This window comes from Spea bombifrons, chromosome 13, assembly GCF_027358695.1.
Source record: "Spea bombifrons isolate aSpeBom1 chromosome 13, aSpeBom1.2.pri, whole genome shotgun sequence".
Taxonomy (NCBI): Eukaryota; Metazoa; Chordata; class Amphibia; order Anura; family Pelobatidae; genus Spea; species Spea bombifrons.
Window position 1 is genome coordinate 18,104,275 of NC_071099.1, and position 53,195 is coordinate 18,157,469.

The window sequence follows — 53,195 nt, forward strand, 5'->3', positions numbered from 1 at the left end:
TAAAATATATTCATTTTTTTTTTATATTATGCTACCAACAGTCTTGGATTTTTTTTCTATGACTTTTGCACTTCCTGAAGAAGTTGTACATCTAATAAACAGCCTCGGAACCCAATGCTATGCATTTGATATACGTGACTTCTGTAGTTGTTATTATTTATTCTCCCCCCCCCCCCCCGCCGGTGTTAGAATTATTAAAGCGGCAGGCGACGCTTCTTTACATCCCTGTGTAACTCAATTACATTCACCTAATAGGCATCTTCGCTTCCCAGAATGCTTTGCAGGCCCCGCGACCGCTGGCTTCAATTTCCCATCACACCCCGCCGTCCAGTCACTTCCGGGACTGCATTTCCCGGCATGCCTAGCTGCCCATTCCGTTGAGTTAATCGGTGCAGCCGTCTGGTTGCGCTGTTTCCGGTTTTCTGCTCCCTGTAGCCCGTTGCTCGGTCTTGTTTGGTTCCATGGCCGCTGCGGGTGCTGCGTTTCCTAGGCTGGGCTCGGGTTACCGGCCGGAGAGTATCGTGACTCGTCTCCGGCGAGGGCAGCTGACGGGGTGCGGCCTCACTCGGGGGTCCCAGGTACTGTAGGCCCGTGGGTAGTGCTGGCTGTTAAGAACGCTGTCCGGTGTTGCTATACGTAGTTATAGTTAGTATCGTTTGTAGCGCTCTAACCATGCGGGTCGTAATTGCTTTTAAAATGTTATTTACATAGAGAGCCCTGGATTAACCTCATCTAATAGCGTCTTCCAATGTATATAACCCGGTGTCACCGGGCCCATAAATCCCTGTGTGAATGTATGCACTACCGGTCCTTAACTGGTTAATTATGTGTTTGTTAGATAGCTATAGCTTCTATATACCACCGCCGCTATAGGGGGGGCAGTTTTAAGGCCTGGATATCGCTAGTGGTTGGCATCTGCTTACAGATTTAAAGACTCAGACCTTAATCAGTTGTTGATCTCGTCTTAGATTCAGGATAGCCATATGCCTATCCCATGCTGTATTACCCTCTACCACTTCTGATGGGAGGCTGTTCCATTTATCCACCACCTTCTCACAAGGACGCTTGACACTCCAATAGGGTCAAAGGAAAGCAAAGGACATTATTTTGGGGACCTAAAGTTTAATGCGGGCACGTTTAAAATAATACACCTAGGACGGTGGAATACAAAGTAGAGCTGAAACAACGAATCGATAAAATCGATAATAATCGATAACGGAAATCATCGATAACGATTTCCGTTATCGATTAATCGAGTGATCAATTCGTTGTTGGAGCACTCGGCTCCTTTTACTTACCTCCGCGAGCGTTCCCCGCTTCTGCTACACGCTCTGCAGTCTCCGCCTTCTTCAAGCTACGTGACGGATGTGACGCGTTCCGGAGGTAAGTATTCTTCTGTCTATGTGCACGGATCGCACAGAGCCACTCGCACAGAGCGAATCGCTCTGTGCGAATGGAGCCACTCGCACAGAGCGGTTCGCTCTGTGCGAGTGGCTCCACTCGCACAGAGCGGTTCGCTCTGTGCGAGTGGCTCCACTCGCACAGAGCGGTTCGCTCTGTGCGAGTGGCTCCATTCGCACAGAGCGGTTCGCTCTGTGCGAGTGGCTCCATTCGCACAGAGCGGTTCGCTCTGTGCGAGTGGCTCCATTCGCACAGAGCGGTTCGCTCTGTGCGAGTGGCTCCATTCGCACAGAGCGGTTCGCTCTGTGCGAGTGGCTCCATTCGCACAGAGCGGTTCGTGAGTGTGGGTGCAGGGCAGAGTGGGGGTGGGGGTGCAGGGCAGAGTGGGGGTGGGGGTGCAGGGCAGAGTGGGGGTGGGGGGTGCAGGGCAGGAGACTGGGTGCAGGGCAGAGTGGGGGTGGGGATGCAGGGTGTGAGTGTGGGTGCAGAGCAGAGTGGGAGACTGGGTGCAGGGCAGAGTGGGGGTGGGGATGCAGGGCAGGGTGTGAGTGTGGGTGCAGGGCAGAGTGGGTGCAGGGCAGAGTGTGAGTGTGGGGGCAGGGCAGAATGTGGGGGCAGGGCTGGGTGCAGGGCAGAGTTAGAGACTGGGTGCAGGGGCACAGTGCAAAGTGCTGGGTGCAAAGTGCCAGTGCTGGGTGCAAAGTGCCAGGGCTGGGTGCAAAGTGCTGGGTGCAAAGTGCCAGGGCTGGGTGCAAAGTGCTGGTGCAAAGTGCTGAATGCTGGGTGCAAAGTGCTGGATGCAAAGTGCCAGGGCTGGGGCAAAGTGCTGGGTGCAAAGTGCTGGGTGCAAAGTGCCAGGGCTGGGTGCAAAGTGCTGGGTGCAAAGTGCTGGGTGCAAAGTGCAAAGTGCTGGGGCAAAGTTTCTTGAACAGTAATAGTCCACCTCTTTTCAGAATGTTTGGGGTTATTTTGTTTCATAAATATTGTGTTTGGGTTCTTGTACTTTGAAAATATTGTTTTTTATTACATCATAACAAAATAAGAATGTTAATGTAAATTTTAAGTTGTTTTTTAACATCCAGTTCATTAAATTCTTTTAAATAAACGAAAAATTTGCATATTGTTTTTTTTATCCGATTAATCGATTAATCGAAAAAATAATCGGCCGATTAATCGATTATTAAAATAATCGTTAGTTGCAGCCCTAATACAAAGTACTGGGGAGTTAATGCAGGAACATGGATGTATTAATGGCACTCTGTGTGTTGCAGGGGAGTCTTCATCTTAACGCCACGTCCAGCCCTGGGGGCGATGGCGTCGGCTAGATAGAAATCATTTTAAGGATAACGCGGGGGGGGGGTCGCTGAAAGGGTGCGGGGTCTTCTGCGAAAACTAACCTCTTAACACGACGTCTGCTCTTTCCTGCTGCGATTCTGTGTTTAACCCTTTCCGTACCGGCGTTCTCGGACTTCATCTTCACTTGAAGACCGCAGTTTTATATAAATATTTGAATTCCGTGCTCGTGATTCGCTTCAGAGCGATCACGTGCACAGAATTGAGGGGGAGTGGCTGCCACGGATCACTGGGGACACCCGCTGTCAGTAGCGGCCGCCCCTCGCGATCCCAGCATAGCAACGCTGGATTGCGCATCATCGATGAATTACCTGTGGGTGACACCCGACCAGGAAGTACCAGATATGTCATCGGTACGGAAGGGGTTAATGCTCTGGATGTCGGCTTTCTTTGCTGCCGTAACGTTGGCGATGGCGTCTGATGTTCAGCCGTTCACTTTTTAGGAGCGGTTTAGTGTAAAAAGTAGCGACGCTATACTTCTGTGTGGTTAAATCACACGCTTTTTAGGGAACTTCTGACGAATAAGAGACGCGGTCTCTCCCAGGAACCTCATTCATGCTGATTTATGTATAGAAAACAGTATATATATATATATAATTGGCAGTATGTGGTTTTGCTTTTATGTTAAAGAATAGTACATTTGTTGCTCGCTTCAGTTTGCATTTTGTAATTCTTTAACTTGTTACATTGTGAAATGAATGTTTAGTACCCGTATCCCACCTCTTCAAAATTTAGGGGCTCAGTGAATGAACCCAGAAAATTATATTTGGGAATGAATCTCTCCATTCAGTCCAGGAGGCCAGAAATTGGGGAGGATATAGTCTAAACCAGGGCTCGACAAATCCCAGGCGCCAGGTCGCCATGGCGACTGATAATTTTGTCCTGTCGCCTAGGTGTTTGTGAGCCATACCTATAATCGGGTCCAGATCCCCCGCGGCGCTGCAGGGGACTTGGATCCTCCTTTCCGGCAGCAGCGGACGTCTGTGCAATGCAGACAACGCTGCTGCCGGCGGCTCCGCCCACCCTCCTCACCGAACTGGGCTGGCACCGCCCACAAAGGTCACTGAGTCGCGCTGGCCAGCTGACTCAATTCTATTTCGGATCAACGGGGACGGCGTCTTAAAATGCCACCCCTGTCAATTCAAAATAGAAGTGAGTCAGCCTGCGCCGCTCAATAACTTTTGTGGGCGGCACCAGCGCTGCTCAATGAGCTTTGTGGGCGGTGCCAGCCCCGTTCAGTGAGGAGGATGGGTGGAGCCCCCGGCAGCAGCAGCGTGCAGTGATCACAAAAAAGTGAACTTAGTCTAAACTTGGTCTGCTTGATCCCCCACCTGCCAGCTGAGTTCATACGTTGTAGTTGAAGCGATGCATCTTGGGTTGGCTCCTGGATCCAGGTTTGGCTGCCTGGTATTCTGAGAAGTTGAGCACAGCCTGGAGATGGAGGCGTTCAGGAGCTGTCACTATTGTATTATTGTTTTTAGATGTTGAGGTTTCGTGGGTTGATCTACTTGGAAGCATAGGCTTTGCTACTGTATCTCCTCCTTGTTCACTTATCAATAAATGAAAGTAACTTAGTTTCCCTTTATTATTTTTTTATCCTAAGACACTATATAGTGTGGTGTTTGGGTTAAGATCTGCTTTCGGCTGTTACTAATAGAAACAAATTGAAAAGCAACATTCTTTCCGCTCCAGTCTGCCTCTTCTACCACCCGGCATCACCGCAGTCGTTTATTAAAACCGGTAGCTCCTTTTTGTTTGTTGCTCACGGGAATTGAGATATTTTAAGGTTCATTTCATGAACGCTAAGATTGGTGGCAGTTTGTGGCAGGGCCAGCGTCGTCTAATCCATTTTATGTCCTAAAGTTCTCCTTTCTTTCCCCCACCCCTACAAAGGCTGCCTGAACCTCTTATTCATAGGAGACAGTTCACTAAATGGGGTTAATCCTGTAAATTGTGAGAATAGGAGATTGCGAAGGCTGCACCCATGGCATAAATTTAAAGTGGGTTTCAAGTTTGTGTATTGATACTTTTATCCTTTACATTCCATTAAATACCTGTATAAAACAGAAATAAACCCCCAGCATTAACGCGCGACACCTTGATATAGCCGTGTGTGTGTGTGTGTATATATCTATATATCTCCTTGTGTCGAATTCCCCCACCGCACCGTATGTTTTTGAAGCACGTTATCGCATCATAAGATTCTTTCGATGTAATCGCTGTCTGATGGTCATTCTCGCTAACGCCGCTTCTTCCTTTATCCAGATTTCGGAGCAGCTGCTCTTGGAAAGGGATAAGCAGGCGAAGTGGAACAGCATCCCCTTCCTTCTGCGCAGGCTGTACGGGGATAGCCACCCTAACAGTGACTTCGCCCATTGCCAGAGCATCCTAAAGGTAACTTTTCTTGTTCATTTTTACTATTGCCGTAGCGAGACGGCGCCGTTGCAAACTGTCACGCGTTAGAACCGAATGGAAGGCGTAACATGTTTTGTTCCTTATGGGTTGAGGACACTCAGTTTTTCAAAATATCTATATATTTGGGTTGACCCTGATTTATTAATATATTTTATTAGCAAGCCCCTTCGTGCTTTATATTGGCTTTCATGTTCTGTATACCGTGATAAAGTGCATGCTCAGTTTTGGAAACTTTCTTTCGCTCAGGAAATATCCCCTCTTCTGTCCATGGAGGCTATGGCCATTGTGACTGACGACAAGAAGTCCAGCACGGAGCTACCGTTTCCCAACACCTACACTTTCGACTTGTTTGGAGGAGTGGATGTAAGTGAACGTGCCTGAGTGTGAGCGCGTGGACTCTTAGTTTGGAGAGACCGTGATATAATTGTGACCTTTTAGAAGGAGTCCTGTAACGACGTGGCCGTAAAATGTCGCTCGCGTTCTGCTCTGACTACTCAGGGAGTTTCTCTTCTCGTGTTACGGAATGAATGGGTTAGGGTAAAGGATCTGGTATTGTTCTTAGTTTTGGATCCTTTAAAGTATTTAGAGAACTGCCGTAGTTTGTGTAAGTTGGCCTTGACTAGAATAGCAGATCAGTGACCTCCTAACCTGAGTCTTAGCTGCATAAACTCTAAATTAACAGTAAAATCTTGTAACCAACCCATTAATAAAGGCAGTGCCCGGGCACGCGGCGACCTCATTTCACCCTGTTCTGTCGCTGGCAGGGAACCGTCGGTGCCGCGCGAGGCATCATTTGTTAATTTTTTATTTTATTTTACATGTTTTTTGTTAACTTTTATACTAAACATACATATAAGTTGCTTACGGATCATCTGATTCTGCAACTTTTTTGAAATAACATTAAAGCCTTCGTCAGTTTAGTAATCTTCTTATATTATTAATCCAGCCGTGTCTTCAAACTTTAGTTATTGAACTTCACAGAAAGTAGTTAACTGTATTAAGAGATTACTCGCTATAAATGGGTAAAAAACATTGTATGTGGGTTACTCTTCATCACATAACCCATTTTACCTTTAAACAGGACTTACATATGACGTGTAACAAGTAGAGATCGTTTATATGACACACGGATTGGCTGTTTCTTCTTGGATTAATAGGTCGAGTTTGTTCCCTAGTGAAGACCTTGATTTTCTTTGCATTTAAGGGTTATGTGTTGCTTAGCATGTGCTTGGCATGTGTGTCGATCTGTGTATCCGTGAATTCATTAACATCTGCGTTCAACCTTTTGCTCTCCTGTAGCTTCTGGTGGAGATCCTAATGAGACCGAGCCTTTTCCCCCAGAAGAAGAAACAGAAGAGTAAGTGTCTTGGCTCAAACATTTATTGTATTGATTATAATTTGTTCTGCGATATACTGCGCATGTCCTGATCGTCGTACGGTGCTGCAGATTATCTAAATCAATAAATAAATTAATATGCCTTTTTTTTTTTTTTTTCCTCTGCCGTGTTTTTCACTCGCTGTATTCTTTCCGTTTCGCTTGCAGTCAGCGATGATCTTATCAAGGACTGCCTGAGTATCCTGTACAATACCTGTATCTGCGTAAGTCTTCTGCGTTGTGTTTTGATCTACAAAATAAAAAATAATAATAATAAATCATAATGTGCCGACGGTGTCATTTAACAATGGAACCGGTAGAGAAAACTGAGGGTAAGCTGTATCGTTTTGTAGAAAGCTATTTGGTAGATCTTAGTACGGGTTGGCTGCCCCAATTGTTTTTAATTAGACTTTAGGGGCAGTCGGAGAAACCTGCTGTCAGTAGACGCAAATCCAGCCTCAAGCAGCAAAATATGCTTGAGGCCTGACCTGTTTTCTTTGTGATAGAGACGGACATGGAGAGCCTGATCATGTGACATGAAATACGTTATTGCCGGTCCCGCATCAGCTCATTACTGAAAGCAGGACACGGAGTACCTTGTTATGCACATATGTGTTCCGGCTGCTTATGTGCTAATAACACGTCACTGTGCATGCCGGCACACCTCTTTACTGCTTTGGTGTCACATAAATAGACGCAGAAAGATGTTCTACTGGTTACAGCAGATTAACGTGAGCGCTGGTAATGAACCGTGTGTATCTGCGCACTACGCAGCAGCTTTGGCGCCAGGAATTTAAATGTCCGTACGAGCAACTCTATTGGTCACCGGCAGGTTCGTCCTCTGCCATCAACCAATGAAGTGCACCTGCGCTTCATTGGTTGATGGCAGACGGGACCCCTGCTGACGACCAATAGTCGTTCAGACAGACTTTTAAAATCCTGGTGCGGCTCATCTAAAAAGAAACTCGTCCTCTGCTGCATTGCAACCTCCTTTCTCTTTCCGTAGACTGAAGGTGTCACCAAGCGATTAGCGGAGAGGAACGACTTTGTGCTTTTCCTGTTCACGTTAATGACAAACAAAAAGACTTTCCTGCAGACGGCCACTCTCATCGAAGATATCCTTGGCATTAAAAAGGTTTGGTTTGGATTTTACTCTCGGGTGGGCAGTCATTGACTTATTAAATCCATGCGCTGCCCTCCTCTCTGACACTAAAAGAGATAAAAGGCAGCCTCTCTCCATCCAGACTCTGTAATAGTACCTTTTCAATGATTCTAGTCCCACCTTTCCTTCTCTTTTGCTGCCTCGCAGGAGGCGACCGTGGTGGCTGTGCCTGTGCCGTTACTGAACCGTTACAGCTGTTCAGCCGCATTGTTTAAGTTAAACGTTGGCTTCTGATAACATTTTGCTTTCACGATGTCTCTGTGCAATGCTGACGGCCCCCTGTTCTCTGTCTAGGAGATGATCCAGCTGGAGGACATACCTAACCTTTCCAGTTTGGTGTCCAGCTTTGATCAGCAGCAGCTGGCGAACTTCTGTCGGATACTTTCCGTCACCATATCCGAGCTGGACACCGGAAACGACGACAAGTACACCCTTCTCGCCAAAGATGCTCAGCAGAAGAAGATTGCAAACCCTTCCAGAGCGGAAGTAAATCAAGGTGAGAATCTTAATGCTGTCGTGGCGCTGGGATGTGTTAATGCCCAGAGCTTTCACGTGTTTTGTCTTTGACATGGCTGTTGAACTACATGTCCTATGATCTTCGCCAGCTTAAGTTCAGCCCAGTAGATATGGTTTTAAAAAATGCTTAGAGGGCTTCTCTCCGGCTAATCATGTTTGTAGACCAGATCTACTGTAGACACTTGCGGGTCTGTGACTATATTAAAGAATACACTTGTTACTGTGTATTTAATATTTATCCACACTGTTTCACAGCCACCTTATTAAACATCCCGGGATTCATTGAACGGCTGTGCAAGCTTGCCACTCGAAAGGTTTCCGAATCCACAGGAACGGCCAGCTTCCTGCAAGAGCTAGAAGAGTGGTACACGTGGCTGGACAATGCTTTGGTTCTCGATGCCTTGATGCGGGTGGCTCAGGAGGAAACAGAACAGAGTGGCACAGGTATGATCTCAGCCGCAACACCAATCCATCCGTGCCCTTCAGAGCCTGGGCTGGTTGCTGACTTTTTATTGTAGGAGACCCCCCCCCCTTCATTTATTATATTCCTTTTTCATACCTTGGTTTGTGGTCCCCTGATCCTAATGCAATTTGCTCTTCTCCTAGAATCTTCAGATGAGGGTGGGCTGGCAAATCCTTCCTCCAGGACCCAGCTGCCCCAGTCAATGAAGATCATGCACGAGATCATGTACAAGGTGGAGGTGCTCTACGTGCTCTGTGTGCTGCTAATGGGACGGCAGAGAAATCAGGTCAGTGATCGGCTGTTCTGTGCGAGACCCGGGGTCGTCATTAAAGGAGTTTGTAAGCTCTGGCGAGGGCGCTGTGCACGCTTCTAGCTTTAGCCAATTGTGCAGAAGCTTATTTATCCTCCTAGTATGTTCTATGGTACACAAAAGGTTCATTTTTCTTTTTGTTTTGTAATGATTGTCTTAAACCTATTTTCTGTGGTTTGTTATAGTGTTTGCACGTTCCTGTAAAGGCAGCTTCCTTAATTGGATGTTGGGGGATTTACATGATTATTCCACCCCATAGTGTACTTATTCAGGATTATTGCGTTTGTTTTGCCTAGAATTGAAGGTTATGGTATAATGGCTGAAACACTGCATGTTCTATGCGGTTCGTATAACTTCCGGCAGAGCTGGAACTAAAAGTGTTTCCGAATTCCCGTTTGACAGGTCCACAAGATGATAGCAGAATTTAAACTGATTCCTGGTCTGAATAATCTTTTCGACAAGCTGATATGGAGGAAACATTCACCGTCCAACCTGGTTCTTCACGGACACAACCAGAATTGTGACTGCAGCCCTGTGAGTTATGGCTGCTCTGCTTTCTTTAGCGAAAGACCGATTGTTGGATGCGGATGATTTAATATTGTTTTTTTATTGATAAATTTCGTTTATCCTGCTGTCTGCTCTTATTCTTATTTTAGGATATTTCGCTGAAGATCCAGTTCTTAAGACTGCTTCAAAGCTTCAGTGATCACCATGAGTAAGTAACACATTTTACAGTTTGTATCTCTGTGAGCCACGGAGATCAGACGCTTAAAGAACAAAAACATGAAGTGTCATTGGAATAAATCGGTAAAATTATGTTTTTAGGAACAAATATCTACTTCTGAACAGCCAGGAGCTGAATGAGCTGAGCGCCATATCACTTAAAGCAAATATTCCAGAAGTAGAAGCAGTGCTCAATACAGACAGGTAGGAACTCCTAATTTTTGTTTCCACCTAAACATTTAACAATATATTCCTCCTATCTAGGCTGCCGTTCTTGCTATAACTCGTCAGTTTGTGATGAATACTTCAGCGTATCCTGAAATTTCTTTAAATGTGAATGCGTTTGAGAGGAAAATGTTGACATTTAGTATTTAGTATCGTGTCACCTATACCGACGTGTTTTATTTCAGGAGCTTGGTCTGCGATGGAAAGAAAGGTTTGCTAACCAAGCTACTGCAAGTCATGAAGAAAGAGCCAGCAGAGTCCTCCTTCAGGTCTGTGCCGCGCACGCAGCGTATGCCGCGCGTCCAAGTGCGATAGACGATTGTTGTCTGTGTTGTAAAATGCAGATTTTGTGTGAAAGTGGTTTAAATGATGTAAAGGAATACAGAGCTGTCACCAAACCAGTCTGAGGTTCCATGACTGCACGATGTTGTTTTTAGTAACTTTTACATGAACTATGCAAGTTTTATACATGAATATCTGAATATCTGTCTAGGTTCTGGCAAGCCCGAGCTGTTGAAAGTTTCCTGCGTGGAGTTACGTCCTACGCTGATCAGATGTTCCTTCTAAAGAGAGGACTTCTAGAGGTGAGTTGGCCGGACGTGCGATCAGACGCTAATGATCCAGCTCGTCTGGGACTGGATCAATGACCTGAGATTTAAAGTACTTATCCAGTAGCTGAACCAGCTGATTAATGATGTTAACGCTGTTAAGCTCCCTTATATTTGCTCTAAAAGATCAAATGTACCACGCCAAGTGTGAAGGATTGCTGGTTACTGTGCTTGTTGTCTTGTCACTATTGAGTGTTGACTTCACAACAAATGTTAGGCCGGTAGAGCTAAAGGCAGTGACCGGTAGCCTTGACTTGCGTGGGACTCTTGTCTTCGTCTCCCTTGAACTTGGAAACTGGTCAGTAACTTGCTGTCCCCCCTTATTACAGCACATTCTGTACTGCATTGTGGACAGCGAGTGTAAGTCGCGGGATGTCCTCCAGAGCTACTTTGACCTTCTCGGCGAGTTAATGAAATTCAACATCGATGCCTTCAAAAGGTTTAACAAGTATATCAATACAGAGGAGAAGGTAAGTTAGCAGCAAGTGGAATCTCTGTGGTGTTTGTCTGGGACATATATATATATATATAAATATAAACACAAATTTGTCCACTAAGAGCAGTAACAGTAAGACTAACCAACCAACATATCTCTTGGACGATGACAAGTTTGTGGTTGATCTCAATGCAAAGCAGAAATATCTGTAGCTCCCTAATTACAATAAATGTTTGTCAATGGCAATTCCTTTGTGTTTGTGTTGCTTTATTTTGTTTCCTGAATTGTAGCGGCACTGCAAACGCCGGGCTTTGTCACTTATCTGTTCAGGGAGAAATTAATAAGCTTCATGTTTAATGCGTTCTCCTTTCTTTAGTTTCAGATTTTCTTGAACCAGATTAATAGCTCTTTAGTCGACTCGAACATGCTCGTGCGATGCATCGCTCTGTCTTTAGACCGGTTCGAGAGCCAGTCGGATGATATTAAAGGTGGGTTATCCTAGTTTAGTTGTAAATTAACTCGCTTCACAGCCGTTTACGCCACACAGTAGTGTGAAAAGACCCCTGCAATTTAAAACATGCCAAGTCTGGCCTTGGATGACCGTCTGATGCCGCTGGGGGCACAAATCCAATTTGGATGACGCCTGTCTATTGACATGATTCTCCCGCAGTTGCAGAAGTGCTGTCTGAATGCCGGTTGCTGTCTTACATGACTCAGGGATCCATCCGAATGTCCTTCCTTTTCCGACTAATTAACATCATCCACGTGCAGACGCTAACACAGGTAAGAGGGATGCAGTCTCGTTTCACGTAGTAGCCCCGTAACAAAAATGCGTGCATCATTCCGTAAAGCTTTTACTGGCTACATGCTTCTGCCGTTGAGAAACTATTCTTTCTCATCTTTTATTCTGTAGGAGAACGTCAGCTGTTTAAATACGAGCCTCGTCGTTCTGATGCTGGCGAGGAGGAAAGGCCGGCTACCCTGCTACCTGCAAACCATCCGGAACATGGAGTGCTTGGAGAAATACCCAGGATACATTCTCAACAACTTCCACAGCCTTCTACGCTTCTGGCAGCAGCATTACCTCAACAAGGACAAAGACAGCACCTGCTTAGAAAACGTGAGCTCCCTTTCTGTGACTCGGTGTAGCAGGGGGGGGGGGGGCAGCTGACGGCTCTTCGGATGCCTAGCTTTCTGTGCTCGAGTTGTGACGGACTGCTTGAATCCGTGTTATATTCTACCGGCAATAACCAAAACCGTAGCACGTTAAGAATTTGTGTGTGGGGGGGGGTCCTGTAGAAAGAGATGGACGAACCTGAGGGTCCCACACTCCTCGTATTTTCTTGTGGCGCATCCCCCCTCCCCCACGCTGTAAATGCTTGTGCTTTATCTTTCTTCTTTTTTTTTTTTTCTTTCTTCCAGAGTTCATGCATTAATTTCAGCTACTGGAAAGAAACGGTGTCTGTGCTTTTGAACCCAGACAGGACATCTCCGTGTGCCATAGTCGGCTACATCGATGAGGCCTATATGGATGTGGACAGAGACTTTTGTGAAGACTGAATGAATTTTTTTGTTGACTTTCTCCATTCGGACAGACTCTCCAAATGGTATTTCCCAGAGAGCCGGCGTTCAGGGACTCGAGACTCCTTTGTGTTCATTGCCTGAGCACGGTATGCACATGGCCCACCAAGCAAGACTTTCCTGGCCGGTCAGTGGGCCGCACTCACGGTTAATACTTGGTCAGTGCAATACATTCAGGGATGCTGTCGTCAACTGATTTCACTTTCAGTTGTGTGTGTGTGTGTGTGTTGTGTGTGTTTTTTATTTTACTACCCCTGGTTACTTTTTAGTTGGGACATTTTTTTTCTCTTTTAGCAGATTATAGACAGAGGAAAGCCTTTTTTTTTTTTTTTTTTCACGCACCTAGCTCTGCCGCCATCTTGGATTTCCCTTTTTGCCAGGGATAGGAGTTGTCTTGGTGTTCCAAGCTCTTATTCCTCATCTTCTGCCGCAAGCAGGAACTTAGATCCGTTTTTATTTCTTAAATACTTGGAATATTAATGTGTTTTTCAGGTAACTCTTTTAAAGTCTACACTATAACAAATATTTTGCCTTTTGACAGGTATTTGCTTTGTAATATGTGTTTGCTGTTTTCTATGCGGTTACTCAATGAATCCAGGGCTTTAAGTACTTGGGGGAAAGTCTTATGATTCAGTATTTTGGTCATTATAGATCTACCAGAGCAGGAGTAGCAAACCGCTAGGTCTCCAGCTGTTGAAATTTATCCCAAATGCTTCTTTGCTGACTTAATACTTTAAGAACCATTGGAGATTTCCATCGTCGGCAGTTGGTTTCCCTGCGGTAGTTGGTACTTCTCCGCCCAGCGATAGAGCTCCGTTGCCAAAAGCGACATAAATTAGATGTCATTTTAACATTTTTTTTAACATACCATTCATCAGATCTTGGGATTTGTAATAAAAGAGTTTAGCCCACCTGTTGGTTGGCTCATCAACTAAACCTCCTCCTATGCACGGTTTTTGCCCCGGTTACTAAACTTAAACGAGCCGCCATATAGGAAGGATGAGGTCAGATGCCTACCGAGATACGGCATCATCTCAGAAGACGTGGACGGAAATGTAAGTGCAAACCTTTTACTATAATTTATCGAAAAGTACCGGTGTGTTAACGCAAAACGCAGAGGGCTAAGGGGTCCGTTTCCCACCACGGTAGATGATTTCGAAGGGTTAATGTCTCTGGCATGTTTTGTGGTTACCTTTAGTGTGAATATTGTGTAATTAGTGACAGATTACAGGTAAACTACCAATAACACATTGTACGCTGCCCCCCCCATAAACTGGGATATTTTAATGCCAAGTATTTTTAAATAGTTTTCTTATTGCTAAATTTATAATTTCGTCTTAAACATTCCACGAATGGCTGTATGAAGACTATGGAATGGTGCAAAGCGCAGCCTAATAATGTCTGTCCTAACCGTAGTTTGCAGATTTGTAAGGTTTTCAAGCTGTTTTTATACCGAGACGATGCCGATTTCTGATCACTTTTTAATAATAATAATAAAAAAAATACAGTTCATCATTTTAATATCGGGTTTCCAGCGAGAAGAAACCATAAGCTTATTTGTTCATCCTGCGCATGCCATAGTTGCCTTTTGGTAGCAAAGATTTTCATACTCGCCGTGTCAGGGCTGTGAAGGTGGGATATTTATAATTTTATTAATAAATATGAGCCAAAAAACTTCTTTTCTGTAATCCTTATTGTAAGGAATCGCACAGTTAACCCAAAACCGTTTATTATATAAATACCGGCTTCTGTTTTGCAGCTGAATGTCTGAATTTTTTTTTTTTTTTAGCAAATTATCTCCTTTCTTGTTTTGTGTTTTTAAGAATAAAACTCAAAAGGTCAAATGCTGTAATAACACACGATGTAGATTATGTACTGAATGGTTTCTTTTAATGACGGACCCTGGTTTTGTTACAGTTAATGTGTGAATTGTAAAAAAAAAAAAAAAAAAACAAAACCTTTCCACGATTCTGTAAACCAGTTGAAAAACATTAATTCCGAGGCGACTGTACTTATCTCAGATTCTACATTCAGATTTCTAACGCAAATATTACGGGGGAAATTGCTTTTATTTTGACCTGATGTTTACGTTTGCGGACCCCAGGCAAACTCCTGTTTGATATATAAATATATATATATATATGTAGAGAGTGAGCGATTACAAAGTCTTAACTGTGTAAATAAAATAAAGAGATGCTTCTAATTTAATGGATTTATGATGCGTTAATTAAACTGCTATATTTTTTTAAATGTATATTAATGTCTTTTACATTGACCCTACGGTGGAAAAATTCTGTTCTGTTTGATGTAAAGTCATTTTTTTTTATTACTAAGCATGTAACCTCTGCACTCTTTTGTACAGCCGGATCTTATCTGGTAGTTGAGCCCCTGCAGTGCTTTTAAACAGTTTGGGCTATATTCACTAAGTTCAACTAACCATGCGTAAAAAGGGACTAACTCCAGTTTCCATCTGTATGAAGAACCTTGCTGATCCCGTATAGTGAACACTTCAATCGGTGAGTGTTTATTAGTCACCTTTAGCGAGCAGGGCCGGTGTTTGGCCGAACACATCTCCTACAAGCTTAGGGGCTCGAGAATCCCTCCGTGTGTTTGTAAAGGGCAACTATAATTGCCACTCAGCTATCATATGCGTTTATATAATGTCTGGAAGGTCCCTTAAAACCGTAACAGGTGCCGAGTGAATGCAATAAACACCCCAAAAGTATCAATGTAATATCCCAAAACTGTTTTTCTACAATAACCTTTACCTAGATGGTATTTATATGATGCTGTCTTTTAAATTGTCTGTTATTTGATGTGTAATAATGGATAAAATACCAACCAGACAGGTTTTCTGTCTCGCTTTTATTTGCTCACAAGGGGTGGGTTATCGGTTGGGATTACAGGAGGGAATGGGATCTGGTAAAGTCACAGCTGTTGCAGCTGCTGGTGGGGTTGACGGACGAGATTTCAGCTTCATCGTTCTTCATGCTGGAAAGAAAGGAAACAGAAATGTAATCTTTGTTTTGCAGAATAACACAGCTAGCAGGTTCTCGTTTAAGATATGCAATGTGACAGCACAAGCTGCTTTTATTTCTCTCTCCAGTAAACCCATCTTTCTAAAACATTTTGGTTGTTTTTTTTCCCTTTTTATCATGCATCCCGGTGATGCCAGGAGATGCCGCTTCTTATGTTTGGAGTTTGGTCGTTAAATGCACAGCCAGTAGATGTCTCATTTGGGCATTTCCTTGGGCAAATAAGAAAAGTACAAGGAAGCACCATCTTAATGTAAATATATAGCGCCCGACTACTATGTTAAAAAAAATCGTTTTAATCACTGGGGAGCGTCAGAGAACCGTGACACATACCTGATGATACACTTAAAAGGTGCTCTTCCACGTTAACCACAATGCAGCATCAGAAACGTTATTCCGAATACTGTTGCATTTCAAAACCCTCTTTTGGTAAAATACTTTCATCTTGTAATAATTTGGCCGAATTTGTTATGTCCACTAACTTCGCAGATATTCAGTCCAGCTAGCAGTGTGAACAGACCTCTAATCTAAAACATGCCACGCCAGGGCTCTGTCAAATTAGCCAAAAACACAGAAAGCCAGAAAAAAGCCTGTATCGCTGCTGATTAAAACGCCAGTGTGGTTATTGACCTGCTAATTGGAAGAGCACCTTTAACGTACGTAATGAGGTGGACTGTCGGACCGTACCTTTATCACCCGAAGTGTTGGAGAGGTTCGAGTCTGACCTTGGTAGACACCACCTCGCGGGTTCGCGCACGCAGTTTGTTGACCTGTGTCTCTGCCACATCAGCCCGTTCTTCTGCATCGTCCAGCTCGTGTTGGACCTTTCTGTACTTTACTAGATTCGAGTTGGCTTGGGTCTCCTACAGACAGACAGACAGTTTGTCAGCTATGCACACAAAACAAAACGGTTCATTACCTAGTTTTGTACATTTGCTTCACAATCTTCTAACTAATTATCTTGTTCATAAAAAAAATCTGAAGGCTCAAAACTCTAATAGCCATGTTCTCAACAGTAACCCAATTTATGCTCTGTAACATCTGCTGATTACTGTCATACCCTACATACATAATTTTTATGTTCCAGGAAACCCCATACATGCTCTACATATTGCCCTGTATTACATACTGTTTTAATACTATTGACTTAAAGGGTTTTGGGGTAAATATTTGTTTGATCGGTTAGTTCTGATTGCACTGTGATATAGATAGATTATATAGAAATATAGATGTATGTAGCTCTGTATGTAGCTCTGTATGTAGCTCTGTATGTAGCTCTGTATGTAGCTCTGTATGTAGCTCTGTATGTAGCTCTCTATGTAGCTCTCTATGTAGCTCTCTATGTAGCTCTCTATGTAGCTCTCTATGTAGCTCTCTATGTAGCTCTCTATGTAGCTCTCTATGTAGCTCTCTATGTAGCTCTCTATGTAGCTCTCTATGTAGCTCTCTATGTAGCTCTCTATGTAGCTCTCTATGTAGCTCTCTATGTAGCTCTCTATGTAGCTCTCTATGTAGCTCTCTATGTAGCTCTCTATGTAGCTCTCTATGTAGCTCTCTATGTAGCTCTCTATGTAGCTCTCTATGTAGCTCTCTATGTAGCTCTCTATGTAGCTCTCTATGTAGCTCTCTATGTAGCTCTCTATGTAGCTCTCTATGTAGCTCTCTATGTAGCTCTCTATGTAGCTCTCTATGTAACTCTCTATGTAACTCTCTATGTAACTCTCTATGTAACTCTCTATGTAACTCTCTATGTAACTCTCTATGTAACTCTCTATGTAACTCTCTATGTAACTCTCTATGTACTCTCTATGTAACTCTCTATGTAACTCTCTATGTAACTCTCTATGTAACTCTCTAGTAACTCTCTATGTAACTCTCTATGTAACTCTCTATGTAACTCTCTATGTAACTCTCTATGTAACTCTCTATGTAACTCTCTATGTAACTCTCTATGTAACTCTCTATGTAACTCTCTATGTAACTCTCTATGTAACTCTCTATGTAACTCTCTATGTAACTCTCTATGTAACTCTCTATGTAACTCTCTATGTAACTCTCTATGTAACTCTCTATGTAACTCTCTATGTAACTCTCTATGTAACTCTCTATGTAACTCTCTATGTAACTCTCTATGTAACTCTCTATGTAACTCTCTATGTAACTCTCTATGTAACTCTCTATGTAACTCTCTATGTAACTCTCTATGTAACTCTCTATGTAACTCTCTATGTAACTCTCTATGTAACTCTCTATGTAACTTCTCTATGTAACTCTCTATGTAACTCTCTATGTAACTCTCTATGTAACTCTCTATGTAACTCTCTATGTAACTCTCTATGTAACTCTCTATGTAACTCTCTATGTAACTCTCTATGTAACTCTCTATGTAACTCTCTATGTAACTCTCTATGTAACTCTCTATGTAACTCTTATGTAACTCTCTATGTAACTCTCTATGTAACTCTCTATGTAACTCTCTATGTAACTCTCTATGTAACTCTCTATGTAACTCTCTATGTAACTCTCTATGTAACTCTCTATGTAACTCTCTATGTAACTCTCTATGTAACTCTCTATGTAACTCTCTATGTAACTCTCTATGTAACTCTCTATGTAACTCTCTATGTAACTCTCTATGTAACTCTCTATGTAACTATCTATGTAACTCTCTATGTAACTATCTATGTAACTCTCTATGTAACTATCTATGTAACTATCTATGTAACTATCTATGTAACTATCTATGTAACTATCTATGTAACTATCTATGTAACTATCTATGTAACTATCTATGTAACTATCTATGTAACTATCTATGTAACTATCTATGTAACTATCTATGTAACTATCTATGTAACTATCTATGTAACTATCTATGTAACTATCTATGTAACTATCTATGTAACTATCTATGTAACTATCTATGTAACTATCTATGTAACTATCTATGTAACTATCTATGTAACTATCTATGTAACTATCTATGTAACTATCTATGTAACTATCTATGTAACTATCTATGTAACTATCTATGTAACTATCTATGTAACTATCTATGTAACTATCTATGTAACTATCTATGTAACTATCTATGTAACTATCTATGTAACTATCTATGTAACTATCTATGTAACTATCTATGTAACTATCTATGTAACTATCTATGTAACTATCTATGTAACTATCTATGTAACTATCTATGTAACTATCTATGTAACTATCTATGTAACTATCTATGTAACTATCTATGTAACTATCTATGTAACTATCTATGTAACTATCTATGTAACTATCTATGTAACTATCTATGTAACTATCTATGTAACTATCTATGTAACTATCTATGTAACTATCTATGTAACTATCTATGTAACTATCTATGTAACTATCTATGTAACTATCTATGTAACTATCTATGTAACTATCTATGTAACTATCTATGTAACTATCTATGTAACTATTACTATCTATGTAACTATCTATGTAACTATCTATGTAACTATCTATGTAACTATCTATGTAACTATCTATGTAACTATCTATGTAACTATCTATGTAACTATCTATGTAACTATCTATGTAACTATCTATGTAACTATCTATGTAACTATCTATGTAACTATCTATGTAACTATCTATGTAACTATCTATGTAACTATCTATGTAACTATCTATGTAACTATCTATGTAACTATCTATGTAACTATCTATGTAACTATCTATGTAACTATCTATGTAACTATCTATGTAACTATCTATGTAACTATCTATGTAACTATCTATGTAACTATCTATGTAACTATCTATGTAACTATCTATGTAACTATCTATGTAACTATCTATGTAACTATCTATGTAACTATCTATGTAACTATCTATGTAACTATCTATGTAACTATCTATGTAACTATCTATGTAACTATCTATGTAACTATCTATGTAACTATCTATGTAACTATCTATGTAACTATCTATGTAACTATCTATGTAACTATCTATGTAACTATCTATGTAACTATCTATGTAACTATCTATGTAACTATCTATGTAACTATCTATGTAACTATCTATGTAACTATCTATGTAACTATCTATGTAACTATCTATGTAACTATCTATGTAACTATCTATGTAACTATCTATGTAACTATCTATGTAACTATCTATGTAACTATCTATGTAACTATCTATGTAACTATCTATGTAACTATCTATGTAACTATCTATGTAACTATCTATGTAACTATCTATGTAACTATCTATGTAACTATCTATGTAACTATCTATGTAACTATCTATGTAACTATCTATGTAACTATCTATGTAACTATCTATGTAACTATCTATGTAACTATCTATGTAACTATCTATGTAACTATCTATGTAACTATCTATGTAACTATCTATGTAACTATCTATGTAACTATCTATGTAACTATCTATGTAACTATCTATGTAACTATCTATGTAACTATCTATGTAACTATCTATGTAACTATCTATGTAACTATCTATGTAACTATCTATGTAACTATCTATGTAACTATCTATGTAACTATCTATGTAACTATCTATGTAACTATCTATGTAACTATCTATGTAACTATCTATGTAACTATCTATGTAACTATCTATGTAACTATCTATGTAACTATCTATGTAACTATCTATGTAACTATCTATGTAACTATCTATGTAACTATCTATGTAACTATCTATGTAACTATCTATGTAACTATCTATGTAACTATCTATGTAACTATCTATGTAACTATCTATGTAACTATCTATGTAACTATCTATGTAACTATCTATGTAACTATCTATGTAACTATCTATGTAACTATCTATGTAACTATCTATGTAACTATCTATGTAACTATCTATGTAACTATCTATGTAACTATCTATGTAACTATCTATGTAACTATCTATGTAACTATCTATGTAACTATCTATGTAACTATCTATGTAACTATCTATGTAACTATCTATGTAACTATCTATGTAACTATCTATGTAACTATCTATGTAACTATCTATGTAACTATCTATGTAACTATCTATGTAACTATCTATGTAACTATCTATGTAACTATCTATGTAACTATCTATGTAACTATCTATGTAACTATCTATGTAACTATCTATGTAACTATCTATGTAACTATCTATGTAACTATCTATGTAACTATCTATGTAACTATCTATGTAACTATCTATGTAACTATCTATGTAACTATCTATGTAACTATCTATGTAACTATCTATGTAACTATCTATGTAACTATCTATGTAACTATCTATGTAACTATCTATGTAACTATCTATGTAACTATCTATGTAACTATCTATGTAACTATCTATGTAACTATCTATGTAACTATCTATGTAACTATCTATGTAACTATCTATGTAACTATCTATGTAACTATCTATGTAACTATCTATGTAACTATCTATGTAACTATCTATGTAACTATCTATGTAACTATCTATGTAACTATCTATGTAACTATCTATGTAACTATCTATGTAACTATCTATGTAACTATCTATGTAACTATCTATGTAACTATCTATGTAACTATCTATGTAACTATCTATGTAACTATCTATGTAACTATCTATGTAACTATCTATGTAACTATCTATGTAACTATCTATGTAACTATCTATGTAACTATCTATGTAACTATCTATGTAACTATCTATGTAACTATCTATGTAACTATCTATGTAACTATCTATGTAACTATCTATGTAACTATCTATGTAACTATCTATGTAACTATCTATGTAACTATCTATGTAACTATCTATGTAACTATCTATGTAACTATCTATGTAACTATCTATGTAACTATCTATGTAACTATCTATGTAACTATCTATGTAACTATCTATGTAACTATCTATGTAACTATCTATGTAACTATCTATGTAACTATCTATGTAACTATCTATGTAACTATCTATGTAACTATCTATGTAACTATCTATGTAACTATCTATGTAACTATCTATGTAACTATCTATGTAACTATCTATGTAACTATCTATGTAACTATCTATGTAACTATCTATGTAACTATCTATGTAACTATCTATGTAACTATCTATGTAACTATCTATGTAACTATCTATGTAACTATCTATGTAACTATCTATGTAACTATCTATGTAACTATCTATGTAACTATCTATGTAACTATCTATGTAACTATCTATGTAACTATCTATGTAACTATCTATGTAACTATCTATGTAACTATCTATGTAACTATCTATGTAACTATCTATGTAACTATCTATGTAACTATCTATGTAACTATCTATGTAACTATCTATGTAACTATCTATGTAACTATCTATGTAACTATCTATGTAACTATCTATGTAACTATCTATGTAACTATCTATGTAACTATCTATGTAACTATCTATGTAACTATCTATGTAACTATCTATGTAACTATCTATGTAACTATCTATGTAACTATCTATGTAACTATCTATGTAACTATCTATGTAACTATCTATGTAACTATCTATGTAACTATCTATGTAACTATCTATGTAACTATCTATGTAACTATCTATGTAACTATCTATGTAACTATCTATGTAACTATCTATGTAACTATCTATGTAACTATCTATGTAACTATCTATGTAACTATCTATGTAACTATCTATGTAACTATCTATGTAACTATCTATGTAACTATCTATGTAACTATCTATGTAACTATCTATGTAACTATCTATGTAACTATCTATGTAACTATCTATGTAACTATCTATGTAACTATCTATGTAACTATCTATGTAACTATCTATGTAACTATCTATGTAACTATCTATTAACTATCTATATAACTATCTATATAACTATCTATATAACTATCTATATAACTATCTATATAACTATCTATATAACTATCTATATAACTATCTATATAACTATCTATATAACTATCTATATAACTATCTATATAACTATCTATATAACTATCTATATAACTATCTATATAACTATCTATATAACTATCTATATAACTATCTATATAACTATCTATATAACTATCTATATAACTATCTATATAACTATCTATATAACTATCTATATAACTATCTATATAACTATCTATATAACTATCTATATAACTATCTATATAACTATCTATATAACTATCTATATAACTATCTATATAACTATCTATATAACTATCTATATAACTATCTATATAACTATCTATATAACTATCTATATAACTATCTATATAACTATCTATATAACTATCTATATAACTATCTATATAACTATCTATATAACTATCTATATAACTATCTATATAACTATCTATATAACTATCTATATAACTATCTATATAACTATCTATATAACTATCTATATAACTATCTATATAACTATCTATATAACTATCTATATAACTATCTATATAACTATCTATATAACTATCTATATAACTATCTATATAACTATCTATATAACTATCTATATAACTATCTATATAACTATCTATATAACTATCTATATAACTATCTATATAACTATCTATATAACTATCTATATAACTATCTATATAACTATCTATATAACTATCTATATAACTATCTATATAACTATCTATATAACTATCTATATAACTATCTATATAACTATCTATATAACTATCTATATAACTATCTATATAACTATCTATATAACTATCTATATAACTATCTATATAACTATCTATATAACTATCTATATAACTATCTATATAACTATCTATATAACTATCTATATAACTATCTATATAACTATCTATATAACTATCTATATAACTATCTATATAACTATCTATATAACTATCTATATAACTATCTATATAACTATCTATATAACTATCTATATAACTATCTATATAACTATCTATATAACTATCTATATAACTATCTATATAACTATCTATATAACTATCTATATAACTATCTATATAACTATCTATATAACTATCTATATAACTATCTATATAACTATCTATATAACTATCTATATAACTATCTATATAACTATCTATATAACTATCTATATAACTATCTATATAACTATCTATATAACTATCTATATAACTATCTATATAACTATCTATATAACTATCTATATAACTATCTATATAACTATCTATATAACTATCTATATAACTATCTATATAACTATCTATATAACTATCTATATAACTATCTATATAACTATCTATATAACTATCTATATAACTATCTATATAACTATCTATATAACTATCTATATAACTATCTATATAACTATCTATATAACTATCTATATAACTATCTATATAACTATCTATATAACTATCTATATAACTATCTATATAACTATCTATATAACTATCTATATAACTATCTATATAACTATCTATATAACTATCTATATAACTATCTATATAACAGAGAGAGAGAGAGAGATATAACAGAGAGAGAGAGAGAGAGAGAGATATAACAGAGAGAGAGAGAGAGAGAGAGATATAACAGAGAGAGAGAGAGAGAGAGAGATATAACAGAGAGAGAGAGAGAGAGAGAGATATAACAGAGAGAGAGAGAGAGAGAGAGATATAACAGAGAGAGAGAGAGAGAGAGATATAACAGAGAGAGAGAGAGAGAGAGAGATATAACAGAGAGAGAGAGAGAGAGAGATATAACAGAGAGAGAGAGAGAGATATAACAGAGAGAGAGAGAGAGATATAACAGAGAGAGAGAGAGAGAGATATAACAGAGAGAGAGAGAGAGAGATATAACAGAGAGAGAGAGAGAGAGAGATATAACAGAGAGAGAGAGAGAGAGAGATATAACAGAGAGAGAGAGAGAGAGAGAGATATAACAGAGAGAGAGAGAGAGAGAGATATAACAGAGAGAGAGAGAGAGAGAGAGATAACAGAGAGAGAGAGAGAGAGAGATATAACAGAGAGAGAGAGAGAGAGAGAGATATAACAGAGAGAGAGAGAGAGAGAGAGATATAACAGAGAGAGAGAGAGAGATATAACAGAGAGAGAGAGAGAGATATAACAGAGAGAGAGAGAGAGAGAGAGATATAACAGAGAGAGAGAGAGAGATATAACAGAGAGAGAGAGAGAGATATAACAGAGAGAGAGAGAGAGAGAGAGATATAACAGAGAGAGAGAGAGAGATATAACAGAGAGAGAGAGAGAGAGAGAGAGAGATATAACAGAGAGAGAGAGAGAGAGAGAGAGAGATATAACAGAGAGAGAGAGAGAGAGAGATAACAGAGAGAGAGAGAGAGAGAGAGATATAACAGAGAGAGAGAGAGAGAGAGAGATATAACAGAGAGAGAGAGAGAGAGAGAGAGATATAACAGAGAGAGAGAGAGAGAGAGAGATATAACAGAGAGAGAGAGAGAGAGAGAGAGATATAACAGAGAGAGAGAGAGAGAGATATAACAGAGAGAGAGAGAGAGAGAGATATAACAGAGAGAGAGAGAGATATAACAGAGAGAGAGAGAGAGAGATATAACAGAGAGAGAGAGAGAGAGATAACAGAGAGAGAGAGAGAGAGATAACAGAGAGAGAGAGAGAGATAACAGAGAGAGAGAGAGAGAGATATAATAGATAGAGAGAGAGAGATATAATAGAGAGAGAGAGAGAGAGATATAATAGAGAGAGAGAGAGAGAGATATAATAGAGAGAGAGAGATATAATAGATAGAGAGAGAGAGATATAATAGATAGAGAGAGAGAGATATAATAGATAGAGAGAGAGAGATATAATAGATAGAGAGAGAGATATGTAGATATATATTATATATAGACATAGATAGATATAGATATATAGACAGATATATAGAGAGAGAGAGGTAGAGATCGCTAGAGATGGATAGCTAGCTATAGATAGAGACAGAGAGAGAGAGATAGAGAGAGCTAGCTATAGATAGCTATAGCTGAGCTAGATATAGAGAGAGATAGCTAGAGAGCTATAGATAGAGAGATAGAAAGAGATAGCTATAGCTGAGCTAGAGATAGCTAGAGATAGAGATAACTAGAGAGATAGCTAGATAGAGAGAGATAGCTAGAGAGAGATAGCAATAGCTATAGAGATAGCTACAGAGAGATAGCAATAGCTACAGAGAGATGAAGAGAGATAGAGCTAGAGATAGCTATAGAGAGAGATAGAGAGAGAGAGAGATAGAGAGATAGAGAGATGGGTAGCTATAGAGAGATAGATAGCTGTAGATAGATAGAGATAGAGCTAGAGATATAGATAGAGCAAGATATAGAGATAGCTATAGATATATAGAGATAGATAGATAGATAAATATGGGTTTCAGTGCTACTTACCGCCTCTTCTGACTGCCTCTTGTAGCTCTTCACTTTCATCTGTAGTTTATCGATGAGATCTTGCATGCGTGCCAAATTCTTACGATCTTCTTCTGTCTGGAAGGCAGAGTGAACAACTTGTAATAAAGCAAAATTGCCTTTTTTGCATGGTATCCTAGTGTATATATATATATATCATTCATATCGGTAATACTTGCACATTAGACCCTCACTTATCAGTATGAAGCAAGCCCTTATGAATCTCTTGAACAATGTATACAAAGCCAATACCTGGTAGGTGAGTTCCTTGATTCTTCTCTCGTATTTTCGAATTCCCTTCTGGGTTTCTGCATTTTTCTTCTGCTCGATCTCGAGTTCTCCTTCCAGCTCCCTCACCTGAAGTAATGAACAATTTTATAGAAGGAGCGAAGCCCATGCACCATGCCACTGAGAAGATGATAGAGAACCTTCAGCGTGCCAGCTGCTGTGGACTATCACTCTCTTTGTTAGCTGAGCTTCATGGAGATTCTAATTCACAAGAAGAAGTGTGCCAAAAGGTAGCCATCACTGCTATAGTCACTAGGACCATTTTGTTACAAAAATGCAAAGTACACAAAAAATCCAGAACTGGGAGGTCTTGGGATCAATATGGTATGGCGTGTGTTGTAATTGGTTTGAAAATATTGTATAACCTTAATAAAAAGAGTTTAAAAAAATCTGTCGCTAACATGAGATTTATTAAAGCAGCTTTTCTTGTAGAACTTGTGCTTATTTAGTGTTTTGGGTATCCAGCATTTGTGGGCAGAGGAGGCCTTTCCCAAACTTACCTTAGCTTCCAATTTCTGGATCTGCTTCTTTCCTCCTTTGAGTGCAATTTGCTCGGCTTCATCCAGACGCATCTGTAGGTCTTTGATGGTCTGCTCCATGTTCTTCTTCATTCTCTCAAGGTGGGCACTGGTGTCCTGCTCTTTCTTCAGTTCTTCTGCCATCATTGCTGCCTATGACAATTAAACAAACTCACCATTAAAAATATGTCCGCTTCTATGTAACTAGACGGCTCAGAGTCTACATATAAAACAGACAGCTAAGAGGTGAACGTTATTTTAGGTAAAGTTTTACATTATTGGCACCTAGATAGTAGGCAAACCTATACTCCTTACATCAGTGATGGCTTTCTTCGCTTTCTCTTCTGCATTGCGGCATTCTTGGACGGCTTCTTCCACCTCTGTGGTGAGCTGAGAGATGTCTGCATCCAGTTTCTTTTTCTGGTTTATGAGACCGGTATTCTGAAACAAGAGATATTTGTGAGATTGATACATTTTAAGTAGCGTGGTTATTAAGAATTAGCAATAGACACACCGGTTCTGTTAGATTGCTATTAGCTGTATAAATGCTAAAAAAAAAAAAAAAACAATTTTCTTCAAGGCGATGAAGATTGTAATCAGTCACGTTGTGCATCAGACCTGCGAGTGGAGAAGGTTGACTCTCTCTGTGGCCTCCAGTAGTTCCTGCTCCGCCAGTTTCCTTCCTCGCTCTGCCTGCTCCAGCGCGGCCCGTAGCTCCTCCACCTCGGCCAGCAGCAGGTTATTCCGTCTCTCGAGCGCTGCCGCCTGCTCTTTCAGGTCGTCGTTGTGGCGAAGAGTATCGTCCAACTCAATCTGCAAATCCTGAAATCAAATCAATTTGCAGGTCAGTCCAGGATTTTTTTTTTTTTGGTTATCTTTTTGCCTTCGTACCTGAGCAGGAAAAGCACCTTCTGGAATTCACTAAATGAATTAAAAAAGGCAGCCTTGGACATGCGACACAAACATAAAAGATGTATTTCTAATCTTTATCGTGAATGTGATCACGAGCACGATGACCGACCTTGATCTGAGACTGCAGATGACGGACCATTTTCTGGGACTCGGCAGCCTGCCGGTTCGCGTGATTCAGCTGGATCTCCATCTCGTTCAGATCGCCTTCCATCTTCTTCTTGAGACGAATGGCTTCGTTCCTAGCTTTGGCTTCTGCGTCCAGACTCGCCTGCATGGATTCCATGGCTCTCTGGTGGTTGCGCCTTAAGCGATGCAAAAACATATGAATATGACTCGTTCAATATGACGTGGCGTTAACACGGTAACACGTATGTTGTGTAGACACTTAGAAATTGTAATTTCCAAACAAAAACAATAAACATTATTGCATTGTAACAAAGTAATAGAAGCCTTTCCTTTATTTCATCATCAGTCCTTAAACTTTTAATTTTTTACAACTTGTTTACATCCGAGCAACACAGCTTTTTTTACATCGCTTTTAAAAAATACCGAACTGTAACATAAAATAAGACCAGAAACTGATTAAGGTTTGAGTCTTTACGGCAGCAAAACACAGGCAGCCTAGATGGGCCAAATGGGATATCTGCCATCAAATTCAATGTTTCTATGCAACCCGTGACTTGACTAAGAACGCGTTTGCAGACTTGGGCTGTCCTATCTCTTGTGCTCTACAGAGGAGGGAACTTCTTCTAATAAATTGCAGGATTTGCAGCTACAAGAATCAAGCATCTCACCTGAGGTTCTCGATCTCCTCATCTTTCTCGGCCAGCTTTCTGTCCACGTCGGCTTTGATCTGCGAGAGCTCTAGCTGGATTCTCAGAGTCTTACTTTCTTCGTGCTCCAGGGCACCCTAATTACAGAGAAAATACACGGATGGGTTTTAGTTGCGTAACTTTCTAGAATGATGACCACGTTAGAATGCGTCCTCTCTGTCAGCCTCTGAAGTTCATAAACGGTCCATACAAGACTCACCTCGGCCTCCTCCAGAGCTGCCTGGATGTCGCTCTTTTCACTCTCCAGAGTCTTCTTGACCTTTTCCAGCTCGTGAATCATTTTGCCATTAGTACTGATTTGATCGGTAAGATCGGCAATTTCCTCTAAGATTTAAAGAATGTTTATTAATTGATGACATCAATAAAAAGGGGCAACCATTCAGATAATCATTAATCTGATATAGAGGGGGTCTGGAGAACGATGGAGCCTTTCCACGGACACAAAAATCTCCAGTATTACTTCTATTCAGTAGGATATATCTAGTAACACTCCTAACACCCCATACCACACGACATCTGTACTCCAAATGTTCAAAGATTTCAATTGAAACTGTCTTTAAAATTTGTTTAGAAATGATTCAAATATTATACTTGTCCTTAGACTTAAAAACATATATATTTTGTGCCAAAGCCACTGATGTGAGACCTGGAATAAATCTAAGGCAAGCTTGGCTTCTCCAGACCTGGGAAACCGTGAGACCCTGCCTTGGTCCACACCAAGCACCGGTACCACGTCCTGGGCCCACTGACACCTTAATCTGTTTCCGGGATGCTTCCCTTTCTACTTAATTACCTTGTAAGTTCTTGTTTTCCCGTTTCATCGTCTCTAAGTTATCCAGAGATTCCTCGTAAGCGTTCTTCAGTTTGAATAACTCCGTGCTAAGGCTACGGGACTCCTTCTGTGAGGCTTCCAGCTCTGCCTGAGTCTCCTCGTACTTTTGCTTCCATTCTGCAAGGATCCGGTCGAAGTTCCTTTGCTTCTTGTCCAGCGCAGCAGCAGCCGAGTTGGCTCTTTCCAGGTCAATAACCAGATCCTCAATCTCGGTCTGCAGTCGGTGCTTGGTCTTCTCCAGAGAGGAACATTTGGCATTGGCAGCTTCCACGGCCTCTTCCGCATCCTGAAGCCGAGCTGCCAGCTTCTTCCTGGACAAAAGTGCACAAACAATTAAACATGGTACCTGATCAACAGACTATAGAAGACCAGAACATTACATTGGATGGAGTTACTGGCCAACAACGTCAATCGTTAGAGCCCAACATACGTACTTGGCATCTTCCAGCTCTTCGGTCCTCTGAATGGCATCGGTCTCATATTTGTTCCTCCACTGAGCCACCTCGGCATTTGCTTTGGACAGAGATCTTTGCAACTCTGCTTTGGCTTCCTGTTCTTCTTCGTATTGCTCCCTCATGAGGTCGCAGTCATGGCGGGAGGCTTGTAACGCATGGGCCAATGCATTTTTTGACTGCAAAAAAATATACAAATGTATACATTCACGTAACGTCCACACACGGCTTCACCAGATCCTATTTGCCCGGTCCTTCTTGGTAAGCAATCGTTAATTCAATGTATCATTGTTCATCACCTTGGTCTCTTCTTCAAGCTGTCTCTTTAGTTCTTCAATAGTCTGGGTAAAGGATGCTTTGCCTCGACTCAGCTGGTTCACAAGGGATTCCTTTTCCTCCAAGAGTCGCGATAATTCGCCTAAACAGCCCCAAGAATAAATATACATTTCAGTGGCCATGAGCAAGACCAGGACCGTAGGTATCATACAAATGTACTACATCCCAAGGGTCAGAATGCTTTGTTAATGATGCCAGTTGTATTTATATACGGTTACAGGGCTGTTACAAAAACTTGCTGAACTTATGTATGTGTTTTAGATATCCTCTATTATATGTATTTTATATTATATATCAATGAAATGCTAAACAGTCCCCTCGCCTCTCACCGTTCTCAGTCTGGAGTCTCGCTCGGTGGAGTGAAAGATCCGCCAGCTGACGCTGTAGTTCATCCACCTTGCTCTTTGCTTCACTCAGTTGATCTTCATACGTGCGGCAAAGTTTTTCTGCATTACCCTATAGCGCAAATAATACCGTTTTAATTGAAAGATATATCACCTGATTTCAGTCCTGGCACCGCAGTCAAACGACATCTAGATTTACCAGGTAGCTTTACAGATTCTACGCCACGAAAACTCTACTGCTAATCCTCATCATCACTTAATGCCTAAAACGATCTCATTACCCATAATCACAGGATAAAAGGCTTTAAGACACATTTAAGGAGAAGACTTACCTTATTTTTCAATAGTTGTTCAATATTGGAAGAGAAGTCATCAAGCTCCATCTTTAATTCGCTCTTCTCTTTCTCCAGCTTCTGCTTGACCCGCTGAAGGCTGTCGATCTGCTCTCCGAGCTCGGCCACCGTATCGGCGTGCTTTTTGCGGAGGGCGGCCGCAGTGGCTTCGTGGTGCAGGGTGGCCTCTTCCAGGTCCCTGCGCATCTTCAAGAACTCTGCCTCACGTTTCTTGTTCATCTCGATCTGCACCGAGGTGGCACCGCCAGCCTCCTCCAGCCTCTCGCTCAGCTCCTCCAACTCCTTTGATACTTCAGAGCGTTGCTTCTCCACCTTGGCGCGGGTAGCTCGCTCGGCCTCCAGCTCTTCTTCTAGTTCTTCAATACGTGCCTGAGGAAATACAGAAGAAGCAATCAATATAGATTGTATTCTGCATCCAGATCGTTCATTTTCTTTTCTACGATTAAAGCGCAAGTCATCATCACATCGGAACTGTTGGTTTTATGAGAGGTGATGAGAGGAACCCCCTATGGCCCAAGAAAGCTTGTTCCGTAACATGATTAATAATGTATTACAATGTATCAACATGCATCAAACAGTTATTATTTTCATGTACAAAAAATCCACATCCATACTTTGGGATATCTAGGTCTTCATAACAAGGTATACTTTTTATCGGGTGTTATAAATCCCTTTAAGAAAGTAATACCGTTGTGATCTCCCTTGAGTCCCTACCATTTGTAGGAGCGCAATGACCGCGATCATGACTTTATCACAAATGACGGGAGATGCACATTAACGGCGCAGTACCTGCAGCTCCTTAATCTTCTTTTGGAGCTGCGCACACATCATCTGTTCATCTTCAATCCTCGAGTTCAGTTGGCTCATCTCAAAATCCTTCCTGTAAAGAACAAAAAAAGTTTACTAAGCAAGTTACCCAAGAGTAATACATGACACTCATTCCAATTAGTTATCAGCTTGGCTTATTAGTCATTTAAAATCATATTTGGGCTTACAGTTAAAATATATCCCTTGTACTGGACAATCAAACACACAAGAAGAACAATTTAATTATAATTATATATATTTACAATTGGAAATGGTGAGAATTAGGTGGGCCTGTGTGGCTAGCGGATAAAGAGCCCAATTGCATGAATACAGTTTGGTGAATAATGTTTATTGGCATTCATTCAGCTTTTCAGTACTCACTTCTTCAGTTTTTCATCTAATTGTTGCTTGTCGTTCTCAAGATCCATAACAGACTCCTGGGTAAGTTTGAGATCCCCTTCCAGCTTACGTTTTGCTCGCTCCAGGTCCATCCTCAGCTTTTTCTCCTGCTCCAGGGATCCTTCAAGCTGAAGCCAAGCAAGTAAAATGTGTTGGGGTTACAATAACACCAAATAATGGCAAAACTTCCCTATACTAAGACGTGGATACAATACTTGTTGATAGATTAAAATATCAGTAATATAAGTATTATTATAATTCACATAATTTCTATTGCCATTCCAAAACAGAAATTAAACCACATTGGTTAAACTATAAATATATATATTAGTAGAACATTTGGGCGGATTACTCCACTGGTCTCACTCAACTCGCCTTCATCGTCATTTACAATAACACTCATCTCGAAGTGGCTACAATATGTCACGTGATCTATGCTAACGGCACTATTTTCATTAAGGTGGTCAGTCCAACACAGAAACCACAATGGATTTCTCCCACAAGATGGAACACACGGCACTAGGATACCATAGAGATTTGGATGGGTTCTCACATGATTCCGGTGTCCGAGTTTTACTAGGGACATTTATATATATATTAACTCACATCGTCCACTTGCTGCTCTAGTTTAGCTTTGGCCTTGGTAAGCGTGTTGACTTTGTCCTCTTCAGCTTGCAGGTCGTCCAAAGCTTGCTGGTGGGCTTCCTGCAGGGCCTTCTTCTCTTTGGTCAGCCTGGCAATAATCTCGTCTAGTGCAGCCATCTCCTCTACAAGGTTTTTCACCTGGACAGGAAGCAAAACCAACATGAAATACAGTGATATTTCCCACAATTTCCACAAACAAACCAAGACCACAGGTTTCCAAGTTGCAGAACTCTACCAAATTATTTCACCTGCGTTGTCACAGCCACAGCCAGCTACTGACCTTGTTTTCCGTTGCGTGCTTCTCCTTCTCTACTTTGGCCAGAGTGATCTCCAGGTCATCGATATCCTTCTTCAGCTCGGCACACTCATCCTCCAACTTGCGCTTCTTGGAAGTCAAGTCAGAATTCATTTCCTCCTCGTCCTCCACTCTTTCCGCCAGCTCTTTGAGTTTGGCCTCCAGCTGAATCTTGGTTTTGATCAGCAAATCACAACGTTCTTCGGCATCCGCGAGATTGTCTTGTTCCTATAAGAAGATCGCCAATTGGTTACAAGACCTAAACACACATTTAATATGTATATTTATGGATTGGAAATGGTTAACACTGGCGTGTGTAGACTGAATGAAGCTTCCAAATTGTCTAATATTTAACTAATTATTAGAGTTCTGGTATTTGTCTGTCAGATAATATACAGAAGCTACTCCAACGGTCCACTTATAGGAAACTGACACTTTTGCCCTATTGGTGATCTAACCCTGTTTTGGAGATTCTTCTAGACATAAGCGACTTACAGCTTGAAGCTGCAGACCAAGGTCGTTCTTCTCTTGGATCAAAGTGACCTGCTTCTCTTCTAGTTCTTTCCTCTTGGCTTCAGATTTTTCCAAAGCCTCCTTTAACTTCAAGAACTCTTCTTTCATGTTGGCCATTTCCTTCTCGGTCTGTGCAGACTTCAACAGCGGCTTGATTTTGAAGAAGAGCTTCATCCACGACCAGTTCTTGACAGCATTAAAAGCTCGGATGTTCCACTGGATGACCAAAAGGGAATCCCTGGATTGAAAGACAATGAACTCCTCATAACCAATATAGCCGAGGATGGCTATATTGGTTATGAGACTTGACTTGATGGTGGTCATCAAGTCTTCACTATATACAGTTATAGAACATCTGTGCATACCGTGGACACAATCCCAGTAGTCATCTATGGGTCATTATGGGTCCAGGAAATAAAACGTACCTCCTTGCAATTATTTTCTGATACTCGATCCTCATCAGTCTCCCTCGGCTTCTGGCCTGCAGCATGGTGATAATCTTGGCCAGGCGTTCATCTCGCATTTCTTCCAACTGACCAAGCAGCCCGGCCTTAAAAAAGACCTAAAACAGGAAGATCTTCCAGTTACCATCCCAGCGCACCCCACATCACCAATACGTATCGAAATAAACCATCTCTACCTTAGTGTGTCCAAATTTGTACTGCGTGTGGTCAATGTCCAACGTGCCCAGCAATTTCTCAGTTGCTTTCCTGCTATCAACAAACTTATCATCTGGGATTGAATTTGGGTTTAAGATTCGATACCTGAAAAACAGGGGATGCAAAGCATTCAGAACACGATCTAAACTTCTGTGAATAGGACTAAAATCGGAAAGCCTCTCACCGTTGTTTGAACTCGGCGTACAGAAGCCTGTTGGGATATCCTTTTCTGCAAATTCTTATACCTTCTAGGACACCATTACATCTCAGTTGGTGAAGGACCATGAATGGATCCATAGCACCTGGTTAAACAAAACACCTTCAAACATTTTATCTTCCAACATATTAGGGACATTGTCAGATCTGCCCACATTTTGATAAAGAAAGGTGTAACGTGAATGAATGAATGAATGAATGAGCTCTTACCCGGTGTTTTGGTCTCATTCGGGATTAAGCATCTCACAAAGTGGGGCTGTGTGGATTTGAGGTTGGTCATCAGCTTATTCAGATTTTCCTGCATGACAACCGAACATATATATATATATCATAAGATGGTTAGCATCGTATTTTAAACGATACAACGAAATGCGTTATCAGGCGCTATACCTGAAATGAAACAGTTAATGGCAGCTTAAGCAGTAAAACTGTTAGACATTTATTAAAGTATTTGAATATAAAAACTATGAACATAGTAGAATTTCAAGACAATGAATAAAATCAGGATTTGTTACAACAAACAATGCAGGGCAGCAGTGAGTTAAACGCAGACCTGCGATGTACATTAAAGAGACCGTCTGGTCAGAACATTGTAATAAACCTAACATACCTAAACATTTTAAATAAGGAATAAATAAAAATAAAAAACAGTCGCATTGTCCAAATATAAAAATACAGAGCAAGGAAGTTGTTTCTTTTAAATGTTTGTTTATTCATCCTAATATTTGATTGTATTGTGGTTATTTATGGCATTTTCAGAACTATACATTATTAATCTAAATTATGCCAATAAATAGATTACCTTCTAAGCATCACAAAAAAACAAACATTTTTTAACAATCTAAGGGCAGTTGATAGCCGATATTTTATTTCGCTGAAACAGGTTTACCAATCACATTGTGAACAAAATCTTACCACCGGCCCCATCTCACGTTGGTTCTCATTGAGTTTGTTTTGTGGAGTGGAGAGGGAAGAAGTACAGACTTAAAGTGATGTTCATATACTGGATTCAATTAAACATCACTGCAAGTCTTAACGCCCTCACTCTCACAAGCAGAGGCACGCTTTCATATATACACTGATTTTTTTAAGGTGATTTCCATGGTTTTAAAGAACGCTTAATGTCGAAGGCACTGCGGGGTTATTACGGTAAGAGGTATCCCTTCTGTCTTTTACCTTGTGAAGCTGAGATACAGTCTGGAATGAAGCCGCCTTCTTGCGTTTTTCTTTCACTCCAGTTTTGTGTTCGTCTGTAAAGAAAGAGGAACATCATCGTCTGGAGAAAACATTCCTTCTACTGGACTTCATCATCACTTCTCCTCCACCATAGGTCACTGCTACTGATCATCATCCACTGGCACCGTGTGAGCGAGGGGTTCATTAGATGCAATATATATATATATATATATATATATATATATATACACACATACATATACATATACATATACATACACACACACACACACACCAGGCCTTCAATATGTTTTTATATACTTAGTTTTTACAGGTTTTAATTACCCTATTATACATCTTTCACGGAATTATTTTGTTCACTTGTTTTAATTTATGCAGTATATATATATATATATATATATATATATATATATATATATATATATATATATCTCACATATTGTTATGTTTTTTTTATATATGATGATTGCTATTAATATTTATAGATCATTTTTTTAGTAGTTTAGTTTACTTTAGCTCAACTCCCTTTATTTTCGGAGAGTTTTCATTCTACATTACAATGTTATTTATTCATTCATTCACAACGAATGAATAAGTACTATTGAAACAAATCGACATGGATACTTTTCTGCTGTTCACTTATGGGAGTTTATGAAGGGTGAAATATTGCTAAACATATGGCGATAGAAACTATTTCACCGATAACTGATGGTGTACCTTTCTAGTGTAGAGAAAGGCAACATCAATCTTTGCTGAAGTAACTGAACGACGACTCCTACGATGCATCATTCGTTGGTGAATGAATGAACCAATATATGAAGGACAGGTTACCTGAGTAGGACCCAACGTATTTTTCATACAGACTGGCCAGCAGTTTGTTTGAAGACTTCTGGAAGACGGTTACCACAGTCTCATTCAGCGGGTCTTTGTTTTTGTCTAACCATCCCATAATGTTATAAGGTACCTGTCAAAAGATTGTAAGATCACATTGTAATAAGGAGGTAATCATGTCCATGAATGCAGCATGGGTCAGGTATGATGTAATTGAATGACTATGACTGCTTACACCATGACAACTTCATTTTGAAATCTATAGAGTTTAACTACCATGTTCACCTATAATCACGAGGGTGATAGGGGGTAAAAGGGAAAACCTACCACTCCGGCATAATGGACCAGTTCAAAGTGAGGCTCGTATCGGCGTTTCTTATCCACTTTTGGCTTCTGGAAGTTGGGAGACTTTCCAAGGTGATTATCATAAAGCTTTGCTTTGAAGGACATGTCTGAAGCCTTTGGGAACATACATTCTTCTTCCAGGATGGAAAGGATGCCTAACGGCTGGAGATAACATCATAAGATCAGTCCAAGCAGAGACCCACGCCTTATATTGCTGTTATTGGCATTATTGCTTTCCTAAGTAAAGTGCAGGAAAACCAGAGCCCGTGACACATATCTCTATCACGCTTACAGTTCTTGCCAACAAACGATTGCTTTTGGTTGTATGGAAAAAAAACTGTAAAGAATAGACACTGATGATGTCACCGAAAGCCATACCTTTTCTATGAGGTCAATGCAGGCCTGGAGATCCAGGCCAAAGTCGATAAACACCCACTCAATGCCCTCTTTCTTGTACTCTTCTTGTTCCAGGACAAACATGTGATGGTTGAAGAACTGTTGCAGTTTCTCGTTGGTGAAGTTGATGCAGAGCTGCTCGAAGCTGTTGTACTGGAGAGGAGAGAACAGAAGAGGAGGTCATAACCACGCAAGCGAATCACAGGAACAACAACAACTGGAAAATACATATTAAAAAAAACGTTCAATGTCAAAAAAGGCTTTATAATGAAATTGGCAGCAAATCGTGTGCAGCATCTTTTATGCATGTTACGTTTATTAAAGCTTTTGTTCCATTTAAATAAAAAAACCTTAGCTTATTTTGGATCTTGCTACATTTTTCAAAATAAAGTTGATTTTGTCCTCATATTTCATTTAATAAAGGCGTTCGTTGTTTTGTGTTGATGTGGATTCGCGATATTAATCACTCAACAAGGCGTTACCTCGAATATTTCGAAGCCGGCGATGTCCAGGACTCCTATGAAGAACTGCCTGGCCAGTTTGGTGTCCAGCGTCCTGTTAATTCGACTGACAAGCCACTTGAACATGCGATCATACGTAGCTTTGGCCAGGGCACCGACAGCGAACACCACCTAGATACAAAAATATTGGTAGGTGAGATAAGAGACACAAAAAGGCAGTCATTTCGGGGAACATGATGAGTCTCGGGGTCACCCGGCATCGGATCCGCAGTAACATTTACTCTCAGCCGGCTTTGCAACTGAACCTACAGAGGTCCTTGGTAATAAAGTTTCATTACACTAGACTATAGTAAATAGACCCCACTTGGGACAATGCAACTAAACTGCTCACACGCATGTGAACGGGGGGTCCTGACACGCATTCTGGTTGCCCTTGACATGATCTAAAGTGTAGCTTCCATTACGACAGCAAAGACTTGGGGCTTACGCAACAGATGCACCTACTAAGAGACATAAAACAAGACACTGAAAGGTCTCACCTGCTCTACATTTTGCCCTTTGGTCACATATTCGTTCCCAACCTTCACCCTGGGATGGAGCAAACCTTTAATGAGATCGGCTGAACTGATTCCCATTAGATAGGCCGCCTTGTCAGCGCCTGCAAACAGAAACATAGAATATGACGGCAGGTATGGACCGTTCCGTCCGTCTGGTTTCTCCCGATGTAGAAACTCAGTCCTCGACAATGTGCATAGATTTTTTTTTCCATCTGGCAACAAATGTATCTGCGTTACAGTTCAATCTCATACATCATGTAGCTCATGCTGTATTATGAAGGGATGATAATATTTAAATATCGTGGCCAACCACACTTCCAGCTGTACCGGTACGGCTTTCACCATAACATGCGCTCACTTTCAGTGCCGTCGGCTTCAGCCTGCTCCTCTCTCTGCTTCTGCTTGAACTTCATGTTCCCGAAATGCATGACGGCGCCGACTATTTTATAGCTGCCCGTCTTCTCCTCCTGACTGAAGCCCAGGATGTCCATGGCGTGCTGGCCAAGAAAAAGATATATCATTACACCAAGCTGTGTGTATATGTATATGTATATGTATATGTATGTATATATATATATATATATATGTATATATATATATATATATATGTATATATATATATATATATATATATATATATATATATATATATATATATGTATATATATATATATATATATATATATATATATGTATATATATATATATATATATATATATATATATATATATATATATATATATATATATATATATATATATATATATATATATAATATTTGCATTTTGAGATGTGCTGTTAATAATAATAATAATAATAATAATAATTATTATTAATATTTTTATTATTATTATTGTGGTTATTATTATTTTTGGCACTTCAAGGAAGGGTGTAGACTTTACAGACATCTATTTAATTTAATACACCCTTGCTAAAAAGCATCTATGGCACTTTTCTGTCTGATTTGATGATTTTATGATCTGTACGATGCCAGGGTAAGCCAAGATAAGCAGTTGACAAGAAGTCGATATCAAACATAACTGTTTTTATCGGTTTCTAAAACGACATTAGAATACGTGGATTAGCACCTTTAAATTAGTACTAGAACAACATGTTTTGCTTTATTATGTTGCTCTATACTTTAGGTAACTTATTTTCATTTTTTGAGCTCAATGATCCTTTCTTCATACTTTGTACATAGATCATGGATACGCTACAGAACGCAGCTTCCCCGGTCCCATCTAGATCTTTATTATATTAAGTTTAAAACATCTTCTCTCTATCACCACCAAACATCACTTTACTGCTCTACACAAACTGACCGCTTTAAGCAAACAAAACGGTGTAGAGGTCACCTGGCGAACCTGGGAGCCGATGTGATGTTTTTAGGAGCCAAAAAGAGGTTCACCAATTAATATGAGACAGATCTAAAAAAAACTCCTGGCTTTTGGGATTTTTCAAACCCTAAAGCACTGGAGCACAACTGGAATAAAGGCCTGTCCTAGACATGGTGGAAAGTTCTTTATTTTAATACAAACAATACCAGGCACCAGTTGGCCAACACCGGATCTGAGCGTACAGTTTAAGACAATAATGTTATATTTCACAGCCTGATCTGGGTAGGTACAGTTTGAAAATTTCCATTCATTTGTTACTCAATACATACATCGGTGGCCATGAGCTCTTCCCCATCATCCAGGTTGTCCACTGTTGTCACACCTTGGGAACAGAAGTGGTAGTCGTACGGATTGGTGGAGAGTAGAAGCATGTCTGTAGGAGAACATCCAAATTAGATGGGGTCTGATTGATAAAGCCTTGGCATAATTAATAATGAAGCTCACAGCATGAGGAAACATTAAGAAAACCTTCTAAGAAAAGGTCCATGATACTTAAAAGCTCATTGCATGCTAGTACAGTAGGTCAATGGATCATAAAAATGGTACGCCATAAAAAATGGATGAAAGGGAAAAGGTCCAACAACCCAAGAACTATGGCGAAACAAGACAAGTCAGACAAAAAAAAAAAAAAAAAAAAAAAACTTAAGCCCCAAACAACAGCAGAAATAACTTTTAGGGACATAACAGGATTATAAGGACCTGGTCAGACGGAGCAAACATGGAGCCAAACCTTGGCTTTCATTAAGATGCTGGAGCCACAACATAGCCAAAGTATGTCCGCCATGTCTGCCAGCTCCTTCTTACCTTGGAGTTCAGGCTTCTTGCCAGACAGAATCTGGTAGTAGATGTGGTAGCTCCTCTCCCCGGGCTGCTGGAAAATCACTCTTGATTTTTCCAGAAGATCTGAGAAAGGAAATTAAATAAAAATCTATTCCATGACAAATTAAGTAACCAATTTTACCCCAAAGTCTAACGTATAAAACACGGTATTGGAAACGTTCGGTTTGGTAAATGAGCAGCTGTAAGGGATACTGTTGGTTTTATTACAAGATTATAGTAATGTTAGCTAAAAAAAATATATATTTTAGGATAAGGTGAATGGTCTTTTAACTTAATTCTATAAAACAGGACTATATTTCCCTGGGTAGATTGTGTGGCCTACTCACAGATGTCAATGTCTGCAGAAGACAGCTTTCCCGTCGTTCCAAAATGTATTCGGATGAACTTTCCCTACGAAATAAAATCATAATATTAGGGTTGGTCGAGAACTAAAAACACGAGGCTGGTGCTTAAACAGCAGAGAGTTCCGTCTGATTTTAACTCCTAATTACAGGATTTGTAGGCATACAAGGGTTAAATGGGGATAAAAGTACAGACAAACGGACGCGGTCCACACAATATGCAGCAGATGCAAAATGTACTTACGAAACGCGAGGAGTTATCATTCCGGAGGGTCTTAGCGTTGCCGAAGGACTCCATTGCTGGATTTGCTTCAATGATTTGATCTTCTAGGGTTCCCTATAAGCCATTGAAACGTGAGATGTTACATTTGATGTTACATTGAAACGTTAGATGTTACATTTTATCTACATGTAATACATCTATTTCCATCGATATATTTGGGTCCGACCGTCCCAGCTACTGCACTAGACCCCCAGTTTGGTGAATAGCAGAGAGGTGGGAATCTCAGATCCACGGATATCACAAGGGCAACAATCAGCGAGCATCTCCTGCCTCAAGGTGGGCGATGTTGCACTTCTTGCATTAGAGGCTCTTTGGGGTTTGCCCTTTAAAATCCCCTCTTTATTAAATAGACCAGGGGTTCTCAAACTGCGGCCCTCCAGCTGCTGCAGGACTACATCTCCCATACTCCTCAGCCAGCCCCTTAGCTGAAGGAGCATTATGGGAGATGTAGTCCTGCAGCAGCTGGAGGGCCGCAGTTTGAGCACCCCTGGAATAGACCCTAGAGATTTTGGTGTCAGGATATCAATGTCTGTCGTATTTGTGACTGTCGGTCACCACTGGGGCCGGGCCGTTAATATAAGTCACACAATAGTATGTAGGATATTTCCGGTGAGTTCAGCACGTATGCCGGTGCTTAATGAAGATCAACACTGGTGATCGGGTGCTGTCAGGAATAGAATCGTACCTGGGAACTCTTTGGGTTTCCCCAATCCCAGGGTGAAGGGGATATCCCTGCTTGAATGCAGATGTATAGTGACAAGTTACGGTTTCCGGCGTTGGAGCACTTTGGCCAATCACTACATAGGATTTTTTTTACAACTGGCTGTTAAAGGGTTAATATTTTAAGAGCCTTAGGGCCAGCTCATTTGGAAAGTACCCAGGTACAATAAGTACTACGGGTCATGAAGAACCCCGTCTGTAATAATTCGACCGACTTCAGGTGACCCCAGACTTACCCCAGTCTTTGTAGCCGGACCTTGCTGAAAACAGAGGGACAAAAAATGATTTAGCAACTTAGTTTTTCATTGTTAAAAAAAAAAAGTTTAGTTTTTTTTTTTTTTTACAAAGCCCAAAAAGCTGAAATGTTTAACAATTTACAGGAATTAAACGACAAATTGCAATATTTTTTTTAAAAAACTGCCACTAAAAAAGGAAGCGTTAAAAAGGAACGTACGCTATTAAATGATATAAAAAGCAGGAATCGGAGAGTATATTTGTAAAACAAATAGGTAAAATATTTAAACCAAAAGGAAAGCATGAAGTACACGGAATAAAACAATATAGGAAATACAAATGAAAAAGATTGAATTCGCAAAATGGAAAAATGTAAGCGTTACATGGAAGGAGCGAAGCGGATGGCAGAAAAAGGAAACTCAGAAGAAAATAGGAATTTCAACCAAAAACAAACAGGCATTTTTTCAAGGAAAAGAACGTTTTTTTAGTGTCACCAGGAAAAAAAAAGGTTCTAAAAGGCGGGTAAACAACACAGCCAAAAAATGTTTGCTGCAAATTAATCAAAAACAAACAAGAGAAAAAACAAGAAAAACAATGTAGCAGCTTGAGAAAAAACACAAAAGGCCACAATATGGAAAGATGGAAGTTGCAGAATAGAAAAATAAGAAAGAGATGTGTTGATGGATGAAAAGAAAAAAAAGAAAATGCCAGAAAAAAGCAATAGGTTAATAAATCAATAAAAAAAAGCTAAAGTCTATTAAAGGAAATTATTGAATGGTAATTTGACTGATTATAAAAATATAAATTTAAAGGGTTACTGTCTCTTTTTTTTTTAAATTCTTTTTGTATACTGACATGACCATTAAATGCTTAGAAACCTGATTTTAAATTATATGGAATCATCTGTTTCTCAAGGAACAGCGTAATATTCTACACTATGTATTATATGATATTTCTAAGATGGAATAATTTAGGTCTGGCAGCCAGTTACAATTTTTATTATTTTTTAAAGATTTTTTCATGCGACATAAGGGGCACTTTAACCATTGATGTCAAGTTTCGTGGACCATCCATGTATGACATGGTAGTTTTAGAGGTCCGGAGCCGTGATGTAACTAGGACCGCGGCCGCCAGCTCTGGTCCTCAATGATCTCCAATCACTAAATCTCACTCGGCTCGTTTAAAAACAACCTGTTATTTGTGAAGATATCCTGAAAAGTGGAGATGTAGTTCAAGGGCATGTGTTCTAGGTCTTTGAATGTGGAGTCTGGTGTTCTAGGTCTTTGGACGTTGAGTCTGGTGTTCTAGGTCTTTGGACGTTGAGTCTGGTGTTCTAGGTCTTTGGACGTTGAGTCTGGTGTTCTAGGTCTTTGGACGTTGAGTCTGGTGTTCTAGGTCTTTGGACGTTGAGTCTGGTGTTCTAGGTCTTTGGACGTTGAGTCTGGTGTTCTAGATCTTTGAATCGCATTTATGAGGTTACATGTAAGCTAACAGCGAGGTTACAAAAAAAAAAAAGAAGAAAAAAAAAAGTAAAAACAAACCAGGACGTAAATAGCAAGGAAAAAGGAAAAAATAAGAAGCCGGGGGGGGAAAAGATGGGTAAATGAAGCCAGGGGGCAGCTCTGCCAAAAACGCAGTCTTACGCTCTTCTTCCCGAACCCTTCCCCAAGGGCCGCCACTATGGCAAAGTACTGAATTACACGTTTCGTGTTAACAGTTTTGCCTGCGCCGGATTCTCCGCTTGGGGTAACAGAAATATAGGAATTGGACAAAAGAATAGAGATAGAAGAAAACATTAACAACGGAATAACAAATGCTAACCCAGAAAGAGGTACGTAATGTGCATTTTTAAACATGGAAGGAAACCTTAGTTGGGTTCCGGCAATCAATTTCAGCAACATAATTCACGATACTTCTTTGTTTTACGTACAACTTGGCCTGCAGTCATAGTCCGACCTAGGTTTAGCCGAGATGTGGCCAAATAGGGGTTTAATATATATAACAAACACAATAACATATATATTATATATATATATTAAACCACGAATAAACCTAATCGGTGAGACCGTGGACAGAGGCCGGCGTGTGTTTTAATGTACGTGTACGATACCGAGTTCCCTGTGAGTGTTGGGTTACGGAGTCTGACAGAGCTGATAAAACGTATCACTGTATATCACGGCAGGCTCGCCCCATCGCTCTGAAGTGATTTCACGGCTATGAATAGCCTTGCTGGCGTTATAAAGCAGCCCCAGATAACAAAAGGCACAGACAATGATAGCGTAATAACTGCAGGAGGATAACGGCCAAGCGTGTTAATGCCGTCTCTCCGGTTTGCCTAAATAGGTAACGACGCGGGGCGAGAAATGCCGTGGTGGAGCGCTGTTCTTAATTTAGCCTTTTGTCCGACGTTATTTAGAATTAATCCATCCTGCTTACCGCAGCTATTGTTCGAATAAATACCATGTTAGTCTTTAGCGACTATTAAATAAGACCCTTGTCTGAACTTTCATGCCGAGTACAGGATCAGTATCGTCTTTATGGACAAAACCGAGTGGCCTTTCCATGTCTCATGCTGGACGGGGTATGTTTTGGAGGCCTACAGAGATTTTAATGGAGGCAAACATGGTATGGAGGTATGGAGATTATCGTTTGCCTAGGGAAGTCCTCTTCAATCTCTGGTCTTCAAACTTCCAGTTTAGAACGTTTTAATAAGCGCTCATATTACGATTGGAATGTTCTAGTGCTCAGATGAAGATAAATGGCACACTGATGGTGGTTCGTAAGGTGGTCCTCTGTGACATGTTTGGGTCATTAGGCTTAGGACACCAACAGAAGAGTGAATATCAGTAACCGGAAATAGCTTTCATCGTGGTGACTATTCAAGCCATGGATGGACAATTATTAATCTGCTGGTTCTAGACACTTGAACTCGTCAAATACAACGTATTCAGTTTCTTCCTGCTATGCCAAACAGAGTCTCTCCTAATTATATCAAGGAGATTGGCTCTAGACCTTGGTGGAGAAGACACGGTAATCAAAGGGCTTTGTACATCGTGGAGAGAGGTATCGAGTACAGCTAACCTCACAGACAACCAACCACAGGGTATATTATATATTTCATCCCAAACCGAACACAAGGATGTCAATAAAACAAATATAGATTATTGGAACCCTTAGGAAACGCTTACGAAATCTGTCTTTTTTTAGATATCCTTCAACAAACGTAATTGGGCAAACATGCATGATAGTGGAAGATCATACTCAAAAAGGTCTACACCCCACCTGGTCTGGGCACTGGTTAATGTATTGTATAAGGTTCCCTGCCTACAACCCTTAACATCGTAGCAAAATATAATTTGACAAAAGCGTACTTACGTGATAAGCATGGATTGGTTTTCTCGATCTAAAAAAATAAAAAAAAGTGTTTTTAAAATGACTATATCTTTAAAATCTTCCACGTTATTCCAATAAAACGCATCTGATAAGTTGGTCCTTGTTTATTATCGTTCTTGAAATATAAATTAAAGACAGCTGTTAACCTGTAAATTCAGTACATATATATATATGTGTGTGTGTGTGTAATGCCTGCTTTGATGGTCTATGGTCACTAGTCAGGGGTGCCTTGATGCTAAAGTTGGCAAGTTAAGATACACGATATAACAGAAACAATGTAACGGAGCTTAAACAGAGACAACCTATAGTCTATATCTATAGAGTGGTGGGTCTGCCGGAGACTTACCGCGCACCATATCATGGTATGCATTATCGGCGATGGAGTAGATGTGAGGTGGAGCTTCTGAACGTCTCTTGCCTCTGTAGGCAGCCACAACGGTGGCCGTGTACACGGGAAGCCATTTGTAGGGGTTCACGGTCACACAGAAGAGCCCGGAGTAAGTCTGGGGTATGAAAGATCACAGCTGTGTTCATACGGTTCGTATAACATTTTATAATAGTCCGGCATGCGCTCCTTCTAAAGTATCATGGTGTAAGGTAGGATGTTCCTTGTGTTGGTGTAAACATCACACTATATTATATATTTTTCTTTTCATGCATGTTGAGTAAGTGTGGTGCGGAGGTATTTACAGTTCTTTGACTACTCTATCACATTGTACACCCGGAGCGGAATGGTTTTCTATCGTTACTTTCAGAAGAATTGAAGACCAAGGTCTCTTACGTAGATCATCCAGTTGGCGTAGCGGCGTCTCAGGTTGGAGAGGACCGACGCTTCGTTGAGGTGGGTTAGCATGGCCATATCTTCTATCATATCAAATTTTGGGGGATTCATTTGTTGAATGTCATCCTCCTTAACAGTGAGAACCTGCAAGGAACCGTTTCAAAAGGTCAAAGGACACAAACATGGCTGCTCTGATATGGACAGACAGACAGAATGAACAGGGTTGTTTATGTTGGTGTCGTTGCGGCCTACAGATATTTGGCCTAATTACAGGGACAGGTATGCAGGTCAGGTGTCTGCATGCTCACATGATCCCGGTGGTCAATGCACCCCCTTTATGACACCCTACTGTTGCACCGCCATCAAATCGTACGCAAACCAGTTTAAAGAGCTGGGAAACAGAGATCTTCCTGACTTCTTAAACCAGATCAAAGGGATAAGCTCCAGAAAGAAGAGCATAGTCTCTAACCACCATACACCTACTCTCTACCACCATACACCTACTCTCTAGCGCCGCACACCTCCTCTCTAGCGCCGCACACCTCCTCTCTAGCGCCGCACACCTCCTCTCTAGCGCCGCACACCTCCTCTCTAGCGCCGCACACCTCCTCTCTAGCGCCGCACATCTACTTTGTAGCACCTTCTAGCACCCCGGCAGTTATTAACACACAAGGGGCACCACTTTTGCAGTTTAATCCCGCGAGACGACATACGAGCTATTAGAAGAAGATGTTGTGCAAACGCTGCCACCTGTGAGTCGGCTCTCAGCACTCGGAATGCAGGACTTACTCAGGGTCAGGGATTTACTATCACAAAACAACCAAAGTAGGTTTACAGGCCAAACACTTTGTACAGCAGGAATGTGCTAAAGGAAAAACGCCGACATTAATAGTAGGCTTCAGAATGGCATCAGGCAGCTGCCGGCTGGATTTAGGAGCCCGGCAGACACTGTTTTCTTCTTGAACGCATTCCACGGGCAGAGCGTGCCGGCTGGACGTTATTTAACGGTTTACAGCACAAGGGTATTTTCCTTCCTCTCTGCTTTTGGTTCCTTTTGAAGGACAACACAGCGTAGGATAGTGAAATACATAGGGCTCTGACGGAAGTAGAAGTCATTCTAGATTAATCTATCAGGACTAATTAACAAAAATGAATCCTCGGCGTTAATAAAGGACACTTGTACCCGAGCGGATTATGAACGGGAAACGCGCGTTACCGAGTGATAATCGTTACCCTTTTATCTTTTGTTTCCACGGTGACTTTGCCACCAGAGGAATCCTTGATTTCCACCTCAATGTAGGCTTCCTTGTCATCCGGAATCCAGGCTTTTTTCTTACCTTAATGGTTACAGAAAAAGTTTTTTCAAATAAATCACCAAGATTTATATTCTTTATGCAGGAAAGAAAGCATTTACTAGACTAATAGTGGGCATTATTAAAGAAATCCAAAAATCAAATAAGTAAATATATAAATAAAAGAGCAGAAATACAAAGTAATGAAAATGTAGCTATATTAAATGATATTGCTGGAAAATGACTTTATGAGAACTTTATATTAAAGACATTATAGGCAGACGAGTAGAGAGCATCTCTTGCATCTCCCTAGAACAGAAGGAAGACGCCATGGAGCGGCCCGGCTTACCATCGAACGGCATGGTCTGCAGCTTCATAAGCTCATTGTCGCTCTTCCGCAGGTAGTCCGCTGCCTCTCCAAACTCGGACATATCAAGGAGGGAAGACATGGTGATAGCTGAGTAAAAACCTAGACCAGCAGCAAGACTCCCCAAGACGCTCCTGACCCCTAAAAATCCAAAGATAAACAAAACAGGTTAAAATAACGAGGAAAGGGGTCAGGACGGAGTCAACAGGAAAAGACTTTGTACGGGCAACACGTCTCAGGACTTGGTTACTTGAGAAATAAAACAACAGTCCAGTTTCTAAAGGTAAATGTCATTTAAAAAATCTCCAATTTATGCCACTAAAAAAAAAAAAAAAAAAAAAAAAAAAAAAAACACAGCAGGGTTACAAAAGTCACTAAAACGAGTTACAGACTCGTTATTTAATAATTATTGCGATGATAGAAGAACCTCTAGGAGAGGAAAGATAGAACATTGAGTCTGTATCGTTACGATGAACGTTACTCGGACGAAGGCTACCGACATCTGCTCTACGAAGCGACGTCCCACGCGGTGTATCGGCTTCCACGGAGAGTACAAGGTCAGGGCAGGAATGGGGAGACATTTGTAGTGGACGTAAACAATGAGTTTAACCTCAGGCCGATCCTTACTTAATAATTAATAATCATAACCAGAGACGCGGTACGTCATTAATCTAACAATCCAGCTTCGTTTTCATGTAAAAAAACGAACTTTTTTGCATGGTTTAGGAAAGTAAGTGCATATAAAAAACACTCTTTTTTCCTATTTTAGGACAAAGCATATTATATATGACATAAATTCCAGCTGTTCCTACTTATCCTACATGGAAGTTGCTTGCATATTATACACAGAGAGACGCTTCAGAAGTTATAGTAAAACCAACGAAAGCCTGAGAAAGCACTACATAGTGTCAAGCGTGTGCAATTTTAACATAAAATACTGTAAAATATGCATTAATAATACAAATAATAATATTGTGATGCATCTTTATGAGAAGCGGAAATGTATAAAAACAATCTCTATATAAGTTTGTTTGCGGTGGTCCCGCCATACTTTTTCTTTCTGGAAGTGCAAATTCCAGACAATGATCTGCCTTTTAACTCATTGTACAGCGCTACAGAATATGATGGCACTATGTAAATCAATAAATAATAACGATATATACACAGCATTTAGAATTAGTTTGATGTGGCAGGAGGGTGGTGGATACGTGGAAGAGCCTGCCAGCAAAAGCTTTACAGAAAAAATTCAGAGGGGGAATAGGGCATCGTGCATGTGATAGGCATATGGTTATCCTGGAAGACCACTGAGTGAGGTCTAAGTTTTTACGTCAGGAAAACCGGGCAGACTAGACTTTTTTTAAAAAAAAAGTTATTTATTGATTTATATAGTGCCATCGTATTCCGCAGCGCTGTACACTGGGACAACCAATTGTAAGAATTTTGGGGGAAAGGGTTTATATGAAGCCATACGAGGGATTATAGGGGTCTTATATGAAGCAATAAGAAGAATAAAGGGCGACCTGGCCCGGGGCCATGGGGGCTATTGTTACCCCGGGCTGAGAAGACAGGAGCGAGGTAAGAGATGATCGTGGAAAGAGTATTTATGAATTTATGTGTATATGTTAGTTGGAATGAGAGTGTATAAGTGTGTTTGTGTGTTATCATGTATCAAAAAACAGGTTTTGTGTATGAGCATGAATGTGTGTGTGTGTGAGCATTATTGTGTATGAGTGTGTAAGCATGTATGTGTATGAGAGAATGAATGTGGATATGTGTTTATGTGTGAGCATGTGTGTGCAAGAATTTATGGGTGTTAGCATGAGTGTGTAAGTGTGTGTGAGCATTATTGTATATGAGTGTGTAAGCATGTATGTGTGTGAGTATGAATGTGGATATGTGTTTATGTGTGAGCATGTGTGTGCAAGAATTTATGGGTGTTAGCATGAGTGTGTAAGCGTGTGTGAGCATTATTTTGTATGAGTGTGTAAGCATGTATATGTGTAAGAATGAATGTGGATATGTGTTTATATGTGAGCATGTGTGTGTGCAGGAATTTATGGGTGTTAGCATGAGTGTGTAAGTGTGTGTTTTACTGGCATTTACTCGCCCACCAAGTCAGAAATTGCCAGCCCTCACCTGGGCAGAATTATAGGGCGTAATGGAACAGTTTATGTGTAAAGGTCATATGAAGTAATAGGCGTTATATAGAACATGAATAGTTCTAAAACAGATCATACGCTTATTAAAGAAACTCTAAAGTCTAAAATACAGAATTAACAAGCGCAGTAAAAGTAAATAAAAGTTTATGCATTCAACACCATATCAAAACCTGCTCTACATCACAAAGTAAATAATTCCATTATTTTGAAAACATCTTAAATTATTATTATTACAGAATGATACATTCAGCAACAAAGACTATCAAGAATACAGACAGAATCATCATGAATAAAAGCTTTTCTAAAGTGATTCGATGTCCTGCGTATAGACAACCGACTCAGCAAAGACCAGCGAGTGACGTTAGTTAGTATATTATAATCTATATTATATATATATATTATATATATAGTGTCACCGGTATACCCGCGACACCGTGTGATACAGCGCAGACGGGGCAGAAAGCGGTTAGTAAGTAGCACACAAACACACTGTTACCAACCTTGGCTACAGGACCGAGAGGCTGCGGGTGGGATACACAGAAGCCTCTTTTTATTGTGTAGCTGAAGGTCACGGTAGAGGGCAGATATGTCAGAAATTCCCATGTGTCAGATCCATACAGCTTCATTGGCCCCTCGGCTCAGACCGACACAAAAGGCAAACTCCCAACCTTATCGCTTAACAGGGAGGTTATTTTTACCTCTCAAATTGTCTGGGGGGGGGGACTTTACAGCAAGAGAAAGAATTAGAGACCAGCGGGCAGGGATACATATATACAGTATATACATATATACAGTACACAAGTACGATGTGCCGCTAACAAATCATGTGTATTGAACATGCATATCATATGTACAGTATATAGTGTGATAATGCAGGGTTTACTATAACATGCGACTCTGCATACATCACTGTTAAACGTGTACACGGCTATTGTGTGGAATATCTGCATATTACATACATACAGTGTGCTTTCTGCATGGAATGATCATTAGATATATACCATAGTCTACGAGCTCACAATGTAATAATCAGACCCCGTTTGGCCCCTCTTGTAGGGGAACTTCCAGGAATGCCCCTTATGCTCCATGGTTAAGTTGGTGACATGAAATTATTTCTACTAACCTACGACTGACTTTTTAATAAATAAAAACAGTTTCAGCAGAAGGTGGGAAAACCCCCTCATTCTATTCTAAAGTGAAAAATCTCTATTTTATTTATTTTTTTATCTGAAATTCTGGATATGGACCACGACGACGCTGTTTAGACAACGCTATTTTCAGTTTTTTTTATACAAAAAGTTTTTTTTTTTCCAAGCTCCTACCAGGAGGGGTTTGAGATAAAGGGTTTTTTATTTTTTATTTATTATTTATTAACTAACGTTCTCTTTTCAATGACTTCTTTCTTTACATCATTCTTTTTGTGACTACTAAAACTTGTTGAATGTCTACACTCGGTAGAAGATATTTAGAAACATAGAACTGATGGGAGATCAGAACCATCTGGCCCATCTACTATCTTGGTCTTGTCTTAGTGCGTTAAGTGAGTGTGTATATGTATGTGTAAGTGGATGGTCTTGGAGTGAGTGTGTATATGTATGTGTAAGTGGATGGTCTTGGAGTGAGTGTGTATATGTATGTGTAAGTGGTTGGTCTTGGAGTGAGTGTGTCTATGTTTGTGTAAGTGGTTGGTCTTGGAGTGAGTGTGTATATGTATGTGTAAGTGGATGGTCTTGGAGTGAGTGTGTATATGTTTGTGTAAGTGGATGGTCTTGGAGTGAGTGTGTATATGTATGTGTAAGTGGTTGGTCTTGGAGTGAGTGTGTCTATGTTTGTGTAAGTGGTTGGTCTTGGAGTGAGTGTGTATATGTATGTGTAAGTGGATGGTCTTGGAGTGAGTGTGTATATGTTTGTGTAAGTGGATGGTCTTGGAGTGAGTGTGTATATGTATGTGTAAGTGGTTGGTCTTGGAGTGAGTGTGTATATGTTTGTGTAAGTGGTTGGTCTTGGAGTGAGTGTGTATATGTATGTGTAAGTGGGTGGTCTTGGAGTGAGTGTGTATATGTTTGTGTAAGTGGATGGTCTTGGAGTGAGTGTGTATATGTTTGTGTAAGTGGATGGTCTTGGAGTGAGTGCGTGTTTATTAATATTTGGCGTTAGTGTTTGCTGTTAAAATGTGTATGATGTTAGCATGAGTGAGTGTGTTGGATTAAAATGCATGGGATAGGCATATAATTATATAAATATATATATATATATATATATAAATTAAGTCTTAATTTTTGGTGAAATGTATTTGCTTTAGATATTTCTCTCTGGAGCTGGAGCTTGTCTAAGAAATTCTGACCGTCTCACACTATATATATATATATATATATATATATATATATATATATATATATATATATATATATATATATATATTTTTTTTTTTTTTCTACATGTGTTACCATGGTAATGAATGTATTACTAGCCTTAGTGTTTAGTTCATTGCATGCAGCCTACAACGTGTAGCTCAGAATTTCCTTATAACACAAAAGATGGAACTCAACGTATACGTCCCTCTAGCGTAAGGGTCTAGGGGGAACCGCTGTGGTTCTTAATTAGAAATGTAATCTCTACATTCCTGGCGGTAATTCTCCGTGGCTCCCTTTGAAGAAGGCGAACATGTTTAACCCTTCGTGATCTCATCGTACATGTGAAGACCTGTGGGTATAGCTCAGCTGCTTCTGGATGGTATGGAATATGTGTCATAGAATGTCTATCTGAGTTTACATTTCAGACTTAAAATACAAAATAAAATTAAAAGATATTATTGATATCATATACCAAATAATGTCTATGTATTTAGAATGCGATGCTATTAGTAGCGTACCTAAGGGGAGCGGGGGGGGGGGGGCGGTCCACTCCGGGTGCCACTAGTCAGGGGGATCTCTACTAGTCAGAGATGTCTACTACGCGGCCCGGCGGCTAGTATATATCAGTTTGCATATAGTTGACAAGTTTGTGAGTGTGTGTGTGTGTGGGGGGGTGCCACATACAGGATCTGCCCCAAGTGCCAAATACTCTAGGTACGCCCCAGAATGTCATAAAAGTCCTGTTGGTGTAACGGTCAAGTGTCCCAATATTTTTGTCCATATAGTGTAGTCCAATAGAAGAACAAATTAAAGAAATGTACACTTGTACCATGATGTGGAAACGG

At 39.4% G+C, this 53,195-nt stretch overlaps 2 protein-coding genes across 2 annotated transcripts; one reads left to right on the forward strand and one right to left on the reverse strand.

The window, feature by feature from the left end:
• The first annotated feature begins 359 nt into the window (after positions 1-359).
• On the forward strand, positions 360-12,547 carry TRPC4AP (transient receptor potential cation channel subfamily C member 4 associated protein). Its single transcript, XM_053453439.1, has 19 exons — positions 360-578; positions 5,020-5,148; positions 5,416-5,532; positions 6,469-6,526; positions 6,713-6,768; positions 7,551-7,679; positions 8,001-8,202; positions 8,478-8,666; positions 8,829-8,971; positions 9,398-9,529; positions 9,652-9,710; positions 9,821-9,922; positions 10,129-10,212; positions 10,437-10,527; positions 10,881-11,021; positions 11,364-11,475; positions 11,658-11,770; positions 11,901-12,107; positions 12,410-12,547. The coding sequence occupies exons 1-19, from the start codon at positions 462-464 to the stop codon at positions 12,545-12,547; spliced, it is 2,319 nt and encodes a 772-aa protein (XP_053309414.1). The 5' UTR covers positions 360-461.
• A 2,871-nt stretch (positions 12,548-15,418) lies between these two features.
• Positions 15,419-50,515, reverse strand: MYH7B (myosin heavy chain 7B). Its single transcript, XM_053453169.1, has 43 exons — positions 50,497-50,515; positions 47,820-47,978; positions 47,412-47,515; positions 46,179-46,322; positions 45,744-45,900; positions 45,380-45,407; positions 43,648-43,744; positions 42,007-42,030; positions 41,012-41,104; positions 40,753-40,816; positions 40,391-40,489; positions 39,856-39,959; positions 38,547-38,685; positions 38,171-38,289; positions 37,653-37,802; positions 37,153-37,323; positions 36,757-36,936; positions 36,430-36,562; positions 35,578-35,651; positions 34,612-34,699; positions 34,370-34,487; positions 34,167-34,290; positions 33,952-34,088; positions 33,509-33,764; positions 32,999-33,241; positions 32,680-32,856; positions 32,056-32,201; positions 31,657-31,747; positions 30,847-31,236; positions 30,500-30,626; positions 30,134-30,252; positions 29,817-30,013; positions 29,344-29,693; positions 28,750-28,874; positions 28,512-28,627; positions 27,827-28,019; positions 27,424-27,627; positions 27,121-27,246; positions 26,788-26,958; positions 26,252-26,356; positions 25,982-26,077; positions 16,291-16,466; positions 15,419-15,559 (listed from the first exon to the last, which is right to left on the reverse strand). The coding sequence occupies exons 2-42, from the start codon at positions 47,917-47,919 to the stop codon at positions 16,296-16,298; spliced, it is 5,850 nt and encodes a 1,949-aa protein (XP_053309144.1). The 5' UTR covers positions 47,920-47,978; positions 50,497-50,515; the 3' UTR covers positions 15,419-15,559; positions 16,291-16,295.
• Positions 50,516-53,195: the final 2,680 nt, after the last annotated feature.

Coding starts and splice junctions, on each gene's coding strand:
- TRPC4AP (XM_053453439.1), top strand. CDS start 462: ATGGCCGCTGCGGGTGCTGCGTTTCCTAGGCTGGGCTCGGGTTACCGG. Junction 5,149..5,415: donor ATTGCCAGAGCATCCTAAAG/GTAACTTTTCTT, acceptor TCTTTCGCTCAG/GAAATATCCCCTCTTCTGTC. Junction 12,108..12,409: donor ACAGCACCTGCTTAGAAAAC/GTGAGCTCCCTT, acceptor TCTTTCTTCCAG/AGTTCATGCATTAATTTCAG.
- MYH7B (XM_053453169.1), bottom strand. CDS start 47,919: ATGTCTTCCCTCCTTGATATGTCCGAGTTTGGAGAGGCAGCGGACTAC. Junction 30,014..30,133: donor AGCTTGAAGAAGAGACCAAG/GTGATGAACAAT, acceptor ATTTTTTTGCAG/TCAAAAAATGCATTGGCCCA. Junction 28,020..28,511: donor GAGGAGATCGAGAACCTCAG/GTGAGATGCTTG, acceptor GCATCGCTTAAG/GCGCAACCACCAGAGAGCCA.